The sequence below is a fragment of the Anolis carolinensis genome, chromosome 5 (assembly GCF_035594765.1).
Source record: "Anolis carolinensis isolate JA03-04 chromosome 5, rAnoCar3.1.pri, whole genome shotgun sequence".
Classification (NCBI taxonomy): Eukaryota; Metazoa; Chordata; class Lepidosauria; order Squamata; family Dactyloidae; genus Anolis; species Anolis carolinensis.
Genome location: NC_085845.1, coordinates 190,844,763 through 190,916,851, shown reverse-complemented (window position 1 = coordinate 190,916,851; position 72,089 = coordinate 190,844,763).

Here is a 72,089-nt window from a genome sequence, read left to right as displayed (position 1 = left end):
ATAAATAAATGTCCTGCTAAAACCTATGACAACATTGTTATGGTTGACTGATCAGGTAATGTCCAGCCAGTTGTAGATTTACTTTGATACAGCTATATTCATTCCTCACTTGTATGTTCAATTTGTCTCAGACTTTGCCAGCACTTGAGAATCTATGTAGGTGTTGTGTTACCAAACTGAAAATTGCATTGTAAGAGGAGGCAGGGCACAAGATCTGGGTTTTTAAAAACTAAACTAAACTAAAGGCTACAACTTTATCAGTGCATAAATTCTGGAAATGAATTGTTGTCGTGTCGTTAACACCGGAGCTGTGCAGAAATTGCCCTTTTGAAATTCACCAGCCTATTTGTGTGTGGGAAAATCAGGGAGGATCATTTCAGTGAATCATTACAGGAGCAGAAAAAGTTTCTATAACAGTCCTTTGATGGGACTCACTGTTAGCAGTGCCAATAAAACATCTACCACACTGCTTTTTTCAAAGAGAGGGAGGCAGTTATATGGTATCAACCATTTAGACAAACTGGCCACTATTTTGTTTCTCCAAAACGCCTCCAGTCAAATGGCATTCCCAGACACAGGACAGGAATGGCAGCTATCATAATAAAGGGTGGGTGGCAGAAATTCTGCAAAGTGTTATTTGACTGGACAAGGCACTAAAGGAAAAACAGATTTTATCAGATTTTATCTCAGCTTTAGTATCATCCCTATGTGATGACAAACTATCATTTTATGAAAATGTCTGCTGGGGAAAAATGGTGGCCACTGGCCAGGGATTTCTTATCACCACCATCATCACATTCACATTTGACCAACTGTTTAAAATACCCCCATTTTACTTTCCAGAAATGATATAACAAAATGGGAGATCCACATTCCCTGGAACATACTTTCATGTTCATTTCATAACCTCTAGTAGTGAAGCGTTCTGGCATTTGTAAACAGGCATGGATGCTGAGCCCCAAGGCGGCATGGCTCAGATTAGACCTCAAATGATCTGCTGAGATTTAAAAAAAATACAAAATTAAAAGCAGTACTAGTTTGAAATATTCCTGAAGGTTCTCAGCTGGTTGTTCTGGCTTCAATTGGTGCTGCAAATCCATGCTGTTTCAGAGTTGTTCAAAGAAAATGTAAATATCCCCCCCTCCACTAAAATGGATAATATTAAAATACTGCTGAAAAGAAAGAAAAATGTCTCCTTGAATTCCATGGTGTTTACTCCCCCCTAAGTAGATAGTTTCCATTTGCAACCTCAATTTCTTAGACTTTTGCAAATCATTAGAGATCTAACCCAATTCTAAGGGCACTTCCACACAGCTATATAACCCAGAATATCAAAGCAGAAAATCCCACAATATCTGCTTTGAACTAAGTTACCTAAGTCCACACTGCCATATATTCCAGTTCAAAGAGAAAATGTGGGATTTTATTCAGCTGTGTGGAAAGGGCCTAAGAATGAGAGAATGGGAACAAAAGTAATTGCAAGAAGCAACCATGATCCTTGTTGACTTGAATAACATTGGACATACATAGTATACATTTTTCAAATAAAAATCTTACACAATATTTGAGACTGGGATGGTGGTAACAAAAGTGATTTGGATCTTTTTAAAAAATTAAAAAAATTAAATTTAAAAAAATTAATTTAAAAAAATTGATCTATGAATGGTGGAATCAATGCAAGTTCTTGCATATGTACATAGAATTGTCCTTCAGTCTGTGGATATGGGAGGATAGTTCTACATGGGCAAGAACTTGCAAGCTTGATCACACCACATATCTATCTAGTCAAGAGTTTTGTTCACATGATGGCCAGCCAGATGCCCATAGTAAGCCCAAGGTGGCCAGCCAAATGCCCACAGTAAGCCCATAGGCTGGAAAGAAGTACGACTACACCTTCTTGCAAGCACCTGATATACATGGCTTACTCTCATCAGTGCTGGTGATACACAGGCATCATGACTATTAGCAGTAGCTTTACAATGCATTTGTCCAATCCTCCTTTAAAGTCATCCAAGTTAGTCGTCATTGGAACATCTTCAAGGCATGAATTTCACTGAGAATGCCTTCGTTTATAAATCTTGAATCTCCTAGCATTCAGTTTTGGTGAATTATATTATAGAGTTATAGCACTGTGGGTATCTTTCCCCTTTCCTTTTAGCTAAATTATTCATGGATCTCACTCAATTTGGCTAGAATCTTATCACTACTTAGGAATCTTTCCTTGCTTATAACTCACTAATTGTAGTTCACATATTACTCTATGGGAGCTTAGGCATGGTGTATATTTATGGTAATTTCCTTTTAAGTTTCCCACCCCTTTTTCGTGCATCTTCCCTAACTAGCAGCCATTGTGTCTCCTCAGTCTACTTCATTAGACCACCAATGTGTACTGACTAAATCTTGTTTTAAAATCTCCCTAAAGGCTTAATTTATTTATCTGAGAGAAATATGATTATTTTGTATTCAAAACCTATCAGCCAAATCCCCTGTGACTTAACTAAAGAAATGGACCATGATCATTCTTCAATGTGCACCCATAAATGTTCTCTTTTCCCCTATATATCTATTTTTTGATTGAAGACTTGTTGTTTGTCTGGTTTTGTTTCTTTGTTTTTGACAGAGTAAAAACTATCCCTTCTCTTTTTCCACTCGCCAAATCCCCATATATGATTTAAACTGGATACATTGCATTTCGTGCTACTGACTAAAAGTATGCAAGGGTGGGATATTTTAGGTGTCCAAAGTTTCCTTTCATTAGATCCAGAATAGAAGTGTTTTATTATATTCTTGCCAAGAGTGTCACACTCTGGCTAAAATTCTTCACTGGCTTTGGAAAGTAAAAATCATGTGCAGCTAATCTGTCAACTGCTGGAGCATGATCTAAAACTTAGGGAAGATTGGAATCACAGTGGAAGACATAGTATATGTCCTATTTTAAGGTGGGCAGATACCCCAAAGTGTATAGCTTCAGTTTCTGAAGGATGATCAGGAGAAAGCTAGGCCACTTGCAAGGTGATATCCAGAATCTGATGAAAGATCCTCCCTCATCTCAACCACCTTTTCCTAGCCTTGGAAGGAGACAAGAAGAAGCAGGAACAGATCTGTCATGCCTTGGCCCAGAAACAGATGAAAGGCTGTCCCCTCATCCCAATTGCCATTGCCTTGGGAAAGAAGGAAGAACAGGCAGTATATGTTGAACTTAACACCCCTCCCTCCCACACTATTATTTCATTTTCCATATATATTATGTCTCAATTTGTAGTTTAAACCTGAGAACAAGGAACGGTTCTTTTACTTGTACCGTTCTATGTTTGGTGATGGTGCTATATACATAAATAAATGGTATTGATGATGATGATGATGATGATGATAACAATAATAATATCCTATGCCTGAAGAAGCAGAATCATAATACAAGCAATTTAAAGTCCAAATCTTGAGCTAAGTCCAAAACTGCGAAGGGAGTTTCCAGAGAAATCAGTCTAAATACAAGCCAAAGGCCAAGGATTATCAAGGGAGTGTTGGATCTGTTGTTCACAGCACCAGAGTGGCCATGGATGGGCCATTCCACAACCACAGGTAAATCAGCCCAGCTGGCCCCACTAACTTTACAAAGATTACTCGAATAGAGGAGAGCACTGCTATTCCTTGCATTTGAACTGCTGGCATATGAAAAGATGTCGAGACTTGATCTTGTCCTTCAAATCTTCAGGTAATGCCTGAAATGGACAAAGCTCTGCTTCTGTGTCACAACGGGTTTCCAGTCTCCCCTGCTTCCAACTGGGGCTCATCCTTGGGACACTCCTTCTCCATCAGAAGAGACTTTCTCTAGGTAAGACATGATAGCATAATAATAATTTGACTTATGACATCTCTGATTCAGCTGATTTTCCCACCTCAACCTGCTCTGACTCACAAAACTATAATGGAGGTTCCCCCTTTAATTGTTGTTCATTTCTTAACAAAAAAAATCTTCATAATAGAGCCAGATCATCAATTACAACTGGTGAAACAGCACAACAGAAGGGAATGAGTGGAGGAGGTGATCCATCTTTGTGATCTAGTGCTATAAAAAGACAATGTTGTTTCTAAATGGAGAGCCAAGGAGAAATCTATGGCAGACATATGAATGGGATTGGAAGTAGAGTTGAAATGGGGATAGAATGAAGACAGTGTAGCCCCCCGGTATTTCATGTTTCAGCTTTGTGATGTAGCACTGACATGGAGAACTTTTTAAAATGTAGAGCTAATGGAGACAATGAGTGTAAGAATTTTTACACAATAATAAAACACTTGATAGTGTGGAAGGAACTCTAATAACTCCAGTAACAGACCAGATACCGACAGCCAGGTGTAGTGGACTTCTGCAGAACAACAACACTTGTTCTTTCCAAAAAATATGCAGGAAAGCTTTTCTCTTTTTAATTGCAGAAACATATACAAAATATACACACTTTACAGCTTCTCTCTCCCCACTCCAATAGTAACTCTCCAATAACAGCCATCCGACCCACATCAGGGAGAAAACCATTTTTATGCCTCTCCCTCTTGAATCAGCCTCCACACTCTGATTACAGTGAGACAACACTTTCAGATGTGTTTGGCCTGAGATATTAACCCTATTATCACTTAAGAAATGCCTGGTAACTTACAAATCCTGAAAAGGAGGTCCTATGTCATAGTTATTTTTTTGTTTTAGTTCTGGAGGAAAATGTAGCAGTATTCAAAAGGCAGGAGCAGCAAGAACTGAGAAAAAGTGACATTGAACATGAGAAAATGGTGTGGCACAAATCACTCAAAATGATCCGATCTGGACCAGTCTCGTATCTAGCCACTCTCAAAATGCCCCAGAGTGATGCAATGTCAAAACTGTGACATATTAAAACATTGGCTAGATCAACTGTTTGACATCTCACTGAGTCATAAGCCAGAAAAGCTGTAATTAAGGCAAAGCAAATAAAAGACTCTGTCTGGATGTCCAAGAGATGCCATCTGCCAAAGGATGCTCAGCAGTGGTGCTAGCTCTGTGCTGCTCCAAATTTTTCCTAGATTTTGGCAGGGTCCAATTATTTGCTTAGTCTTATTTCCAAAATGATGCTGAGGCATGAGGAACTTTCTATTTGGTTTTAATGCAAGTTATTTTTGTGGAACGGGGCAATCAGGACACAAAGTTCCTTCCTATTTCTCCTCCAAATCTTTCATTTCCAAGGCTCATCTGCATTGCTAAAAGCTGAAAAAGAAGAATCTTGAGGAGACAGTGATTCTCATGTATGCAGAATTTTCCTGGTGTGCAGTTGTGTGCATTGATTCCCCACTGATAATCTTATTCTACAAAAGCATCAACATTATTTTTATGTAGTCCTTTACCTATTTGCAGGAATTCGTGTGCATGTTGATGAACCACTGTATAAAAACATCTTGATATAATCATATACATTATCACATCCAAATTGTTTTTCATTTCATTTGTTTTCAGTAATACAGAGAAAGGAAATATGCAAATGAACATGATGAACTGAAAATTGAAGCAAAATGTGCGTACAGGTGTGTTTCAGTTAATGAAGTCAATGACTTCTTGGGCAGTACTTTTTAAAATAAAATTTGGTAGAAATCACGTGGAAAGAACAGGGGTAGATGATTCTTACCCTATAAACATGAGAAGCAGTTGACATATTTTAAGATACTTTTTATCAAAGGTACACATTATGCATATATGAAATAAAACAACTGAGTCAGGTAAGCCCTGACTGAGGAATAAATAAATAAATACTATTGTGAATATTCCAGTATTCATACCGTGAAAACATTTTTAAATTTCAGCAGCCTTATTTTTCTTCTGATTTACAAATTTGTAGATCTATTTTTTGTAACATGCTGGTGAGGCAGGCTTATCTCCTTTTCGTTGTTTTTTATGTGTTACAGTTCATGCATATCGGCGAGCATGCCAACACCTTAAATCAAGAAATAGTTTTCTGAGATCTACAGAGATACTCGCAGGAACACCTCAGCAAGCAAGAGTCCAAATGTGGCAGGCTAAAACCCGGAACCTCAACCAGTGGCTGATACCAGATGAGAGACTTCCTTCTGGGCACACAGAAGGCTGGGTGATTTGGAAGTCTCTGAACAGACTGCTCTCTGGCACCATGAGATACAAAGCCAATTTTAAGAAATGAGGCTAAAAAGCGGAAGACAAAGTAAACAGCATATGCAAGTGTGGAGAAGAGCAAACCACAGACCACCTTTTACAATGCAGTCTGAGCCACGCCACATGCACTATGGAGGACCTTCTTACAGCAACACCACAGGCACTCCAAGTGGTCAAAGGACATTTAGTATAATACATTACAACTTGTACCCTCGGTTCGCTTCTGACATGATTAATATTAATAATAAGTTCATGTATACAGAGGAAAGGATTCTAGTAGCAGCTGCTGTTTACTTTGCCTTCTGCAAGTAGACACACACAGTGAAGTAAGATTAGCTAGGCCATTTTAAGTGTATTTATTGTATTTTAATTCTATTTTTACCACGCTGTTGCTATTTAATTGTATTTTAACTTATGTATTGCACTTTTTTTAACTTGTCTAGTGTTACCGCCTTGAATCCCCAAGGGGAGAAGGGCAGGATATAAACAGAGTTAATAATAATAATCGCAATCTGTTTTAAGCCTTTATTGCATTGCTTAATGCAGACATGTTACCGCAACATGCCACCAAACATTTGTGTTTTCCAACCCTCTTTCACTAGCCTCCCAATGCAATATTGGTAGTAAAAACAGATTGAGGACAAGAAAGAAAGGGGTTGGTGGATGTGGAAAGATTTTGTAAAAAAGAGATTCTTTGTCAGAGGCTTTGTTAACTGAGTTATGACTGTACAGTAAGACTCCACATATCTAAGGGATATACATTCCCAGTCAGTCTGTGATTACCTCAAATCATAGATATGTCTGAAACCCATTAAATTACCTGACTTCTCATCTCAGCATATTATAAAGCTGCATTGAAGGATTTAGATTTTCCTAGTGGCGTATCCCTTGTAGGAGCTTACAAGGCCTTCCAACAGAAGTCGGTGGTGACCTCTGGGGGAAGCATACCTTGGAATTATCTGAGAACTTATCAAATTTCCAGAGAGACTGCTGTATTTTTCCCAGGCACAGGTAATGGGTTCAGTGGTTATACGAATCTTACTATACTTTGGTTTTGGAATGAATTAGAGAATACCTAGTTTAGCCCACGTTCAAGAAGCATGAAAGGGTGGGCAAAAAGACCCCACAGAAAAATTGGTGAGAAGGCGATGTTACTTCGTGGTAGAACAAAGCTATGGATCCCAAGTTTAAATCCTTCATATTTCCAAGTAGGGCTGGGTGGAACCTTACGTGAAGCTCTGGAGCACCACTTCCAGTTGAAGTGGACAATATTGGTAAAAATAGACTAAGAATGTGTATTGATAGAAGATAGGGTCAAACATATTTTTCCATGTCAGATTGCAAACTTTGAGGTGTGAGCCAAGGGAATTTCTCCCTCATCCCTACACATGTTACCTTTCTTTCTAATATGATATCCATCTGTGCAGTAATGTTTCAACTGCAGGGCTATGACAGAAGATCTACTTTGGATATGCCTTGTTTTCCCAACTACCAAGACATGCCCTATAAATACCCAAGACCTTTAAGAGAAATCAGAGATTTACATATGAGTATGCAAGCATGGTTAGGCATATCAGCTTGAAAATCTCCTTTCTTTCTGTATTGCAATGAGAGATCAAGGATCTTCATTCTTAGAACCCAGGCAAATAGCACATATTGTTGTAGATTGTGTTGAGAAGGAACAGCCTGAGCATCTTGTGTGCAGTCAATCACTAGCATTAGCAGTTGGCTCTATTCGGATCATGACTAATGGAAATATATGACTTTGACTTCAGTGAATCGCTTGCATGCAAAGATTTAGGGTGTGAAGGTAGTATTTACAGGAAGGCTGGAATAACTTAACAGCTGTTCCTTATGCTCATCCTACTCCCAGACTGTACCTTTATTGTGCCATATTGCTCACATTATCACCTCCACACCCATATGGTAAGGAGCAGCATCAGGGCCAGCAACATTGCATTATCCCTGAACTTCATAAATCCTTGGGGTGACTCTGTAGATACAATTTTAACATGACAAAGTTACAATGTTCTTGTGCAGATTTTCCTTCATGATTACATCACAAATCCAATTCAGAGTGATGGCTTTTCAGTTCGGTCCTGTTTCTAATGAATTAGTGAAGCAGTAACCATTTATAAAGACTGTAAACTGTATGCCATGCAGTTTAATCATATATAAGGGGATGCAAAGAAATCAGTGCCAATCTATCGGTCTCTGTTCCTGAGAAATCAATTCAGCATACAATTAGGGGTCCAAGATTTCAATCTTTAGGGTTTGTAGGTAGATAACACAGGGATATATATATCTCATTGGTAGGCTGGTTCTAGACTATTTAGGGCTTTAGAAGGCCACTAACAACAATTTAAATTGATCCTGTGACTGAATGTCTTACAGGCAATTGGTGGTGGTGGTACCAACATCCTTGAAAGCATCACCTGCATTTCTATACTTAATTTATGCAGCTTCTGGTTGTGAGAGAATCAGCCATCTACAAAGATGTCCAAAAGATGCCCGAATGTGTTACGATCCTGAGGGGAGGCTTCTCTCATGTCCCCCCACATTATTACAGGATGTCTACGCCCTACACCACTGGAGACATTATAATCTTTAGATGGTATTGAACCACCTGACATCTGTCGGGAAGTAACGGCCAACAATGAAAGGACCAAGGCAGTGACATCTCCGGCCCATCTCCTGTTTGGATATCAGCCAGTATGCCAATGCCTTAAATCAAGAAATAGTTTTCTAAGATCTACAGGGAAACTCTCAGGAACACCTCAGCAAGCGAGAGTCCAAAAGTGGCAGGAACCTCAAGCCACGGCTGATACTGAATGAGAGACTCCCTCCTGGGCACACAGAAAACTGGGCAACTTGGAAGGTGCTGAATAGACTGTGCTCTGACACCACGAGATGCAGAGCCAACCTTATGAAATGGGGCCACAAAGTGGAGTCCATGACATGCGAGTGTGGAGAAGAGCAAACCACAGACCACTGACTACAATGCAGTCTGAGCCCTGCCACATGCACAATGGAGGACCTTCTTATAGCAACACCAAATGCACTCCAAGTGACCAGCTACTGGACAATTTAGTCTACTGCCAAGTTTTTAACTTTGTTTGTGTTTTTAAATAAATTACAACTGTACCCTAAGTTTGCTTCTGACACGATAAATAAATTTACATGTCGTAAACCACCAAGGATGCAACGTCATGACCACCAAGGATGCAGGGACATGTTTTTCCCTTTTTAAAGTGTGGCGTAGCTTGACTTAAAATGTACATACTAGAGGCTTGAATGTTAGAAGACGGTAACAAGTTTATTGATGTACATATGCTTAACGGTTTCAGTGTTGCTTCTCTCTTACAGGTACACTTCTTTAACAATTACAATGATAACATTCAATGAAACAACTCTCAAGAGGACTATTTTTTCCTTTAAGCAGTTTAAACTTTTTTTCCTTCCAATTGATGTTTTTTATTTTAACTGATCATTACAGTCTTCTACTGGGATTTCCTTCCCTTTGTTACTCAAACTCACTTGACCTATTTAAAACGACACAGACTAGAACCTTAGAACCAGCCTTCCCTGTGGTTCCCTGACCACAGACTGACTTTTTTCCCCAAAATCTGCCCTGTCTTACCGAACAGCAGTTGGCTCCGCCCTCATTTCTATGGCAACCCGCCTAAGGGTGCTGAACTGGTTACCAATCCTCCAAGCAATGCCAACTCAAATACTTACCTTTTTAAAAAACTTCTACCTACAATTAAACATAACTGTAAACCAAAATCCACACTTCACCACAGCCTTTTACAAAATCTGTCTATGTATTGATCAGCTCTCAGCTCATATTTTACCCCTCAAGGGATTCTTTTAAAAAGTATATATGCATTAATAATAGAAAAACAAGGTAAAAGTAAAGCCTATAGTGTATTTCCAATTACATGTGGTATGAATAATGTAATGCACACACCCCTTTCCCAATCTATACTGACCTTGACCTCTTCCTGTAAGGAAGATAAGGACCTATAAGGGTTTTTTGCATATTCCATCCCATTTCAAGCCGAATAATATCAATCAGCTGAATTATTTGCAGAATAAGCATATCCTTGCATACTCCATCTCTCAGCCCCATCCTGTACCCTTTAATCTGTGAAGTGAGGACATTAATGTCTAAATTTAACTTTGAATCCAAAAAGAAGTGACGGGGAAAGGGAAGATAGAAAGAGATTGCCTACCTCATTTGAGTTCCCTTCTTATTCTTTCCCCCCTTATATTTTTCATCCCAACTGAAATATTTGTAGTAATTTCATAAGGATTCTGTGCAGTCTTGATCAAAGCAGAGGTTATTCTGACAGAAATTAAATTGTAAAAAAGGGGTTTCTTTCCTTTTCAAAGAAGTCTAGTTTCTCTGTGCTGCAGACAGTGCATTTTGACTCCTTGAATTTTTCTACCACTATTGATACTTGCAATATTGGAAGCCACATGATTTATCCACTTATGTATACACTGAATATATACAGGATGTTGACCTTCTATTCGCATAATAGTAGGACATGAAAGCAATGGCAGAATTCTGCTCATGCTATCCTGTAATTAGAATTCTTATACTAGAAGTTTTTTTTTTCATGTCAGGAGCTACTTGAGAAACTGCAAGTCACTTCTGGTGTGAGAGAATTGGCTATCTGTAAGGACATTCTCCAGGGATGCCCGGATGTTTTGATGTTTTTATCATCCTTGTGGGAGGCTTCTCTCATGTCCCTACATGGAGCTGGAGCAGATAGAGGGAGCTCATCCATGGGTTGGATTTGAACCGGCAACCTTCAGGTCAGCAACCCAACCTTCACGTCATCAGTCATGCTGGCACAAGGGTTTAACCACTGCACCACCGGAGGCTCCTACACTAGAAGTGATACACACCCATACTTATTTTACATCTCAATCAAAAAATAAAATACAATCTATACACATAATAAAAAGTAAAAATATGTTTGTGTGTATGTGGCAGGGGTGCCCACTTACACAGACAAGCTCCTGCCTCCACAAACGGCTATAGCTCCCACTGCTCAGGAGACACCAAAGGCCCTTCCTCCAGTGACGTTGCAGGTTATAATGAGCACCAGTAACATGTCCAAAAGCCCTGCCAATGTCCTCCACAAACACCATACTGCCCACCACCCAAGTGAAGGCTTTCATATGGGGATAATGTCATCCTAGGTTATCTATTTTTCATCCACTACAAACATCACAGAGTTCTTTTCTCCACTGGTGTGGAATTTGCACAACCCCACCCACTCTCTCTCCCATAATCCTTTCCGATTATTTTCTATGATACACAGCAAACAGAGGAATTGATCAGCAACTGAACATACTAGAGAGGTTTGGGGAGAATTCTCCATGATTAATAGGAGTTGTAGATACTGGGATATATAGTTCACTTGCAATCTAAGAGTGCTCTGAACTCCACCAATGATGGACTTGGAACTAATTTGGCAGGCACACAGAGTCCCCATGACCAGCAAAATATACTGGAGGTCTTTGGGGAAAATTCACCTTGATTTGGAGGATTTGTAGTTCACCTACATCCAGAGAACACTGTGAATGCAAACCGATGGATCTGGACCAAACTTGGCACACATACCTGATATGCCAAAATTTGATTACTGAAGGGGTTTGTGGGGGAACTGACCTTCCTTTCTGGGAGTTGTAGTTCACCCACAACCAGTGAAACTGTGACCTTCACTGATGATGGCACACAGAATACCCATGGCTAGCTCAACCTACTGGAGGGGTTTGAGAGGACTGACTCACCATAGTGGGAGTTTACCCTCCAGCCAGAGAGCACACTGAACCCCATTGATGATGCATCCAGAGCAAACTTGACCAACATAACAAACTTTAAGTACTGATGGAGTTTTTCAGGGTTAACCTGGCATGATATCAATTATAGTTAATCCACAACCGTATACATTTTGTACAATTAAAACATTGACTTTTTCAAGTAACCCAGGCAATGCTGGGTACCCAAGCTAGCAAATAAATAAAACTACGAAATAAATAATAAATATAATGATTTAAAAATCTAACAGCCATGACTCTAACTTTCATGAATTTATTTAACTTCCTTTTTAAGTTATCCAGGTTATAGTTATCACTAGATTTTATGGTAGTGAATTTCACGGTTTACTTTTCAAAAGGCTAGGGTTTTTTTTCTGAGCCTTTCAAATGTTGTTCTTTGATGTAGATACATATTTATGGGCATAGATAAACATCAGATGTTTGTGTACACAGAGAAACACAATTTTAAAGTATCAAACAGTTTTCCAGACATGTTTGCTCTTAATCCCAGAAGGATGTAGTTCATCCCAAAATCGTAGATATCATTGCTGTGACTAACGCAGAAGAAATATTAAATATTACATCACAGCAATGGAAGAAAAGAAAAAACTGAAGCATTTTGCTTTAGTAGTTCAATATATTTGTTATATTAGTTACGTGTGTGTGTGTGTGTGTGTGTATGCATAAAAATATGGCTGCTGCCAGACACCCAATAGATGAAATTATTAGAAGTGTAGTCATTTCTATACTGTACAATGGTACCTGACAAACAAAGAGTTCCTAATTTGTCTTGTAATGCTAATGGATTGATTGGTGGGTAGCAGTGACCTTCTGAAAGAAATGAATGGATGGATTAAATGATTAAATGAATGGAAGTGATTAAATGATTAACCTTTTCCCAAACCTTTGATGTAACTATCCTGTGGGTAGATTTCCATTCTGGATTAGTTAACAAGAAGGGAACAAAAGTTCAAAACTGTGTCCAATTTTTATTCATTTATTTTTATCTTGTTTTTTCTTGATATAGGAACTCAAGGGAGTTATCAGTAAATATAAAACAATGCTCAAGCATTAAAATATAATAAAATATAAAAACAATTAAACCATTTGGGATATTAAAACCATGAGAATTACTAAATCTAAAATGTATTAAAAGTTTGTCCCCACCTTTATATCCCAAATCTATGTAATAATTTCAATTCATTTTATTCAAAAATACATTACCAGTGCAATTACATGCAGACACGCTAAATAAAAACATCTACTAAAATATTTAAAAAGAAGGCAATTCCATCTACCATCATTGTAGACTAAATAAAAATTATTATTAAAGACAAAAAGCAGATAAAATGTCCCTAGGTTGTTTTTTTTAAAAGCTAGTCACTCAAAGTGCTCAGTGAGTACTAAACTGGTCTGGGTGGAGGACAAGGAATGGCATCAATGAAGCAGTAGCAAAAATGAAAGGGAAGGGAGAAAAATGTTGCTAAGGACTGCATCACTGCCTTTCTCCTTGTCTATGCTTTCCCCTCCCAAAAAGGAATTACTTCCATCATTCAGCATAGTTGGTGAAGTCTTGACTAGTACCAAAAAGCAAAACAACAAGTAGTCAACTGTTATACACAATATGTTATACAGCACTAAAACATATAAGACAATTTAATCTAGAAATGAATAGCTGAACAAGGATATATAATGGTACAATATGCAATAGTGCATTTTTAACAGAGATTATACATATAGTCAGAGTTTTTGTCTTCACTCATATATACAGTATTTAAGTCCCATTAGTAATTTTGTACACTCCTGGTGGAGGTAGTTCAGACTGTCAGAGTTATATCTTCACTCTTCTGTATAGTCTTATAGTTTATTAATAAACAATGGAAAAGAAATGTGTTTAAGAAGAGTCTCCGTAGGAGTGGATAAGATACTTGAGGTGTCCTTGGGAAAGTCTCTACAAAGAACCTCGGGCTTGTAAATCTTTGTTTCGGGAAAATCCCTTCTTCAGGATTCTTCACAAGTGTTTTGAGACTCAATACATTCATATAGCTCTCTCAATGGCTCTACAAATACAGTTGATTACTTGTTGGTATTTGGTATTTGGTATCTGTGCCTCTTGGAAGTCTTGGCTAGGTCAGATGAAAATCCAAGGGTGCACCCTACAGTGAAGATTTAATGCAGTTATTACACTATTTTAACTGCATTGGCTTGATGCTATACAATTCTGTGACTTGTAGTCACATAATCTAGCTTCTTCTGCCAAATCACTGAGCCATGGCAGTTAAAGTGGTATCAAACTGCACCCGAGTCATCCTCCCTGTATCTTCTCCTCACCGCTGTTGTCACCTGTACAAGCAAAGTCTTCATGAATCATTCAGAACAGTAGCACTTCACCATCAGATTGTCCAGAAATTGTGATTTTTTGTGTGTGTCAGGAGTGACTTGAGAAACTGCAAGGCGCTTCTGGTGTGAGAGAATTGGTCGTCTGCAAGGACGTTGCCCAGGGGATGCCTGGATGTTTTGATGTTTTTACCATCTTTCTCTCATGTCCCCGCATGGAGCTGGAGCTAAAAAGGGAGCTCATCCGCACTTTCCCCAGGTTGGATTTGAACCTGGCAGCCTTCAGGTTAGCAATCTAACCTTCAAGTCACAAGGCTTTAACCCACTATGCCATCAGGGGCTCCTAGAGATAGTGATCAAAATGGTAAAAGGTTTGGAAGCCAAGTCAAGTCCTATGAAGCATGGTTTAGGGAGTTAGGCATGTTTAGCTTGGAGTAGAGAGGATGAAGCGAGAACATGAGAACTATGTCTGAATATTTGAAAGGTTGTTATACTGAGGAAGGGGTGGGCTTGTTTTCTGCTGCTCTGGAGACTAGGACATGGAGCAACGGATTCAAATTGCAGGAAAAAGGATTCCACCTAAACCTTAGGAAGAACTTCCTGATGTTAAGAGCTGTTCAACAGTGGAGCATGGTGGAGTCTGCTTCTTTGGAGGTTTTTTATACAGAAGCTGGATGGACAGCTGTTAAGAGTGCTTTTACTGCATATTCCTGCATTGTAGGGGATCGACTGGATGTCCCTTGTGGTCTCTTCTAACTCTACAATCACCTCAGGAGGAGCCATCCTACCTTGTGATGCTGCTGCTCCAACACTATGCACACTTATGTGATTGTGTGGTAAATGGGTACCAGCCAGTGTTTGGGAGAGAGAGAAAGGTAGTGGCTAGGCTTGCTCAAATAATTCGATTTCCCCGTTACCCGTTATTAATTCGTTACTTTCGTTTGTTTTGAAGCAATATACGACCTTGATTGTCCACACGTCTGGATATTGCGGTTTCGAATCGCGAGAGGCCGTTTTTCGTTATGTCGTTGTTTTTTTCGTTAGGAAAAAAAAGCTTTTGCAAATCACCCAAACTCCCACCATTCAGGCCCTTTCCTTTTGCCCCTCAGCAAAAGGGGCGTCACGGGCTCAGCCAATGGGAGGGGGCGAGGGGGAAGGAGGCCGAGGAGGAGGAGGAAGACGGAGGGGGGAAATGGCCGCCGCCGCCTGGCCTCAGCTCAGGCCTGATACTCAGAGGTTTTGACGTCTGTGCGAAGCTAGGCAAGTGGGGTTTACATATCTGTGGAAGGTCCAGGGTGGGAGAAAGAACTCTTGTCTGTGGGAGGCAAGTGTGAATGTTGCAATTGGTCACCTTGATTAGCATTGAATAGCCTTGCAGCTTCAAAGCCTGGCTGCTTCCTACCTGGGGGAATCCTTTGTTGGGAGGTATTAGCTGGCCCTGATTGTTTCCTGTCTGGAATTCCCATTTTCTGGGTGTTGTTCTTTTACTGTCCTGATTTTAGCTTTTCTGTAGCTAAAAATGCATATAAAATTGATTCTATAGGGAGGATAAATTATTGGATTTCAACTTCTACAGCTTAGCTTTCTCTGCCAATAATGGTACCATATCAAACTAAACCTCCCAAGATTCTGTAGCAGTGAGCCATCTTGGATATTGTAAGGGATTTATTATTATTATTATTATTATTATTATTATTATTATTATTAGACCTTGCTCCCAGGAAGGTGCCTTCGCTGTGGCTCCCAACTTATCTATCTACCTTTCCACATATTCTCCACATTGTGTGTATGTGTATGTATATTATATATACATGAGCCCCGATGGCGAAGTGTGTTAAAGCACTGAGCTGCTGAACTTGCAGACCGAAAGGTCCCAGGTTCAAATCCCGGGAGCAGAGTGAGTGCCCGCTGTTAGCTCCAGCTTCTGCCAACCTAGCAGCTTGAAAACATGCCAATGTGAGTAGATCAATAGGTACCGCTCTGGCGGGAAGGTAATGGCACTCCATGTAGTCATGCCGGCCACATGACCTTGGAGGTGTCTATGGACAACACTGGCTCTTGGGCTTAGAAATGGAGATGAGCACCAACCCCCAGAGTCAGACATGACTGAACTTAACATCAAGGGATACCTTTACCTTTACCTATATATACACACACACATATGCAGGGACTATATATATATACACAGTATATATCACACACACACCAATTTAACAAAGTTTCAGCCACAAAAACAAAGTTTCTGAAGTAGAACAATGACTTTCACAGTAAAGACAACCCAATTTAACAGGAAATAAGACTTTCAAACCAGGAACAGATTTCTGCAATTATTAAAAAATGGTTTATTATAAAAGCTATGAAAATTCGCCAAAAATCAGAGGATAAGGGAAACGTTCCAAATTTTGGTGAGCTATCAGTGTTAAATGTGTTCTACCACTGTACCAAGTTTGAAGAAGATCACTCAAAAAATGAGGGTGGGAGAGTCCTATAAAGTCCTCTCCCTCTGTGCTGTTTTTGGGAATTGCGCATGCACGTCCACCATTAACGAATTAATTTTGAAGATAACGAATTTTCGTTAATTTCGAGTTTTTTGGGGGGGCAAAATTCGGAAATGACATCAGAAACGAAACGCTGGCGCCCCCTGCTTTTGAAACGAGTTTAGAATCAATTTTTTCATGGATCGCTCAAGCCTAGTAGTGGCAATGGCAGATAGAAACCCCTAATGTAAATAGCAACAGTGATGGAGGATGCTTTGAGGACCACCATCATGCCCAGCAGAGGAAGAAGGATGGCAGCTCCAGTTTTGATATGTGAGATGTTGAAAGGTATGAGATGATCTTCTTCAAAAATTCAATGGGAGAGAAAAGAGTTAATCCTCCTCCTTGAAAACAAAAGTTTTGGCAATTTACCTCCCCCATCCATAAAACAGGCATACTTTTTTTAAAAAGAAAGCAAATACATGATTGTTATCAGTGCATTTATTATTACAAACCTGCAGTTTATTGTAGCTTGGAGAAGCCAGGCAAGAAACAAACTCAAAATAATACATTCAATTTTGAGTCCAGTTATTCTGAAATGACGGCCTGTCACAAAGCTGGCTTCATGTTCTTTTTTACCTCCCGCTGACAATTATCAGGCCAGAAATGCACCAAGAGCAGCTCAGTGTCAGAGGTGAAACGTACTATCTAGTCAATGGGGATATGCCCACTCCCCTGTAAATAAATATAGCCCAGTTGCCTAGGCAACCCAGGGATGCTCACTGTATTCCCATAATGCCCTGCAGAAGGATGCACCTACACATTGCTTAGGTAACTTGAGGACAGCATTTGTTTTATTCAGATCCATACAATTGCAACATTTGTCCTAGTCCATTGATTCCCCAAAAATCAATAGTGAAAAGGGATGGAGCCATCTCACAGCCTGCAGGGCTTTAGACTAAGACGCTGCTTATTCAGATTTATTAAAATAACCTGCCAGATTTTATAAGACCACTATGCAGCTTAAAACAAACAATTTAAGCCATTTAAACATTCTAAACAGAGATCAAGCAATTGGATAATTTTAAAGCACAATGCTGTAATTTCAGAATCTATCACTCTGCATAGTCAAAGCAATGGTATTCCCCATAGTAACCTATGGATGCGAGAGCTGGACCATAAGGAAGGCTGAGTGAAGGAAGATAGATTTTTTTGAACTCTGGTGCTGGAGGAAAATCCTGAGAGTGCCTTGGACCGCAAGAAGATCCAACCAGTCCATCCTTCAGGAAATAATGCCCGGCTGTTCACTGGAGGGAAGGATAATAGAGGCAAAGCTGAAGTATTTTGGCCACATCATAAGGAGACAGGAAAGCTTGGAAAAGATCACGATGCTGGGGAAAATGGAAGGAAAAAGGAAGAGAGGCCGACCAAGGGAAAGATGGATGGACAGTATCCTTGAAGTGACTGGCTTGACCTTGAAGGAATGGGGGGCGGTGACGGCCGACAGGGAGCTCTGGCGTGGACTGGTCCATGAGGTCATGAAGAGTCGGAGACAACTAAACGACTGAGCAGTAGCAGCAGCATCACTCTGCATGATTAGAGATTGGGATGATGCCATAATTCTTCAGAGATTTTAATAAAAAGTTAAGTTTTAACCTGGTGCTGGAATGAAACCAACACTGGGGACTCCAAGGTAAGGGGATTCCACAAAAATAGCAGAACAGCTATCCTATATTTTTGCATAGTTGGTATACTGTTGCTTAACCCTGACAACCACTTACATGGGTAAATCCTATTGATTCAATTGATCTAGTTAGGGCCAACAACAGGATTTAGACTAGTTGGAAGGCAGCTAGACTTTTAAGGCAGCTATGAAAGAATTACGACCTTGTCAGATGGCCACACATTGGCTGGTTCCAGCTGAGGATGATCAGATGGAGCTTGGAGCGTGCAGCTTCCCCCCATGCATTCCAATGGAGCTCTCTGCCCTCCTTCACCCACAGGACTGCACTGGTGTCATCTGATGGGAGCTGGCTGACTCGGTGGGTGACCTGAGCTAAATCGGCACATGCCACCAAATTTAGCCTCGTTTGAAGAGTTGCTAGACATGATCCTAAAGTGTAAAGGTTAGGGATGTGCAATTTTTTCTTTAGTCCTCATAAGTTGTATCAAATTAGTTAAATTCATACTTCCAAATTGATATCCGATACATAGGCATGGCCCACACCAAAAATTTAAGAATCAGAACTTACCCCTTACTTTTTCATTTTCTTTTTCTTTGTAAAGTAATGGCCTTTTGCCATTAGAAGAGGCCGGAAAACAAGGGAGAAAGCAGAGTTTTCTGGGAAAAGCACAGAATGCTGTGAAATGTAGTTTGGGAAGGCGAGGAGCCCTATGCCAGAGAATTCAAAAGGCCCTGCCCTAAACTACATTTCCCAGAATAAAGTGCTCAGCATCTGAGAGATTTGCCCCTCCCCTCTGTAGTTAGCCAGGGTTCCAATAAATTGGATTTTATTTATATTATATATAAATTTTATATTCTATGCTATGGTTCTTGTTTCTTGGTTATAAATATCATTTCCTAATTGGTTCTATCATAAAAATATGGCAAAAGTTTATTAAATGGCAAAATCTGTCTTTGTGCGAGGGACATCATGTTATATTATTCTGTAATCCCATTCCACCAATTTAATATCATCATCTACCAATTTAACAAAGTTTTTGGCACAAAAACAAAGTTCCCAGAGTAGAACCACTATTTTCAAAGTAAGGACTACACAATTTAACAGGAAATAACACTTTCAAACCAGGAACATATTTTCTTTATTATTAAAAAAAAGTGTTGTTTATAAAAATTTTGAAAATCCTCCAAAAATCCATGGATAAGTGAAATGTTCTGAAAGCTGCTGGGCTAAGAATGGTAAATGTGTTCTACCATTGTAGTGTGTTTCACCTTAGTAGCTATAAAAATGAGAGAGAAAGGAGTCCCAGAAGTTTCCCCAATTATAGTAATTATTCATGATGATTACTATAACGAAATAGTAATGAAATTTCATTACTCTCGTTATAGTAACTAATTTTTCACTAACTATACTTTAGAAACATTTTAGAAATAAAATGCCAGTGCCCCCAAATTTTGTAATGACCTTTGAACCATTTTTTAAATGAATTGCACATAGCTTGTAAAAATGTATCATGGAATACTAAAATTAGGATTGTTCATGCCACATCTTTTTAGTTTTTATGTATGGCTGTTAAAGCTAGACAGTGAAGAAAGATGAGAGGAAGAAAAATCAACACATTGCAAATATTGTGGTGGTAAGGTAAAGGTAAAGGTTTTCCCCTGACATTAAGTCTAGTTGTGTCTGACTCTGGGGGTTGGTGCTCATCTTCATTTCTAAGCCAAAGAGCCGGCATTGTCCACAGATACCTCCAAGGCCATGTGGCTGTCATGACTGCATGGAGTGCCATTACCTTCCTGCCAAAGCTGTACCTATTGATCTACTTACATTTACATGTTTTCGAACTGCTAGGTTGGCAGAAGCTGGGGCTAACAGCAAGAGCTCACCTCGCTCCTTGGATTTGAACCACCAACCCTTCAGTCAGCAAGTTCAATAGCTCAGCGGTTTAACTCACTGAGCCATCAGGGGCTCCATTGTGGTGGAGAAGAATTCTATAGATCATGGTCTGCTCAAAAGAAAAAATGATTGATCCTAGGAATCAAGCCTAAAGCTAAAGTGACTAAAATGAAACTATCATACTTTGGCCATATCATGAGAAGACAGGAATCACTAGAAAAAGACAATAATGCTTGGTAAGGTAATAGATGGTAGGAAGAAAGGAAAACTTTACCTCAGTTTTTTTTAATGATAAAGGTATTTTGTATTTTGAAATCTTTAGAGTTTTCTGAAGTCCAAGGATCTAGTTTCTGTGTGGTTCTGTTTGGGCTAGAGATAGATTATGAAAATTGAGATCTTTAGGATTGAATACTTAATCCTGAATTTTGTATCTAGTATCAATGTCCATTGCTCTGAGAGGATTGCAGGAAATGCCTCACACTTCTAAACTGCTGTTTCTTTAAAAGGTAAAGGTTTCCCCTGACGTTAAGTCCAGTCATGTCTGACTCTGGTTGGTGCTCGTCTCCATTTCTAAGCCAAAGAGCCGGCGTTGTCCATAGACACCTCCAAGGTCATGTGGCCGGCTGTTTCTTTACAGCTAGTATAAAACTGCTCTTCAGGAAAAGTTGTAGGTAGTGGTTGCTTACTCAGTCTTCCTGCAACCTGGCCCAGGTGTGTTGCACTACAGCTCTTACCATCTTAAGCCAGCATGCTCCATTTATGTCAAGAGTCAGACGCCAATTAGCGAACAAAAATAGAGTTTATTCAGCAGATAAGCCAAAAAGTAATGTAAACACAGAAAAAACCTTGAAACACTTCACTATCACTTCACACAGAGACCCCAATGGTGCCTCAGCAACACCTTGCCACACGCAAAGTGCAGTGGCCAAACATTCCCATTTTATTCCCCTTCCTCCTGGGTGACCAAACACTCACACCCAAACACCAGGTGTCCCACATCTACTCAGAGTCTGAACTCCACACAGCTAGAGCTCGTGGATCTGGAGTACCTAGCAATTCGTCGGAGTCCCAATCATCCTGCCCACACTTAGCCCCATGAACACTTAAAGAACCATCCTCCCTTCTCCAAGCATCCCAATTGGGATCAGCTCCTGCAGAAACCCCAGGTTCAGAAGTATCCATAAGCCCCAAATCCCCAGACATCTCCGGTGGCTGTGCCAATTCAGTGCCCGCTTCCCCAGCCACCACCTGTTCCTCAGCATCCATCTCCCCATCTGAATCTTCCTCAGAAGATCCCCCATATAGCTCTCTAAGTCGCTTCCTGCGCAACTCCTCCAGTGAACCCTCATCACGAGGGTTTTTTCTTCCTCTTCGAATTCCATCACCATCAACCATAATCCCCGAAGGCGCAGTCACAACACTATCCCTCCCCGCAAAGGCCCCACCCACTGGAATTAATGTGGGATCCGAGACCTCTGTAATTACTGAGGGCCTGTTACATGATGTGTCCAGTTTCAGTAAAGACCGGTGAAACACCGGATGAACCTTCAGCGTGGAAGGCAATCGCAATCAAAACGCCACAGGAGAGACCTTAGTAACAATGGGGAAAGGACCTAAGTACCGAGCCCCAAATTTCCCCGCATGCGTCCTGATATGCTTAGCAGACAACCACACCATGTCCCCTTCTTTCAATTCCACTCCAGGCTGACGATGTTTGTCAGCTTGTGACTTTTGCGTTGCTTTAGCTTCCACCAGAAGCTTCCTCGCAACGTCTTGCAAGGCCTTGAGTTCACTGGAACGATACACTGGATCCGGCGACACAGTATTTTGCGCAGGCGCTACTACTCCACGTGGATGGCAACCATACATGATTTCAAAAGGCGAGTATTGGCTAGCGCTATGTGTCGCCGCGTTATACGCAAACTCTGCCACCGGTACCCATTGAACCCAAGCCCCAGCTTGTTGCAAACAAAAACAGCGCAGATACTGTTCTAACAGACTGTTCACCCTTTCAGACTGCCCATCAGTCTGCGGATGGAATGCAGTAGAGACGTTCAGTTTAGTTCCAAGCTGCGCATGGAACTGTTTCCAAAATTGTGAAACAAACTGCGGCGCTCTGTCCGAAACAATAACCTCTGGAGCCCCATGCAGACGGAAAATATGGCACACAAATAATTTGGCCAACGTTGTAGCCGCCGGTACTTTAGAGCATGGGATAAAATGAGCCATCTTAGAAAACAAATCAACCACCACCCAAATACAAGTGTAGCCACCCACCCTAGGCAAATCAGTAATGAAGTCCATGGAAATAATCTGCCAGGGCTTTTCAGGGACTGGCAGAGGCGACAATAGACCACAGGGCCTACCTACTGGATGTTTACACTGTAGACAAATAGCACAGCTATCGCAGTATTTTAAAATATCCTGCCTCATCTTGGGCCACCAATAATGACGAGTAATGGCTTGCACAGTCTTAAACCTGCCAAAATGTCCTGCAGTTGGCTCATCATGATATGCTTATATGATTTCCAAGTGTAGTTTACCAGGCGGCACGAAAATCTGCCCATTACGTGATAACACCCCGTCCACATCCTGTAAATTAGGCAGTACAGTTCTCATATCCTGAGAGAGCAATATCAACTGCTCTTGTGTCCACCTATCCTCTTTTTGAGAAGACAACACCCATTCATGAAGATCCTGCCTGTCCTGTACCACATTTAATACTGAAACAGGTAAAATGGTTTGTTCAAGAAGGATTTCAGCAGTTTTGAACTCAGGCTTCCTAGATAAAGCATCAGCCCTCAAGTTCTGCTTCCCCTCTACAAATTGTACCCTGAAGTCAAACCTGGAAAAGAACAATGCCCACCTAATTTGTCTCTGATTCAGTTTCCTTGCAGTTTGCAAATGTTCCAAGTTTTTATGGTCAGATAGGACCACTATCTGATGTTTTGCCCCCTCCTACCAATGCCTCCAAACTTCGAAGGCCACCTTGATCGCTAGCAACTCTTTCTCCCAAATCGTATAATTTTGTTCAAACGCAGTGAGTTGTCTAGAATAGAAACCACAAGGTCTTAATCTACCAGACGGGTCCTTCTGGGAGAGTACTTATCCCAGAGCATAATTAGAAGCATCTGCCTCAACAATGAATGGTTGGTTCACATTTGGATGTACTAAAATGTTCCCATTCTGAAAACTACATTTCAGTTGTTCAAAAGCCTTCTTGGCCTCCATAGTCCATTCGAACGGACGCTTCTTTTGCAGGAGTTGAGTTAACGGCACTGTCAATTGTGCAAAGTGTGGAATAAACTCCCTATAGTAGTTGGCAAAACCCAAAAATCTTTGTACATCCTTCTTGGATGTTAATTCTTGCCAGGTATTGACAGCGTCTACTTTTCTCGGGTCCATTTTCAGTTCCCTCCCAGATATAACATGTCCCAAAAACTCCACCTCAGACACATGGAAAACACACTTGGAGGCCTTAGCAAATAACCCATTTGCCCTGAGCCTGGACAACACTTGACACACATGTTCCCCATGTTCGCGAGCGTCTTTCAAAAAAATCAATATATCATCCAAGTAAATCACCACAAATTTGTCTAAAAGGTCCCGGAACACATCATTAATAAATCTTTGAAATACCGCTGGAGCATTACAGAGCCCAAACGGCATTACTAAATTTTCGTAAGTGCCGAAACAGGTGTTAAACGCTGTCTTCCATTCGTCCCCTTCCTTTATACGCACCAAATTATAAGCCCCACGCAGATCTAACTTCGTAAAGATGGAAGCTCCCTGAACCCGAGACAACAACTCAGGGATTAGAGGCAAAGGGTACCTGTCCCGAACAGTGTACTTGTTTAGCACACGGTAGTCGCACACCAGTCTCAAGTCGCCTGTCTTTTTTGCCACAAAAAAGACTGGAGCGGCCGTAGGCGAATTAGAAGGTCTAATGAAACCCTTCTGCAAGTTCTCATCTAAGTATTCTCTTCAAGCCTGTCTTTCAGGTACAGTAAGCGCATACAACCTGCCTGCAGGCAACTTAGCACCTTCCACCAATTTGATCGCACAATCATAAGGCCTATGTGGTGGTAATTTATCCGCTTCCTTTTGGCAGAACACATCCCAGAAGTCCTGATAACAAGATGGAACTCCCTCCATATCCCCACCAACTTCATTTAGTGTTAAACACACCGGCGGGTCCAAACTGATAGTTCTGCGTACCCAATCCACCCGAGGATTGACCTGTGCCAACCAGTCCATGCCTAAAATGACATCATATCTAGGTAGTGCAATGACATCAAAAGTTAACATCCCCTTCTGCCCTTGCACTTGCCAGGTTACACCTGTTGTTTCTTGATCCACCATCCCGGAATGTAACAACCTTCCATCAGCACCCTCCACCCAAGCTGTGACTTTCTTCTTCACAGTTGGAATTTTATTCTTCTCCGCAAAGCTTTGGTCTACATACGAAACTGTAGCCCCTGAATCCAAAAATGCCTGGGTACTAACTGGTCTCTGACCCATTACACACAATTGTATGGCCACAAACACATGCTTATTCCCCCTAGGCAATTGCATCATAGGCCCTAATGCGCTGGATTCATGGCGCATTAGGGCTGCCCTTTTCCCGGCAGCTGAGATGGTTTTAGAGTGCAACCATGAGCAAAATGCCCCCATTTCCACAGTACAAACACAACCTTAATCGTCTGCGTCTGTCTTTCTCCTCTTGGGACAATTTGCGTTGCATCCCAAGCTGCATGGGTTCTTCCCCAGAATTCACAGAGGCACTAGCATGATACTCCACTACTGGAGTCCCACGAGTTTTCTTTCTGAACTCCATTCGAGCCTCTATCCTACAAACTTTGGTTACCAGCTCATCCCAATTTTGAGCTGGTTCCACACGAGACAGCTCATCCTGTAAACATTCATTCAACCCAGCAGTAAAAACCAACATAAAAGCATGTTCTCCCCAGTCCAGTTGATGCTTAAGCAAATTAAACTTATTCAAATAATCAATTAAAGACCCTTTACCCTGCTTTAACCGATATAAAGCCCAACCTGCATTTTCCTTTTGTAAAGGATCTCCAAACGTCTCATTAAGAGCTGCCTTAAAGTCCACCAAATTATTCTTAATTGGGCTATTGCCCCTAATTACATTGACTGCCCAACGCCCCGCTGGCCCAGTTAATGAACTTAAAATAAATGCAACTTTGTTAGTGTCTGTAGGGAACGAAAGATCAGATATTTGCAAAAAATATAAGTCCACTTGAGTCAAAAAAGTTGGTAGTTTTTCTCTGGTCCCGTCAAAACGTTCAGGCACAATGACCTGTCCTTTAATCTGCTGTGCCCTCTTTAAGGCTACCAATTCCAATTCCGAAGCGGCCAGCCTGTCGTCCAGCCCAGCCATGTTGACTTGGCTCTCTCTGTTGTTGTTGTTTTTTGGCGTGTGGCAATCTGTCAAGAGTCAGACGCCAATTAGCGAACAAAAATAGAGTTTATTCAGCAGATAAGCCAAAAAGTAATGTAAACACAGAAAAAACATTGAAACACTTCACTATCAGTGCTTCAAGAACAGTTCAAACAAAAATATAATTCAGCAACACAAGCAGGTAAAAACAAAGCTAAATAAATTTAGTGCAAACTGCACTTTCTGAGTCCAAGCCCTGCCAGCCGGCTCTGTAGTTTTCAAAGGAACAGTTCCCAAAAGAAAACACCAAATTGGTCAGGAAACAAACAAACAAACTAAGAATGCAGTAGACTGCTTCCACAATGTGGATAAAGCCGAAGGCTCCAAAAGGATGGTGAAAAGACGTCGTCCGGGATTCCAAGGTCAGGTCAGGAGATAACAGCGGTGTTCAAAGAGCAAGCCAGGAGTCAAAAGCCGATAGTAGTCATCAATCACAGGGCGAAGGCAGTAGCAAGGTCAAATTCCGATCCAAGGTCTGAAGAGGGTGCAGTCATCCAAAACAGGTCCACGATAAGACACAGCGAGAGCCAAGCTAGGTGATAACAGCAGATTCAAATCATAGTCCAAGTCCAATCTTCATGGAAACACAGAGATCCCAATGGTGCCTCAGCAACACCTTGCCACACGCAAAGTGCAGTGGCCAAACATTCCCATTTTATTCCCCTTCCTCCTGGGTGACCAAACACTCACACCCAAACACCAGGTGTCCCACATCTACTCAGAGTCTGAACTCCACACAGCTAGAGCTCGTGGATCTGGAGTACCTAGCAATTCATCGGAGTCCCAATCATCCTGCCCACACTTAGCCCCATGAACACTTAAAGAACCATCCTCCCTTCTCCAAGCATCCCAATTGGGATCAGCTCCTGCAGAAACCCCAGGTTCAGAAGTATCCATAGGCCCCAAATCCCCAGACATCTCCGGTGGCTGTGCCCATTCAGTGCCCACTTCCCCAGCCACCACCTGTTCCTCAGCATCCATCTCCCCATCTGAATCTTCCTCAGAAGATCCCCCATATAGCTCTCTAAGTCGCTTCCTGCGCAACTCCTCCAGTGAACCCTCATCACGAGGGTTTTTTCTTCCTCTTCGAATTCCATCACCATCAACCATAATCCCCGAAGGCGCAGTCACAACAATTTACCTTTGGGGATGCAATAGGGAAGTGTAAAAATTTGAAGGCACTCACTAGATAGATCTTCCACAGGCACCCAAAGGAAACCTGAGGAATAAGAGAACATCCTGTGTCTGTCAAGAGGAACCAGCAGAGCCAAAATGCTAAAGAAGAAAGGATACAATTGACTTGTTTGTTGAAAAAAAAGTTTAGCTGTAGTTTGGAAGAAGAAAGGATCCCAGCAGGTGTTGCTTCTTTGACCATAGACTTGGGAGTATTGAGTACATGATTCACACTGAGTCATGATTTGTGGTTTGCTCCTCTTTACTGGAATCCAGAAGTCTAAAACTGCTTCTTTCCTCCTCTAACCCTGTTTGCAGGTTAAGCATCACTTTTATGATCGATGAAGCTCAAGCTTTTTTTAAAAAAAGAAAACCAAACCAACTTGTTTCTTCACTTGTCCCCTAGGTTGTGTATTCATGGGCAGCTGTCAAACAACTGCAAAATAGAAGAGAGGAAGGGGGGAAGGCCTAAATCTGTTGATTTTTATCCTTTGCACCTCCCGTGAGATATCAATCACTATGACAACCTCAAAGCATTTCTCCTCGCCCTGTTCTGCTGTCTTCCCAATGATTGCAAAACAGGGAAACAAAACAGAACACCTGAAGGTAAAAGAGCTGGAAACATCTAAAGAGGGAAGGACATGTCACCACTAGCTGTTGGGAGCAAGTCAGAGCTGATCTGAGGGATCTGTAACATAATTTATTTATTTGATTTTTATTTGTTCATTTGATTTGCCTCCTGCTTATCTCCCAGAACTGGGATTCAAGGCAGATCATGACAAGATTAACTACAAAGCTACAGATAAAAGCTCCGTGCTATCAGAACACAATTACCAGTATTTAGAATCATAGAGTAAGAAGAGATAACAAGAGCCATCTAGTCCCACCTCCTTCCATATAGGAATATTCAATTACAGTACTGAGAGATGTCCACCCAACTCTGCTTAAAGACCTTAGAGAAGGAGAATCCAACCCATGCTCTCAAGGAAACTTGTTCCACTCTTCCTGAAAAGGTTCTTACTTTTCTTGTTATTTGAGTCCATTGGTTCATGATCTAGCTATTGAAGCAGCAGACAAACAAGTTCATTTGATCATAAACATGAGAGATATTTCATGAGGGCTATCGTGTCACCCCTCAATCTTCTCTCCTTCAAATTAAACATACTCATCTCACTTATTAGTTTCTCAGAAGATGTGGTTTTAAGTCCCTTGATCTTCTTGGTTGACTGTTACTGACATGTTAAATTATTAATGCACAGTGAAATCAAAAGACACTTTAAAATATATCAATAAAAATAGAACAATTCACAAGTTAAATGTCCCTTCTTCCGCATGTCATCAGCATGTCATCTCCCCTGCCCTTGAATAAAAAAAAAAATTGCTTCCCAGAGAAATGTCACCAAGGAGGGAGCCAGTTTGGCCTGCTATGGAAGAACATTGTAGAGCCTTTGAGACATAGTAGTTTTCCAGAGCTAATACTGGTCACTTGATTCAGATAGTTGAAATAAGTACACTTTACTCCAGCTAAAGCTGGAGGCATCATCCTTTTTAGCTTACAGACATGCCCATGTGTCCAGGAGAAAGCAGGGGAGATCAGCCCTCTCCTTCTTCATGGTCGCATGAGCAGCACTGTTGATGTCAAATTTTTAAATTTGATGAAAACTGTTTTTTGATGTGTATGTTTATATTGTAAGCCGCCCTGAGTCCCCTGATGGGTGAGAAGGGCGGGGTAGAAGTGATGTAATAAAATAAATGGTCAGGATCTCTCATGGAGTTTTGTGGCTGGCTGGGAGTCATGATAGTGCCATGGAGGGTGAGGTGATGATCCAGCAGGGCCAATGCAGTTTTAATTCGGCTGTATGGACACTAATGCAAGCCCATTGAGGGTTTAGCAGGATACATGTGGCCACCCTCAAGCCCAGTCCAAATAATTTCTGCTCTGGACCAGCTATGGATTTACCAACCAGTGTAAATTTATCCACAGTTAATTCATTTTGGATTTAATTTAGACTTCAAAGGAGCTATCTAAAGTGCTGAAACTATCTGAGGAATAGTGTCTTTAAAAACCAAAATTAAAGTCTGTAGTCGATAGATCCATTGCCTGGATGTTATCAGCTGCACTTCCCTTTACTGAAATCAGTTTACTTCACTAAAAACAGCTCCCGGTGGTGCAATGGGTTAAAACTTTGTGCCAGCAGGACTGCTGACTTGAAGGTTGGGTTGCTTACCTCAAGGTTGCACGTTCAAATCCAGAGAGAGTGTGGATGAGCACCCGCTGTCAGCTTCAGCTCCTCATGTGGGGACATGATAGAAGCCTCCTACAAGGATGGTAAAAACATCAAACATCCGGGCATCCCCTGGGCAACGTCCTTGCAAACGACCAATTTTCTCACACCAGAAGTGACTTGCAGATTCTCAAATTGCTCCCCACACACACACACACACACAAAACAAACTGAAAGTAATACCTCATTCTGTGGCTTTGTATTTCAGTCATTGCATTACCTTTCCATAATTTTTATATTGAAATGCATCATCATTTTAATTCCTTTCCATTTAACACCCAGAATTACCCTAAGGGATATGCTAGGATACAACAGAGTAACTAATCTAATACTACCCAACTCCACTGATAATAGGGACTATGAACGATGTTCTTCCATCTCTAGTCTGGTGCACTAATACAACAACTACTTCATTACACAAGAACTATGGTATGCTCACCAACATGACAGGTGCACACAATTCTTTAAACTTGATTTCCTTCCAGGCTTGTACAGTTCTTATGAACTACTGAATTGATGGATTTAGGATTAAGGAATAGAATTTTCAGGGTTGGTTTATTTCAAGGCATGGCTCTTTTAAACAAATTAAGCATGGGATACATCAATATTTTCCCACCACTTTAACATAATAGTACATCTCCTTCCTTCCTTCCTGCCTATGGTGCTTTTACAATGGGCATGATTTTATTTCTGCCTTTTGATTTTCTCATTTTTCTGCAAGACAAATCTTCGAGTCTTTCCACAAGCAAAATTGGAGAATGGAATCTTCAGAAACCATTATTGTTACAGTTTCTCTGCTGTCTGAACTATGACCGCATTTAAGACGGCAAGTAAATATAAATAATTTCTTCTGTATTGTTAATCAAACAGTAGAACTAAAAATGTGCCATGTCTCCATGCAGTCTGAACTTAATAAGAAATCTAACTCATATGCCAGGGTTGGAGGCTCATGATGCAAGATGCACAAGTAGACCTTAGCTTCATTTTATGAGGTCTTGGGTCTATTTCAAATGCTTCCTGCTAGCAATTAGATCAGTCTTTTGACAGGAACAATCTTGCCTCAAAGTTAATCAGGCCTCTTTCTTCTTGAGCAGTCTGCTTGGTAGAAAGGAAGAAGATAGAAAGAGAAGGGGTAAGAGTAGGGGAGAAAAGAAATGGCACTGCCCTAATTTGGTTCTGGAGCTTGTAATGTTTATGGCAGATTTATTCCTTTAGACTACATTTTTAGAAGGTCTTGGGATCACTATACATAGTCCATCCTTAGGAAGATTCAGAGAATTGGCCACAGTCCTTGAACTGGAAAGGACAAGAAAACCTGCATGCTTGAAGCTTGTAGTGAGACTGCACTCAGGCCACTCAGGTGTTGACCTTCTAACAGAGGATGACCATAGATTCATGCTGGAGGAGTAAAAATTCCCAGAAAGGCATTCTATCAGCTTTAAAAATAGCATTTTTTTTAAATTAGTGGTTTTTCTACTTTGATGGGGGTTCAGCACCACTAAATCCTGTAAAAGTGGAGGTCTTATTGAACATTTTTTGACATAAGAGTATTCTCCAGGTCTTTGTACAAAATAAATCTGCCCAACATTGTGTCCCCCTTTGCAGAGGATAGTTTTCTATTTGAAAGGCTGACAGAGGAGATCCCTCTGTTGAAGGACATCCCTTATTTGAAGGGAAGCTCAGAATTAGTTCAGCTTATGAAAGATTTATTTATTTATTTACAGCATTTATATTCCGCCCTTCTTTCTCACCCCAAAGGGGACTCAGGGCGGATCACATTGCACACATAAAGGCAAACATTCAATGCCATAACATAGAACAGAGACAGAGACAAGACGCAGGCACGGGCTGGCCTCGAACTCATGACCTCTTGGTCAGAGTGATTTGTTGCAGCTGGCTAGCTTTCCAGCCTGCGCCACAGCCTGGAAAGAATATAATCCTTTGCTAATTTTGTTATCAAGGTAAAGGTAAAGCTTTTCCCCTGACATTAAGTCTAGTTGTGCCCGACTCTGGGGGTTGGTGTTCATCTCCATTTCTAAGCTGAAGAGTCGGCGTTGTCCGTAGACACCTTCAAGGTAATGTGGCCGGCATGACTACACAGAGCACTGTTACCTTCTTGCTGGATCAGTACCTATTGATCTACTCACATTTGCATGTTTTTGAACTGCCAGGTTGGCAGAAGCTAGGGCTAACAGCGGGAGCTCACCCCGCTCCCCAGATTTGAACTTTCAATCTTTTGGTCAGCAAGTTCAGCAGCTCAGCGGTTTAACCTGCTGTACCACTGAGGCCCCCTTTGTGGTGTTCTCATAGGAAGCCATACATAATTTTGAAAATTTATTTCCTGGCAAGAATATACAGTATTTGACATCTACAGCGATTTTGAAGAATATTCACAGCTTGGGACACATTCTGTGCAAAATGTATATATGTTAATATTAACATACAGGAAAAACATTTTCTCCCCAAGAAACAGCATTTTGTGCAAAGAGACTATTTTTGACAACAACTCCTTCTATCGAACATGTCCACAACACAGTAATGTTTTGACTGATCCAAATAATCGCAGTCACAGCATGTCAGAGTGCTTCATAACCAATAGATCTGCTTGTGGGATGACATCACTTGGGCAAACAAGGGTGGCCTCCCCAGTCTTCAAAATGGACGAGCAAATAGTTTTAATCTCAAATTGAGAATACGTGGGAAGAAAACAAGTGGGTGGGACTGATTTGTTGTGATTTGTAAATCCATTTCACAACAAATCATTCTTTTAAAGCTGCTAGCAACCTCATCTTTGTTCAGTCAGGCCTCCTAAGAATTTTGATCAGGCTTTTACCCCCTTAGTAGAAAATTCATCATTCAGGGTTTTTCCCAGCAGAGAAATTGGAGAGCTGCCATCAGCTTCAGAGAGCAGGTTTTGAAAACAGCTTCATTCTGAGCATCATTTAACTGCCTGAAGGAAAGAGGCAAAGGGAAAAAGCAGTGGGTTGGGGTGGGGAAGAACATCAGAAACCCAACCAAAAAAAACAACCTTGTATCTGAAAAGCCATTGAAAATACACAGGGGATGCTGTACTTCTATCAAGGATGATAAGCACAACTCTGGCTAATCTGTATATGCTGACTTTGGGTAGATTAACAGCATAGAGAATGGGAGAGCAGAGGAAAGTTGTTTTTTCATTGGAGGTAGTCAGCATCTATCTGGTAACTAATGAGATTTCAAGCATATAGAATCAGTAGGGCCTTGCCATTTGTTATTGCTTTCCACGGTCCTGTTTCTTTCTCATTCCCCTTACCCTCAACCATTTCATTCCTTCAAGGAATATTTTAGCAGTGAGGAGGAAATATATACCTTATTATCTTCTTCTCCCCAGGATTTCATGTTCATGTTCTTTAAGCATCCAACAGCTCTTTTGACCTGGCAGTCCCAGTTCCATTGCCAATGCTAAGAAGGAGCATGGGGAAAACTCTGGAAGCAATACCAGTGCTCCAAGGAGCAGGTAAAATTATGGGCAAAGCCAAAAGAGATATAGAATAATTAAGAGTACTTTTTCCTGGCACAATGCCTGTTTGGTTAGATATATTGCAATAGTGTCCATGCAGGATGAGCCATTCTGAAGAACTGGTTACTGAGAATGCAAATTGATTGAGGCCACTAGAGAACTCGTCATTGCCATGGATGGCAGATTGATTCATCGCTATGACAAATCCTTCAAGCCCAGGGCCCTGTATTGAGATGATGTTGAGCATCTATCTGAATGGGGTTGGGCACTTGATTGTATGTGGTGCATTACAAATTGCATGTTTGGTTGCAGCTAGAGTAGTAGGATGGTGGCGATGAACAGAGATTTCTCTCCCATCTATGTAGTGGTATGGCGTGGGTCTTCTGGATTCAGCAGGATAATATTTGGAAGCTGGTAGGTTCAAGAGACAGTGGAGGTGGTCTCCTTCCAGGACTATGGGGATTGGTAACAGCAGAAAGAACCCCCACTGAGAGGGTGTCTACTTCAATATATGCCCTGTGATCAGGAAAATTGTGAAGTCCACTGATGTGGAATCCTGCAATTTCCATACCTGGGGTGGTTCAATACATTGAGAGCATGGGCTCATTGATCAATAGTTGGGTCAGCCAATGTCTGGATATGATCTCATGATAACATCAACCTTTGTGCAGATGTAATCAATGTAATCAATAAAGTTGTAGTCTGATTTTCTCCATTAGGGTGTCTTGTATGTTTTGTCATCATTAGAATTGAATTTCATCTTGGATCTTTAAGCAGATACACTGAAAAATGCACAGCTGGTTCCACATAATCAGTATTCCACAATATCAATGTGGTATAGCTCAATCACTAAATGAAAGCAGATGTATAGTATGCAACCATGACATAAAATCTTGCATCTTGCAGCAGAGAATTCCACACTTAGCTATATAGTAATGTAATGTGATTCTGTTAATGCAGCATCCTATGTAAGCAAGCATGGAAGATTAAATAAACAATATCCTATTGTGCTGAATTTTCCTGCCAGATTATTATTTAAAAACATGTCTGTGCATCTCACAAAACAACAATTAGATGACTGGCAGAAGATTTTGAAGAGTTTCTGTTGAAAAAGGAGGAAGAAAAAATTAAATACAAAAGCTTACAATAGGAAAGAAAGGAAGATTGGCATTTTCAAACTTAAATTGTTATCATGAGATTGCTTTGCTTTGTGTTCTTCTTGAAAAAAACTAAAAGATACTAAAATTGCTTGGATTGCCTTTGAGCAATGTGAAAGTGATATGAGTATTCAACATTTACCACAGGCAAATAAGAACATATGAAAAATGGAAAGCAAGAGAGAGAATTCAAAAGTCAATTAAGTTCTCATAGTTTGAAATGATAAATTATCCCCTGATTATTCTCAGCTGAATTCTTTTATTCTGATTTGGTGAGACTCCATGCTATATTTTTAAAATACAAACCTCACAGTCTTTCCTAAAAATATATACTTTATTTTGTTTACCATAACATAAGTAGTGTTCTAAGACATAGCTGTGTTAGGACCTCATCCAATGCCCCTTTGTAAAGTGGAGACAATGGAGGACAGCAGGGGAAATCATGGGGCAGCATAGAGAACTGGTTTGGCTGTATTCCCTGCTGTCAGAGTCCATCCTCTGCCTTTCCACATTTCCCTGCTGTCTCCAACTTCTTCTTCAGCTCAAGTGCATAGAGCCCCATGGAGCCCCACCGGAAGGAGCCCTGCATCATGTGTCCAGTTCTGGGCACCGCTATTTAAGGGAGATGTTGACAAGCTGGAATGTGTCCAGAGGGTGACTAAAATGATCAAGGGTCTGGAGAAAAAGCCCTATGAGGAGTGGCTTAAAGAACTAGGCATGTTTAGCCTACAGAAGAGAAGGCTGAGAGGAGACATATGAGAGGAAGTCATAGGGAGGAGGGAGCAAGCTTGTTTTCTGCTGCCCTGGAGACTAGGATGTAGAACAATGGCTTCAAATGTCTTCAAATTACAGGAAAGGAGATTCCATATGAATATTAGGAAGAACTTCCTCACTGTGAGAGCTGTTCAGCAGTGGAACTCTCTGCTCCAGAGTGTGGTGGAGGCTCCTTCTTTGGAGGCATTTAAACAGAGGCTGGATGGCCATCTGTCATAGGTACTTTGAATGCAATTTTCCTGCTTCATGGCAAGAAGGTTGGATTGGATGGCCTACAAGATCTTTTCCAACTCTATGATCCTATGTGATGGGCTCCGGAGAGCTCCTTGCTGGTAGCGTAGAGAAGTGGGGAGAAGACGCTTTTCTGCCTTAATGTGATGAGGTCGTTAGTCTATTTCAGAATAGAACAATCTTGTAACACCTTGGAAATTAACTGAATAAATGAAATGTTTAGCATCAGCTTCCTATTCTGATCAGATAGAGTAAACCAATGAAGTAAGATTCCATAAAATCATATGCTTGAAATGTATTTTAGTATACATTTGTGTGCAAAAATTTCAATTGCAACATACCTTCTTAAACCTAGGATAAAAAATTGGTTGGTTACTTCAAAGCTCTAATCCAATGTTGTATCTAGGGTTGGTGATACTCAGAATGTCACTCCCATGGACCTCCTGTCATATCAGACTAAAACACAATAGTGTAGCTAAAATACCAGAAAAATTGACAACATTTTGCAACATCAGCATTGTTGAAAACAACAGTATGTGCTTATAGCAAATACAGATAAAAATGCATGCTTTGAAGAGTCATTGCAATTGGCTAATGAGAGAACTGTCTACAGCAAACAGGCATTAGATTTAAAAAGTAAACCAGCACTGAGTTTTAGCCTTGTTGATATAGAGATACAGTACAGGCCTGAGTTATAAACATCTCACTTATAAACAAGGATGAGACAACAGGAAATGAGAGGAAATCTATGCCTGGAAAGGAAAATTCACTTCTGGAAGCGTTATCATGGGGAAAAGGTGTCTCAACTGAAGCTTTCTCACCAATCCTTGTTTCCACAACAAGTCACATTTTTCAAAATCCAATGATCACAGCAAAACAAATGTTTCAGGGGTGTTAACCTTTCCTCTGCTATCCAAAACTGTGCACGTATGTCTGTGTATATATAGCTGGAGTTACACTTAAAACATTAACTATTTTGACTTACATACAAATTCACCTTAAGAAAAAACATACAGAACCTATCTTGTTCATAACCCAGGGACTTCTGTATGTGTAAATCAGATTTATGGGGGAAATGTGGTTAAATATATCTAACTATAGGTTTTTAAAAATAATATAATATTTCTGCTGAGACACTGCACAAAAATTTTGTAGACAGAGATTTTAGTGCCACCCCCTCAGAAGGTGTCACCAAGTGTTGTACGGATTCCCTGCACCTCCGCCCGACAGTGATGGCATTTCTCTGATCTTTCCTTAATAATCATATAATCATAGAATCACAGAGTTGGAAGAGACCTCGTGGGCCATTCAGCCCAACCCCCTGCCAAGAAGCAGGAAGCAGGATCAGATCTCACTATGTCATATAATCCAGCTGTTCCAATTTGGCAGAGATAATCCCATTTAATCCTCTGGTATTCTGCGTTTTCAGATAATTTAAAGATGTCCCAGACAGTTTTTCTCTCTTCTTCCTACTTTCTCTCTTATCTTCAGCTTACTTTATTACAAACTGAATTTAGTCTACTTAGCAAAAGGAAGAGGAAAGTAGGTGTTGGAATTTTGTATTTTCTAGTAAGCAAAACCAAACTGTTGCAGCTTCTCCTAGTATGTTTGTTCTTTCTCATTATATTTTGTCATCTTGACCATAGCTCGTTAAACGTATCCTGATTTCCACCTGTGAAACATTGGAGGAGGATATGCTATTTTTGGCTGGATTTGCTTGTCTAGATCAAGGACAAGCAATAGAACAGGGCAAGTCAACCTGGCTCCTGAAAAGCTCATCCTCTGCTGAGATTTTAGCAGGTATTGTACAATTACCTGAATGTCTTATCTTCACAATCATTTATTATATTTATAGCTACCATTCCTCTAACAAATTCTGTTCAGTTCTAATTTGACAATATAACCATTCTACCAAATAGCTCTCCTTTTTGAAAGGTGCAAGGAACTTAACATTTTGTAATGGGAAGCCTGTGATTTGTCTGCTGCAGCATGATGTTCTGCAGGCTTATTTTCTGTACTTCTATAGCATCTCAGCAAACTCAGAGTCCCCCAAAATTTGAAATGCATATTAAATAGGGTTTTTTTTTCTTTTGAAGGAAAATTTCCTCCCCCAGTGATTCCAAGAGAAATCAGAAAACCATGCCGCCAAATCAAGGATCCAATTTTACTGGAAGAAATACATATCTGTTCCACACTGTAGGGTCTTATGAGCCAGGGAAAAAGAAAAATGCTGAGACCTTCTACCAAGATTGTTGGAAGTAGCAACCTCCCAAGCCACTCACGATTTATTTGTTAATCTATGTATTTGCTCACCTGTATACTATGTGTATGTTGATTTGCCAGTTTGTACCTCTTTGGAGTGGGAGGAGCTATAGACATGTGATTGTACTGAGCATGTGAAGACTCAAGACTCCATTTTGTCTTCAGTCTAACATCAGATCTCAGTGGAGATGGATGGATGGATGTGTTTGGTCTTCAATGAAAGCAGGTTGCTGTTAGGACTTTAATTGATACAGTATGACTTCTGGACTTTAGCGAGTACGACTATAATTAAAGACCATGGACAATTGATAAAAATGATACTCTTTGAGAGAAGCTACATCCTATCTGTAACTGAACTTCAATAAGAAATGTGCCTGTATGGTGAATTAATACAAGTTGTTTATGAGTAAACAAATTATGTTATTTTTCAAAGAAGACTTTGTTTTTATCTCTGAGTGCATATTTTAAACTAAGAGGTTTCAAGGGAGTGTATATCTTTTGGGCAACTTCAACTTCAAAGAAACCATCCTCTGCTAACCAATAGTGTAGTGGCATGTCTTTATCCTTGGCAGTTTAAAGACATGGTTTTTCAATTTAACAGCTGAATTACTAGTGTGCTATTACATTAATGTTTACAAATATCACCTGTTCAAAGAGTTGACTTCTAAAAAGAAAATGTCATACTTTTCTTGACTAGTGGTTTTCAAAAGGTGGTTTCCACATATTCATGGAGATTCACATTGGCCAAAAGGATATGTGCCCATAGATTGGGTGCAGTTATTTTCCAATAGTTTATGCAATAGGTTATGGAATTTGCAATAAGTATCTTATTTTTCAGGTGGAAAACTCACTGAAACCAAGCCACACAATTCTAGAAAAAACCCGAGTTTCCTAAAATAGCTAAAGCAACAGCACACCTCTGTTCCCTTTGCTTCTCTACTTCTGTGTCTTTTTTCCTGTTATTTACCTAATATAAATCCTTTATTTTAGACCAGGCTGTGTGCTTATAATCTCACCAAATAAGAAATAGATGTGTGTAACTGAATAAAGGATTAGTCACCAAAAGGATTTTTTTTCCACCACCCAAACAAAGTAGCGCTGCCGTACAGAACAAATATCTTTTTCTGGCTTCCAGCAGATTTTTCCAATAAAAGGTAGAGAAACAATGTCCACATTGCATGGTTTGCTAAATGCTGCAGCCTTTCATTGTATATTCTGCCACATTCTGCCAGCCAATCCTTAACTTGAAAAGGAGATGCAAGGCTCTTTCATCCTTTGGCTTGGCAGGAGTCTGAATAGATGCGTCCTCTTCCCATCTTGTATAAACAAATAATTACAATCAGGACCTGAAGGATACCTGAATTTGCAGCACAGTTCAGTGCAGGAGGTAAAACCCAGGTAGGCTTACTATCTTTTAGATGCAAAGTTCTCATAGTCTATTTTTTGGTATGAGGATTGTTGACAAAGTTAGGATTTTCTTTCTGCAGCAAAGTGACATCTTAGGATGGTGGGATAGTGTGTCTTGTGGATGGATAGGTAAAGGTAAAGGTTTCCCCTGATGTTAAGTCCAATCGTGACCGACTCTGGGGGTTTGTGCTCATCCATTTCTAAGCCGAAGAGCCGGCGTTGTCCATTGATATCTCCAGGTCATGTGGCCGGCATGACTGCATGGAGCATCGTTACCTTCCCGCTAGAGTGGTACCTATTGATCTACCCACATTCAAATGTTTTTGAACTGCTAGGTTGGCAGAAGCTGGAGCTAACAGTGGGCGCTCATTCTGCTTCCGGGATTTGAACCTGGGACCTTTTGGTCCACAAGTTCAGCAGCTCAGCACTTTAACACACTTGTTAGTCATCACTATTAACAACTGATCAAAACATTTCTGGAGGGTCATAACCAGTTGGTGAAGCTGGGGGAGATCTGCTTGGACCCCTGGCCTTTGACCTGTGGAGTCTTACAAGGATCCATTCTTTTTCCAATGGTTTTCAACATTTACATGAAATCGCTGGTTGAGGCCATCGGGAGTTTTGGAGTTGGGTGCCATCTCAATGAGGATGACACTCAACTATCACTCTTTTCCACCACACTCCAAGGAAGCTTCCCATGTCCTGGATCAGTGCCTGGCCACTGCAATGAACTGGATGAAGGCTAAGAAGCTGAAGCTTAATCCAGACAAGATAGAGGTCTTCCTGGTCAGTCGTGGAGCCAATCAGGGTATAGGGTGGCTACCTCTGCTCAACAGGATTACACTCCCTCTAAGGGCACAGGTCCCTGAACTCAGCATTGACACTTGATACTCAGATGTTGGTGGTGGATGGGAGGACCTTTGCACAGTTAAAGCTTGTGCACCAGCTGTGACTGTACCTCGAGAAGCCTGACTTGGCCATGGTGGTCCACACCTTGGTTACATCTAGACTTGATTACTGTAATGCGCTCTATGTGGGGCTGTTCTTGAAGATGGCCTGGAAACTACAACTTGTGCAAAGAGCGGCAGCCAGGTTACTAACAAGAGCTAGCTACAGGGAATGGATGACACCACTCATGAAGCAGCTCCACTGGCTGCCGATAATCTTCCAGGCCCAATTCAAAGTGCAGGTTATGACCTACAAAGCCCTTAACGGTTTGGGTCCTGCTTATCTTCGTGACTGTATCGCTCCCTACAAACCAACGCCAGCTCTTAGACCTGCCTGGGAATCCCTTTTCTTGTTCCTGCCTCAGTCACAAACTCAGTTGGTGGGGACAAGGAGGGTTCCCCTGCTCTGGAACTCTCTCCCTAGAGAGATTAGATTAGCCCCCTCCCTGTCCACATTTCACAAAGACGTGGAAACATGGATGTTTAAATGTGCTTTTGAACAATAGGTCAGTTTGTAATTCTATCATTGCCCAGCCCTAACTGTTTATTGCCCTGATTCCAGCACCTTACTCCTGCTCCTGATTCTATTGTCTGGCATTTTGCACATGCCCTGCCCCTCCCCTGCAATTTTAATAATCCCACTTTTTACAATTGATGTTGTTTTATCACTTACTGTATTAACTATATTGTTGTTGTATTTTTAATTATATATTTTTTGCTTGATTCTTTGGGCTTGGTCCCCATGTAAGCTGCCCCGAGTCCCTTCGGGGAGATGGAGGCGGGTTATAAGAATAAAGTTGTTATTGTTATTGTTGTTGTTATTACTACTACTACTACTATTTATCTTTATACAGACAGTCCCCGAGTTACAAACATCTGATTTACAAACAGCTCATAGTTAAGAACAGAGGTGAGACAATAGGAAGTGAGAGAAAGCTACCCTTAGGAAGGGAAATCCACTCCTGAAAGAGTTATCATGGGGAAAAGGTGTCTTTACTGAAGCTTTATCACCAATCCTTGTTTCCACAACAGGCCAGATTTTACAAAATCCAATGATCCCAGGGACAGAAAGTGAAATGAAATCTTCTGAACAGAAGCACAGACAGCAAAACAAACACCACAGGTGTGTTAACATTTCCTGATGTTATCCAAAGATACATAGATAGATATGTAGATAGATAGATAGATAGATAGATAGATAGATAGATAGATAGATAGCTGGAGTACCTTTCCTGACATACAAATTCAACAGAAGAACAAACCTGCAAAATCCATCTCATTCATAATTTGGGGACTGCCATTCAACAGTTGATTAGGTAGGTTTGCTCTTGTTGAGAGAGACCCAGCATGTGGAATAGTTTGAGTGTTGGACTAGGGACCTTATCAGATGGCAGTGTTGAGAAGCATCGGAATTGGGAGCTGATAGTACCTTCCAGTCCTCCCTCCCTCATTTGTTCTCCTCTCATCAGACTTTTAGTGCTTGTTTGTAGGAGCCAGCTATCTTCCTCATCACACATAGGCCATAAGTCTCTGCCCCCAGATTTTTTTCTTCATGCAAATTTCACAAATGCTTTGTAATTCTGTGACCTGGGGGGGGGGGGGGCAGGAGCAATGACCGGAAGTTGTTTGACAGCCATGGCTTCCAGTAAATTTACAGTGGCTGCCTATAAAATGGGGATGATGACTGTAGTCTGATGAGGTGGTAGGTAGAACACTGGAAGACTAGAGTTCAAATCCTCACTTTGTCACGGAAATGCACTGGGTGACAGTAATAATTAGACATCCATATTTCGTTGCTTCCACATTCTTCCTAGCTCCTTACCTTCTACTCAATCTATAGGCTACCATCAGACAAAGAGGAATGCTACCCTTTGACCTCCCACCCTGCCTCACCTTTAGTATCTGCCCTGACCAACAAGATGGCAATGGTTGAACTCAGGTCCCATTTGTACTCAGGTCCCTGAGGCTCTGGGAAGTAAGCCATGCCCTGCTCAGAGTCTGAGGATCCAAAGGCAGCAAGAAATTGTTGTCGAAGGCTTTCATGGCTGAAATCACTAAGTTGTGTGTTTTCTGGGCTGTATGGCTGTGTGGCTATGTTCCAGAAACATTCTCTCCTGACGTTTCACCCACATCTATGGCAGACATATCTCACAACCTCTGAGGATGCCTGCCATATATGTGGGTGAAACATCAGGAGAGAATGCTTCTGGAACATGGCTATACAGCCCGGAAAACACACAACAACCCAGCAAAAAAATGCTATTCAAAAAGCCCTACTCCTCATGGACCATGATGTTTTCATAAATACCATCCTGCATCTTTCATTTGCAAGATGATGGAGTTTAACTCAGCTTGACATTCTTTTTCCTCTTGTAAAAAAAAAAACAAGGCTAGGCAGAATGCTGAGGGTCAGCCTTTAATTGAGATGACTCACTCTAGAGTTTTTTCTTTCTCTTTTTTGGCCAGTGACATTGCTGAAGAAATGGACAAATAAATGGTTATGATTCCTGCCTTTGCTGTTGTAAAGTGACCACACTTTGCAAGGAGAGAATCTCGGGAAGAGAGGGGGCCGCAGCTGTGCCCTATGAGATCATCCAAGGAGGAAAACATCAGGACAAGACAAGACGAGGCGAGACACACACAGTGATGGCTGTTTTGCAGAAAAGGACGTGATGTAGTTCAAAGATGACTCAAAAACCCTACTAATTCCTAAGTGAAAGCTCTTGTTGCATGGCCTCCAGCGTGTATTAAGGAAATGAATTATACTGAGTCATGCCATAGTCAGTTTCCAGCACTTCAGATAGGATTATTTTCTAACCCTGCCTGAAGACTCCTAGCATTCCTGGGGGTCTCCCATCCAAATGCTATCCAGTCCTAACCCTGTTTAGCCTTTTAAATGACATGTGATTGGATATGTTCTGGTAGGACATTCCTTCATGTAGAAAAATCAAATATATCAAACTTGACTGGGCTGGTAATAGCGGAGGCATTCTTGGGTAACTCTGTCCTTAAACTGAAGCCTTTGGATATTCGCTGTATTGCCTAGAACCTTTGATTGGAAAAGGACAAATCCATCAGTTTTACTTTTAAAGAGTTTCTTTTTTTCATTTTTAAATTATTTACATGTTGTTTCCACATAAAAGGTAAAGGTTTTCCCCTTACGTTAAGTCCAGTCGTGACCTACTCTGGGGGTTGGTGCTCATCTCCATTTCTAAACTGAAGAGCCGGCATTGTCCATAGACACCTCTAAGGTCATGTGGCCGGCATGACTGCATGGAGCACTGTTACCTTCCCGCCGGAGCGGTACCTATTGATCTACTCACATTTGCATGTTTTCGAACTGCTAGGTTGGCAGGAGCTGGGGCTAACAGCAGCCGCTCATTCCGCTCCCGGGATTTGAACCTGGGACCTTTTGGTCTGCAAGTTCAGCAGCTCAGCGCTTTAACACACTGTGCCACCAGGGGCACATATGTTTCTTAATTTATTTCAAGTCCATGATAAATATGAAAAGGAACTTTCCTTTGCCTAAGGATCTCTTGCATTTCTCCAAGTGTGTGTTTTCCACAATCCTATGGATACTTCTTTCTTGTGTATGTAAGATCCTATTTGGGCATCATAAACTTTAGTGCTCAGACAATAGGGTTGCTACTACTGTATATCTATCTACTGCATGCCTAAACAAATTAGTACAATTAACCACAGAAGGAGCACCAAATTTGTCTGCTGTGTTAATTACTTTTTCCTCCAAGGAATGGCTTCAAGCCAAGTTGTGTGTGGTAAATTCATTCAATGGATCCTTGAAATAGGTATAACTTCCTTTGTTCCCCTCCAGGCATTGATGCCTCACCTGTAATAACACAGCTTATTGCCAGATACCTGTGGCCAAGCAGGCTGGTGGAGTTGAAGGAATTGAGAATGGGGAAATTAAAATTGAAAGAAAATATAGCAGAAGTACAAAGATGAAAGGGTTATGTTGGGTTTATCTTCTACTTCTCTTCCTTAAATTGCTTTAGTTTGCTTAAGGGAGTTTGTGACTAGAATGAAGGCTTATGATTTGGTGTCTTCCATTCCCACAGGATATGGCCGACTTGCTTTGACCAACAGAAATGAGGAAGGTTATTGTCATCTTTTGTCAAAGCCAATGCAGCATTTATAACAGCAGCAAAAATAATGTAGGGAGTATGACTTCCTAAAACAGAAGTGAGGAACTACCAGGAGATGTGATCTACATTGCCACCCATTGCAACCTCTAGGAAGATCTCTCCATCCTCTTGTATGTTCACTATGAATATTTGAAAGGAATTACTTACTACCACCACCTTGACAAGTAGCAAATAGGATCCCCAAAATTTCCAGAAGATGCAATTTACTGTTTCAACATGATTTGAGGCACACTAGGGACCCACACAGGTCTTTCTTTTCAAAATAGGAAATCCTGCCAGTTCCACATTTGAATAAAAGGCATATTTGATCTATATCCCACTTTCTTCTCAATATGACACTCAATGGCAATTGGTTCAGCCCTTAGAAAGAAAAAGAGCTTGCAACCTGATAGATAACATGCAAAAAGATAATTAACCTTTAAAAACTTGTGATGCTTCCTAGTTGAAGCCTGAAATAATGGAGATGGATGGATCCTTCTGTTATTGTTCTGTGTTAGTTTTCACTGACCCATTTATCCATCCATTTGTGGACCACAAGGAAAGAAGTATTGTTTCTTTTTTAATATATTGTTTATATTTTGAATGCATCGACACATTAGTAGAAAAATACATAATATAAAATAAACAAATAGTTGTAATTCTTGATAGCAACAATTACAACTATTACAGAAATGTTGAGCAGGGTTATAAATGAAGTAAAACCCCTCACATAAAGTCATTGTCACAATCAGCCAAAAACACCTCTCCTCAGAGATCCATATAGAGCTGGGGAACATATACAGGCAGTCCACAAGTTACGAACAAGATAGGTTCTGTAGGTTTGTTGTTAAGTTGGATATGTTTGTAAGTCAGAAAAGATACAGTTTTGAAGTGTAACTCCAGTCACATATATATAGAGAGAGGCGGGCGGCTTTGGATAGCATGGGGAGGCTTAATACACCTGTGGGGTTTGTTTTGCTCTCTGGCCCTTGTTTAGAAGATTTCACCTCACTTTCTGTCCCTATGGTAATTTTGAAAAATCTGGCTTGTTGTGGAAACAAGAATTAATGATAAAGCTTCAGTGGAGACACCTTTTCCCAATGATGATTCTTTAAGGAGTGAATTTCGCTTCCTGGGATAGATTTCTCTCACTTCCTGATGTCTCACTCCCATTAGTTGTTTGTAAGTCAGATGTTTATAACTTAGAATCATAGAATCATAGAGTTGGAAGAGACCTCATGGGACTTCCAGTCGAAGCCCCTGCCAAGAAACAGGAAATTGCATCCAAAACACCCTGCCTGTACATACTCATAGAATCATAGAATCATAGAATAGTAGAGTTGGAAGAGACCACATGGGCCATTTAGTCCAACCCCCTGCTAAGAAGCAGGAAATCGCATTCAAAGCACCCCCGACAGATGGCCATCCAGCCTCTGCTTAAAAGCCTCCAAGGAAGGCTTGAAAAAATTGTTGAATGATGGGTTAACATCTAGGTCAATTCAATTGATTCAATTGTTTTACCCCAGTCAAAATGTAAAACAGGATTAGACCTATGTGAATTGAACACACTTGTGGAACTCCAGTTATGCAATCAAAAGCTAAATACATTTGGTGCAAATAGACCAGAAAACCATAACTGCATACATGAGCATAACTTACACATGTGTATAATAACACTAACAGTATTCCAGCCATTGTGGGATTTACTCTTGGCAAGTCTATAAATGAGAAACCTCTAAGTCACCCTAAAATGGCTTTTCAAAATGAGCAATAAAGTGAAGCAATGAGTACAAATGAGCAGCTGGGGCAAAAGGTTTCAATTACTGCCAGCTTCTTGCTATTAGTCAGATTTTATGATGTTACATAATTAGTTGGTTCTCATTCATTTTCATATTGGTCATTTAATTTATTTCAAGGCATTTATTATTAGGAAGTTCACTTCTTCCTCCTTTTGTAATTACATTAAGCTTGCTTTACTTTCATTATGTTGGCATACAGTAGATTGCCTTTGCATTTACATTCTTGTCTTATTTAGCCCCCCTCCGTTGAATTTGCGGCCAAGCTGTGGGATTCAAAACACTTTTTAAATTTTTGTTTTTAGACATTGCATTTTAGTGTTGTTCTGTGCATTCTGTATCCTGGCCAAAGCCTACAGAAAAGCTAAGATGCTTGCAACTCTTGTAGGAAAAGCAACTAATGGTGGCCCAGATCTGAATGGAGCAGATGTTTGGTGTAACACTTCCCACACTACATTCCAAGAAGTGGATAGGAAGGTTCTCAAGTACGTAGCAGTCAAACTAATTTACTAGCTGAGAAGATCAGGGAGCGTGAGTCACCCCCTTCCTGACTGTGCAGTCTTCCTGTAGGGAAATCTCTGAAGCCTTAATAATGCATTCTCATCCTTTCTTGATTCTGAGTCTTTTGAAGGAGAAACTGCCTTAGACAGCTGTTTGCCTTGTGCGCTTGGCGACTGTGCAAGCATCGCTCAGAGAAGATGATAGCGATCCATTCTTCTAATTAAATAGGAGAGGCGCAGAGAGACAGCCTTTATCAGTTCATGCCTGTCAGGGACAGACTATAGGAACAGGCAATTACACTTGGAGCAGCCTTGTTGCTCTTATCTGCAACCCACCCCACACTCTCCATTGCCTGGTTTTGTGGCCTTATTCCTCCTCCACCTCCTGCTCCACTTCCTCTGCCTTCTTTAGTTCTTCCATAACAGTTATTAGCTGTGTCCTTTATTTATTTTTTAAAAAATGCTTCAAGGATTGGTCTTCTTGAAACATTTAGCTTCCGAAACAGCAACTCACTGGAAACAATAGGAGCTTCTGGTCTCTGTAATTTTTTTTCCTTTGACTTCTAAACCAATATCCTCTGGATTTACAGTAGAGTCTCGCTTATCCAACATAAATGGGCCAGAAGAACGTTGGATAAGTGAATATGTTGGATAATAAGGAGAGATTAAGGAAAAGCCTATTAAACATTAAATTAAGTTATGATTTTACAAACTAAGCACCAAAACATTATGTTATACAACAAATTTGACAGAAAAAGTAGTTCATTACACAGTAATGCTATGTAATAATTACTGTATTTACAAATTTAGCACCAAAATATCACGATATATTGAAAACATTGACTACAAAAATGCGTTGGATAATCCAGAATGTTGGATAAGTGAATATTGGATAAGTGAGACTCTACTGTACTTCCATGATTGGCATCCATCCTAGTGACTGTGGTGGATTGTTGTTGTTGTTTTTCTCCACCCTGTTCTTAAATGGAATTCCTGGGAACTGTAACTGATGCACTTGAATGATTAGAGTGGATCCAGTGAGTCCATGGCAGTGTTCTGAACCTGGGGTCCCCAGATGTTTTTGGCCTTCAACTCCCAGAAATCCTGACAGCTGGTAAGCTGACTGGGATTTCTGGGAGTTGCAGGCCAAAAACATCTGGGGACCCCAGGTTGAGAACCACTGGTCTATGGAATTTATCTACAATATGAACCACATTTTCTGGAGGATATATTCAAAGACCCGCCTCATGGATACACCAAAGCTTGGATAATAGCAAACACTATATCTTGACCACATTTGGATGGGAGACATACCACAGATTCACAATGGAGGACTTACAGAGGGTAACAAACACTTCCGGGAAAAATATTTTTGGAGTCCAAAATCAAAGAGGTAATACTATAAATGTTGAATCAGCATTCAGCAATGTATTTAATGGGCTTGCTCTAATAGGATTCAAGCCTCAGCCATATTCCTGGTCCTCATGATGCAGGGCAGGTGATAGAGGTAGAACAATGAAGTCCAGTGGCTTCATATATTCCAAAGGAATTAAAAGCAGCCTCGTTTTCTGGTATTTTAACATGGCAAACCACTGTTTCTGCATTTTGAGAGCTGCCATTGTTCATATTGTGTAACAAGGTGTATCACTCTTCTGGCTTTGGACTTGTAATCCAAGTCCTCAGAAGATAAATCTCTTGAGCTGTACGGTGCATGATATGATCTGCATATCATCATTTATTTATACAGCATCATCAATGTTCATGGTGCTTTACAAGTAAAACAACACAGCAAATCACCTCTGAACAAATTCTGCCAAGAACATTGCAATAGAGCCACCTCAAGGTCACCACAAGTCAGAAATGACTTGGAAAGCGCACAACAGAAACAATTGATATGTACTCTGCTTGGAGCACACAGGTAATACTTTTATAATGTATGCCATTTAAATCCAACTCTTAATAATCGCTTAAATAACAGTGTGGGTTGCAATCATACCAGTAAAAGCATATTTAAGAACATTAAGGCAGCACGTAGCATCCTGCCTGTGCCATCTACTTTATACACTGCCAAGGCTGATTTTGAATTATTGATAATGTATTGTAGGAGAATTAATGGGGTGGCGTAGGGATTGGGTTTTTATTATCTGTGGGATTGTGCCTTTCTTCAAACAGTAATTCATGGCAGTTCAAATATGTCAAAATACATTTAGAATGCACACACACACACACACACACACACATATATATAGACAGAAAATATATTTAGACACACATATGTAAATGTTAATTTGCTGCAAAAACTGAAAACAATAACAATCAGATTAATATCGAAGCAGGTTGGAATAGATTTAGGAATGAATCCATGACACAGGCTGGAACTGAATTGACCTTTTTGGCCACCACAGCACATTGTTGATACATGTTTAGCTTATAATCTACTGGGACCATAAGATCCTTTTTACTTGCAGTGCTTTTACGTCAAGTGTCACCCACTTTATATTTGTGCATTTCATTTGTCTTATCTAGATGTAGATCTTTACATTTATTCCTGTTGACATTCATTTTGTTAGTCTTGGCCCTGCTCTCCAATCTAATTTGTGTCTAAACATGTTCAGTTATGTACTTTTTAAAAAGCATTCTGCATTGCCTTGGGGGTCCTGTTGGGCTGGGATGTGATAACTGCCATACATATATGTACACAAGACAGATATGAGAAAAGAATACACATGAGAGTGAAGAAACCAAACAAAATTGCGATTGAGGGATTCTGTCATATTTATTTATAAGCAACGTGTGGCTTGACAGAACCACAATAATAACTTTCCAATTGACCTCTGAAGATGCTGGCCATCAGGAGAGAATGCTACTGGAATATGGCCATACAGCCTGAAAAACTCACAGCAACCCAGTAATTCTGACCATGAAAGCCTTTGACAACACACAATAATAACTGTTGGTCTTGATAGATTGAAGTTCCAATCAGCCACAGCTAGTATAATCAGTGGTAATGACTGCTGGAAGTTGCAGGCCAACAACATCTTTCTCCACTCTTGGCCTAGGAGCCAAACTCTAGGCCAGGCTGTGGCACAGGCTGGTTAGCAGCCAGCTGCAACAAATCACTCTGACCAAGAGGTCATGAGTTCGAGGCTAACCCGTGCCTGTGTCTGTCTCTGTTCTATGTTATGGCATTGAATGTTTGCCTTATATGTGTGCAATGTGATCCGCTCTGAGTCCCCTTCTGGGTGAGAAGGGCGGAATATAAATACTGTAAATAAATAAATAAATAAATATATAAATGTTAGTGAGAGACAAAGTAAAAGTGCCCTATAATGAATACAAAGAGAGAATTAGTGTTGACTTTCTAGCAAACAGTTGTGGCTTGTAGGTCTGATGTCAGTGGGGCAGTGAATGTTCTGTGAATATTAGTTTTCACATTAAAGGATCTATCCAAGGTGCCAAAACTATATTGGGAATAGAAGTCACCATATCAGACAACTCCTTTAATATTCAGACTAAAACCCAGAATGAATTCTCCTTCCTTCCCATAAGCAGCCATCAGCTTGCAAGATCCTGCCTTGAGCATGAGAGAAGGAAGCCCTGAGGCAACATTTATTACAGATAGAGTGAGCAAATGTCTGGAGAGGCTCAACATAACACAAAAGAATGCATACTTCTGAGAAGGCAAGAAATATTTTTATGTCCTTAGATTTAAACCTTGCTACCTGTGCAAAGGAATGGGGAATGAAGCCTATAAAACTATAAAACAAGATTGTTATAGAGGAAGAAGGGCAGGGTCCTTGTGGTGCTTACCGCAAACATTGCTCAACTGTTTCTGACCTCCTGGGATTAACAATCACCATTTAGCGGATGAGATGAGAGAGCAAAGATGAGCTCAGAAAAAGAAAAAGGGAGACCCATTCAGTCTAATGATTTACTTCCCTATTTGCCATTAACTTTTCATTCCTTCAGTGACCCCATTTGGTTTCCAATTCCATAGAATGACTACAAAGTATCTGGATTTGCCATTAACTGAAAAGGAAATATTTTTTTCTTTTTCTCCTCCTAGTTTTACTAACACAAATGTTTATGGATCCACTCATTTCAGCTCCATTTATTCTTCACAATACTGTAAACTGTTTTCTACACGGCTGGTTACAGTTTAACAGAATTGCCATAGAGAGTGACATAGAAGGAAGTGATACACTCATCTCTTAGGGGAACAGATCCTTTATTTTAAATATCTCCCCTTGGAGAGATCCATCAGAAGGAAATCCTGACTAATGTACTGTGGCATGTGCTTTTATAGTCAAGAAACTCTTTTGGGTATACGAAATGGACTGGGAAATGGTAAATATATCATGTTCACCCTGATACGAGATTCATCTCTGTTTCGGAAACAAAGTCTTGCACTGACTTGCAGTCCAGTTTCTTGCCTATGCATGTGATACTAGCAAGCAGCAAGAGTGGATGAAACTTAACTGCTCAAAGAAGTATCTGAGAAAGATTTAAAGAAAAGTATAGGTTGGAATAAAGATAAAGGCAAAGATAGTGTTGGTGTCATTAAATAATTGAATTAGCGAGGATAGTTTGGGATATTTTTGGTGAAAAACGTATTCATACAAAATGTGGGCTTGGACATTCTTTATAAGAGAATACACCATTTCACGTATAAAAATGTTTTGTGGAAAATGTCTGAAAGTCATAAACTTACCTAACAGCATGTTTGAAATCACTCAATTTTCCCTGCAAGAACGAAAAGCTGAAGCTCAAAGTTTTTAATACAAGTTAAGCATCCCTTATGGGAAATGTTTGGGAGGAGAAGTATTTTGTTTTTGGGATTTTCAGGGACATTGGAATGCCTATATTTGCATATACATTCATAAGAAGATATTTTAGAGATGGGATTCAAGACTAAACATAAAGGTCAGTGATGTTTCATATATACCTTATACACATTAAGGTAAAGGTTCTCCCCTGACATTAAGTCTAGTCGTGTCTGACTCTGGGAGTTGGTGCTCATTTCCATTTCTAAGCTGAAGAGCCAGCATTGTCTGTAGACACCCCCAAGGTCATGTGACCAGCATAACTGCCTAGAGCTCCAATACCTTCCCGCTGGAGCGGAGCCTATTGATCTACTCACATTTGCATGTTTTGAACTGCTAGGTTGGCAGAAGCTGAGGCTAACAGCAGGAGCTCACCCCACTCCCCGGATTTGAACTGCCAACCTTTTGGTCAGCAAGTTCAGCAGCTAAGCAGTTTAATCCACTGCACTATTGGGGGCTCCTTTACACACATTGCCCAAAGGTAATTTTATACACAATATTTTTAAATAATTTTGTGCATGAAACAAAATTTATGTACATCCAACTAGCAAAAAGCAATGATGCCACAGCCACCCATGCAAACAATTGTGGTTTCTGGATAAGGAGTATTTTGGATCTAAGGATAAGGGAAAATCTACCTGTATAGAGCCATAGTGCACCAGAGCCATTAAGTGATATGGGTAAAAATCAGATTGTATATTGGGTCTTGCTATGTGCCTTGCTACCTCTTCCTCTCTTTTTTAATGAAGCTATTTAGTCATTGGAGTCTCTGAAGGAGCAGAGCTCTGAAATAAAGATTTACCACCTGAGTGAAAATTAGGCCACAGTCATGCTTCAATAAGAACATCCCCTCCACTTTGATATTTTTTCCAACTTGACTGTTCTGGATAAACCCTGGTGTTTTGCAGGATTTGAGGAAGAAAAATTAGTAACAGCTGCATTGCTGAAAATCATTACATTATGGAATCTCTAGAGAGGTTTTGCATAGTCACTCCTTTCATGCAGTATTGCTCTTTCCCGGGCCATATGCTTCACAGTCAATGCTGAAGTGTATGCTGTTGTTGAAGCTTATTTTATGGAGGCGGTGGGGATTGCTGTTACTTTCAAGCTCCGTTGACATCCCCAAATCAGACACAAATACTAACTGTGTCACAAGGGCCTCCTCACTACTTCTTGAGTGGGCAAGGTAGATTTCCTTGATGTTTAAAATAAACAACTTTGAGATGAGATTATTTCAAGTACTACCATCTTTCTCCAAACACCCCTTACTTCATTTTTTTTACTGTGTCAGAGGCTACTTGAGAGCATACTGCTTCTGGTGAGAGAGAATTGCATCTACAGAGATGTTGCCCAGGGGATGCTCTGATGTATTACTGAGAGGCTTCTCTCATGTCCCCACAAGCTAGAGCTGACAGACAGAAACTCACCCTGTCTCGCGGATTCGAACCGACAACCTTCAGGTCAGCAGTTCACAAGAATTTAATCTATTGCACCACTGTGGCTCCTTACTTACATCATATATTTTAGTAGTGAGCATATAAGATCATTGTTTTGATACAAACTGGATACTGGCATCTGTTTTCAGCTCAAAGAAAACTACAGCCATTGGAAAAATCACCAACTTGCTAAATAATACCAATTTGTCCTAGATTTTTCTTTAAAAATATTGTATTAGAATTATTAGCATCAGCCACCCAAATAGTGTGGAATAATCTGCTGGAGGAGCTCCAACAGGTAAAAGACCAGTCAAAATTTAAGACACAAGTAAAGGCCTATCTCTTGTGTCATACCTCCCCATTCAATTTTAAACTATGAATTTTAAATTTGAATTTTGTTGGTATCATGTTTTAATCTTTGTACTGCGTAATATGTCCTGCTTTAAGTTATGAAGAGAGTCAGGAAACAAATAAAATTTGTTAATATCATTATTGTTGCTGTTATTATTATTAACTCTATCAGAGTCATTTCTATTATTTTGTAATATGTTAACAATGAAATGCAATCAAAATAATGAAAAAGTGACAGCTTTCTTCAAAAGTATTTTTGTTGCTTTGGGTCTCTTCATGAGAGGAAAAGCATACTAATGTTACAGAAATGTTTTGTTTAAAATGTAACGAAATATTAAATATGGATCATAATTAGCAGAAGTCTATTGAATCTGATTGCATGAAGCTGTTGCCATGAAATTATTGAATTTTATGAGCCTGCAATGAGCAGTTTCATTGCCTTGTGACACACACCTCTAATTTGACAGTGACAGGATGACAATCAATACAATTAGTTGACCAAACTGCAAATTGGTCCTACTAAAATAGGTGGTGTGACAACTAAAGCTGCTACAATGAGTGTCTTGTTTTAAAGGTCAACTTGGGAATCTGTCATATAATTCCAAAATCAATGTCTTAAATTTGGCTTGTAGCTATTTTCTTTGAAGTGTCTATTTCCTCTTCTTCCTGGCTGTAAGTAGGTTTATCTGCTTCAAATTGGAGAGCAATCTCAGAATGAAGCTATTCCCACTCAAACAACCCCAGCAGCCCTTTCACTCTATACTATTATAGTGCTATGAAGAAACTAGACAAGAACCTGAAGTATAAAAATACATCCTTGAACAGTAAAGTTAGGATGGTCCATGCCATCATGTTCCCAATTTCTATGTTATGGTTGTGAGAGCTGGATAGTAAAGGAAGATAAAAGTGAACTCATTTGAAATTTGGTGCTGGAAAAGAGTTCCATGGATCCCATGGACTGCTCAAAAGACAAATTAGTGGGTCCCGAGCTAAACAAGCTTGAACTCTCTCTAGAAGCCAATAATGAGACTAAATTTTGTTCTTTGAGCATATCATGAGAAGATACAACTCACTAGAAAAGACAGTTATGCTTGGTAAAATCGTAGGCAGTGGTTAAAGGGAAAAATTGTATTACAGACAGAATTTATTTACTGTACTTATACCCCTCCCTTCTTACCCTCGAAGGGGTACTCAGGGTGGCTTCCAAACTATGGCAATAATTCAATGCCAGATTCAGACAACAACATCAGTACAACACAATATTATAAAACTGTAAAAACATCTTTCAAATGATTTAAAAAAGGTAAATGTTTCCCCTGACGTTAAATCCAGTCATGTCTCACTCTGGGGGTTAGTGCTCATCTCCATTTCTAAGCCGAAGAGCCGGCATTGTCCGTAGACACCTCCAAGGCATGACTGCATGGAGCCCCGTTACCTTCCCGCCAGAGCGGTACCTATTGATCTACTCACATTGTCATGTTTTCAAACTGCTAGGTTGGCAGAAGCTGGAGCTAACAGTGGGTGCTGACTCTGCTCCCAGGATTTGAACCTGTAACCTTTCGGTCTGCAAGTTCAGCAGCTCAGCGCTTTAATACACTTCGCCACCGGAGCTCCTAAAACCTATCAAAACCTATCAAAAGTATCAAAAGTCTAGCACCAACTGAGCTTTGTAAACATTGAACCAATTGCTTCAAGTAACATGCTAAAACTTAAACTTACATTGCACTAAGACACGATTACAGGTTTTACAGTCCAGTGTCTTAAACAGCCAAAACCTTGATAAATAGCAGCTCAACACCCTCAAATTGTTGTAACACACAGCCCACCCTCACCCAAAATTAGTCCAATCCACCCCCACCAATTGTCTTTAAATAATGACCAATGGGCTGATGAAAGATTCCCCAAAAAGGCATCCAGCCAGTCCTGTCTATTTAGCTCAGACAAGTCTGTTTGGTCCGGGGGTGGTGGTGGTGGTGGTGGCGGCTTGCTAATAAAAGTTTGATCACTGGGCAAGCCACAGTGTCTCCTCCAAGGGCAACAATGACAATGATGGTGGAACAAGCACCTCCCTCACAAGCAGCAGGGCAATAGTAGACCCCACTCCAAGGTGGAAGGCCTCCGGGAGTCATGGAGGCTCCTATTTCAGCTGTTCTTAACAGTCTGGACTGCAAGGTTTTTAAGCAGCCAGCAGCATAGGAGAGAGACGTGGATGCCTGAACAGAGCTATTGAAAATATGGTGATGTGGAGGTCTTTCATTCATAGGGTCACCATAAGTCGAAGTCAACTTTATGACAGTTATGACATTTTAACTGCAATGAATCATGGGATTTGGATTATACGGAGTAGTCTTTAGAATTCTCACCTGAAAGCTCTGGTGCCTTCATGGACTAGAAGCCCCAGAATTCATGGGATACATCCATGATAGTTAAAATGGTATCAAAATCCATGTTTGGATTGCATGGCCCTTATGTTCTCAACCAAATCAATGATTCTACAAGTGATATAAGATTTTGGATAATGTTTGTAATTATTTGTCAAAAACTGGGACTTATGTCAAGAAGAAGAATACACCAATGTGAAATATGTGTTATTATTACCCGGTATTTGGGATACCAATGCACCATGTCACTTTGAGTCTCCTTTGTGGAGAGAAAAAGCAGGATATAAATAATAATAACAACAACAACAACAACAACAACAACAACAACCTCTGAGGATGCCTGCCATAGATGTGGGCGAAACGTCAGGAGAGAATGCTTCTGGAACATGGCCACACAGCCCGAAAGACATACAACAACCCTGTGATCCCGGCCATGAAAGCCTTCGACAACAACTTGCAGTAAATTTCTGTATTCTACACAGAAAATGTTTGTTATGAAAGAAAATGTATTTTTATCTCAAATAATTCCTGCATAACACTTTGGTATAGCAAATATCAGAAGACAATTGTGGAGAGATAATTGTTTTTTCCCACAGCTGAATGAAAACTACTTTAATTAGTTGTTTTCTCTTGTGATGATGAAATCATCAAGGATTTACATCCCTAGATGTTGCTGAATTTGAGAACTATAGTTGGACTGAATTCTTTCAAGCTGCATTTTTGTTTGTCAATATCCTTTTAAGAACATTGCAATTAGCAATGCATCAATTGCAGCTCCAGCTGAGAAAAAAATGGAACTAATTATTTCTCATGATCTGCTAATGCTATCCATATAAGTGCTTCCACTTGTAGAGACAGTTGTATCATACTACCATCAGATAACCAGGTTAGATGGCTATGTTTCCTTCTTGGTTTAATATTTTTGAAAAATGCTTTGTGAAGTCTGCATGAAGAGTGATTTATAAGTTCCTTAAAATAAACAAAAATAAAGCAGGAAGTCCAAAACTGAACACTGACTGTCAAGCAGATCAATCTGTGGATAAAGAAGCAGATAATTAAAGTCAAGGGCTTGTTCATTCATGCATGATGGGAATGTTCTCAACCTTTATGAGAAACATAACTGAATAGGATACATTTCCCGGGAGTCAGAATGCTTAAGTCTGAATCTGTATGCTACAGGTATGTACTCTATGTTATCCTAGTGAAACTAATGAGATATGGTTCTGATTCCTACATATTTCCTTAGAACAATGGGAAGAAAAAAATATGTCTCATCATCTTTTTCATGGTCCATCAGAGGACCCAAAGCCCCCAGACAATCCCCTAATTTTTTTTAAATGGAGAGAAATTTCCCATAAAATGTCCCCAGATGCTATATATAGCAAGACAACACCTTAGCAATCTCCTCATTCAATCCCGAAAAAATACTTTTATTGTCCAAAATTGGCTGAAAACCAGTCCCCAAATACAGGAAAAGCAAAGCAAACATAACTCCTCTGTTACAACACCTCTATTGGTTGCTGCCTTGTTTCCAAATACAATCCAAAACATTGGTTTTGAACTGTATACTCTCTATAAGCCTTGGATCCAGGTATTTGAAGGACCATATCTCCCTTTACGAGCCCTGTAGAGTCTGGGAGAGGGTCCTATCTCTGCCCTACCACCCTCTCAAGCCTGCTTTGTGGGAACAAGGAGAGGGCCTTTTCAGTGGTTGCTCCCAGAGTCTGGAAGTACTTCTGTAGAGACACCAGGATGACCCCATCCTTGCTTACCTTTCATGGGTAGGTAAAGGCATTTATCTGCCATCAGGTGTTTACAAACTGTGGGTTGCGCTTTTAAAAGCTGTGTGATTGAGATTTTAAGTTTTATTTTTAATACATTTTAATTTTAATAGTTTAAAATGAATTGCATAATTGTTTTTAAAATTTAAAATTTATATTTTAATGATTTTGTATTGTTTTAATTAGAATAGTTTTTTATTCATTGCAAATCATCATCAGCAATCACTTGTGTCTGAGTAGGATGGCCTTCCAAGTGTGGGGTCTTGGCGGTGGGTCCGTAGGTGATTGTAGATAGATACCTATTCTTGACCTGCATGTTCTTCCACAGTCAGAATATCGGTTTTTAGATGGAAGGCGGTCCCTGTCAGGGTTGGCTTGATGCATGTTCCTCTTGGCGTGTTTCTCTCTTTCACCTTCAATTCATGCCTTTTCAAATTCCACAGCACTACTGGTAACAGCTGACCTCCAGTTAGAGCTTTCAAAGACCAGGGCTTCCCAGTTTTCAGTGTCTATGCCACAGTTTTAGAGGTTGACTTTAAGCCCATCTTTAAATCTCTTTCCCTGTCCACCAACCTTCTGTTTTCCATTCTTCAGCTGGGAGTAGAGTAACTGCTTTGGGAGACAGTGATTGAACATTCAGACAATGTGGCTAGTCCACAGAGTTGATGGTGGAGGATCATTTCTTCAGTGCTGGTGATCTTTGCTTCTTCCAGAACACTGATGTTTGTCCACCTGACTTCGAAAGAGATTTGCAGGATTTTTTGGAGGCAATGCTGATGGAATTGTTCCAGGAGCTGAATGTGGACCTCTGTAGACGGTCCACATTTTGTAGGCATATAGCAAAGTTGGGAGGACAACAGCTTTATAAAAAAGCATCTTGGTCTCTCTAAGAATGTCCCGATCCTCAAACACTCTCTGCTTCATTTGGAAGAGTGTTGCACTCACAGAACTGAGGTAGTGTTGTATTTCAGTGTTAATGCTGACTTTTGTGGATAGGTGATTGCCAAGGTAGTGGAGATTGTCAACATTTTCTAATGTTACACCATTAAGCTGTATTTTGGCATTGTAGAGGAATTGGCCGGTGCCTGATGAAAGAGCACTTTGGTTTTCTTGTTGTTCAGTGAGAGGTCAAGCTTTTCAAAGGTTTCTGCAAGCACGTTTAGAATAGCTTGTAGGTGGTCTTCCGAATGAGCAGAGACCACATTATCATCAGCACATTGGAGTTCTATAACCAATGTTGTTGTGACCTTAGTTTTGGCTTTCAGACTGCTGAGGTTAAATAGCTTGCCATCTCTCTGATAGATGATTTCCGTGCCGGTGGGAGGCTTCCCATCAACAAGGTGCAGTATCATAGTGATGAAGATGGGGAATAAGGTTGGGGCAATAGCACATCCCTATTTGACACTTGATTCCACCTTAAATGGGTCACTTTGGGAGCCGCTGCTGTCCAAGACTATTGCTACCATGTCATCATGGATATTCATTGCTAGTCACCACAAGTAACTATATCATTAGACAGACAGAATGAATAAATAAATACATAAATAAGTAAATAAATAAATAAATAAAATATAAATGTTGAGCTGCCTTTTCAGCACATTTTGGATGTGTATGCAGTTTTGCAGCCCACTATAGCAGCCTCTTGAGCTAGAAGTAAAGCTCAATGGATTGAAGAGGACTTACCTTGAAGTAATCATTCATAGACCTAGCACGCTATCATGGTTTGATTGCAGGATCTTTTGCATAATACTGGGAAAATCTCAGAGGAAGGCAACAGTAAACATCATCCGAATAAATCTTGCCAAGAAAAATCAATTACAGTAGAGTCTCACTTATCCAACACTCACTTATCCAATGTTCTGGATTATCCAACACATTTTTGTAGTCAATGTTTTCAATGCATTGTGATATTTTGGTGCTAAATTCGTAAATATAGTAATTACTACATAGCATTAATGTGTAATGAACTACTTTTTCTGTCAAATTTGTTGTATAACATGATGTTTTGGTGCTTAATTTGTAAAATCATAACCTATTTTGATGTTTAATAGGCTTTTTCTTAATCTCTCCTTATTATCCAACATATTCGTTTATCCAACATTCTGCCGGCCTGTTTATGTTGGATAAGTGAGACTCTACTGTATATGGTTTCTGTAAGCTGGAATTCAATTGATAACATGTAGAAAGAAAAACTATGTGTAAGATCACAAGTCTGTCAGTTTTGTGTCCAACAGTCAGAAAAACCCTATTCATGCGATTTGCAGTATTTCGTGACCTAGAGTAAATCCAGTTATTAATCCCAACTATAGGATCTCATTACATGGGCTTTAAGCCTCGTCCTAGGATGTGCGACTTCCCTGTGTTCTCGTAGAGTAAACTTGGGACAGCATGGGATCAAGCCAGGGACAGATGGGTTTCCACATGGTATGGCAAGGGGGCAATGTGGGGCACTGCCCGAGGATTCACCCCACTGCCAGACAGATTTGCCTCACAGCCCCGCTATTCCCCAACTTAGGGACCTAGAATCATAGAATCATAGAGTTGGAAGAGATCTCATGGGCCATCCAGTCCAACCCACTGCCAAGAAGCAGGAAATTGCATTGAAAGCACCTTCGACAGATGGTCATTCAGCCTCTTTCGGTCCTGCCTTCCTCACAGGCACAATTGGCAGGGATGAGAGACAGGGCCTTCCCAAGCTATGGAACTCCCTCCCCAGGGAGATCAGATCAGCCCCCTCCCTCCTGACCTTCCGCAAAAAAGTGAAAATGTGGCTCTTTGATCAAGCCTTTGAGAATCTGGTGCAATAATAGATACGAAAGACAGAGGATTGACTAATGGAACAGCCCCGGACTACGCCTATGGATCATGTGATTTACCTTGTTGTATGGACTTTAAATGTTTTTAATTGTTTTAAATTGTATTTTAGAATAATAAATAAATAAATAAATAAGGCAGAATTAAGGGGTAGCGTGACTTCCCTGGTTCTAGACACTATACTCCTATTTATGCAGGCCAAAATCCTATTGGCTGTTTAGCCGCCGCATGACGTCATTGTCTCATGTTTAACTTGTTGTCCATAAGGACTCCAAGATCTTTTTCATATGTACTGCTATCAAGCCAGGCATCCCCATTCTGTATCCATATGATGAGATCCTATATTACTCCAAGCTAAATCAAAGATATAAATTAACTTATGCAGGGATGGGTAAATTAACTTATTAATTAACATATTAATTTAAATTAACTTATGCAGGGATGGATAAATTAACTTATGCAGGGATCCCTTCTAAATCCCCACCCCAATGCTCTAACCTTAAATTTTTGTGTATATTTAATTAAAACTTCTGCAATAAAGATGATTAAAAATAAATTAACAAATTTTACTGGTTTAATGGTTCTCTTGTAGTTTCGCCTAACCATTGGATTTAGGCCTCTATGTTTTAGTAGAATTATCCACCAGGGTCTGGTATATCTGGGTTGTTGTTTTTTTTATCAAATACATATTCATAATGTATTAATGTACAAGTATTCTAAAGCTGCCATGTTCATCATATTTATGAAGTACTAGCATGTACTAGTACATTGCAAAAAGAATAATATTTTGGTTAACCTTCTGTACAGAGACATAAAACTTGAGTTGGAATACAAGTTTCCTTAGTTCATTTTAGCCTTTCACCTTTTTGTTTATAAAGGGTTGTCAGGGTAATACCATCTTTCAAATGATAATAGTCTTAAGTATCATAAGTCAGAATTCTGAATTGTGATTTGATTACAGTGAAATAAAAATGTGGACAGGTAACAAGAAGCCAAGGCACGTTTAGCTTCCCAGTGCTTCCTTTTTAACAAAGTTGTGATCACTGGCTCCTCATAACAATAAACATAAATACCAGCCATATCTTACCTGGCCCTCTCAAAAGAGCTGTTACCCATTGGAGTGCTTGAAATATATTTTGTTGTAACCTTTCCATAACAGCCAATTCACATTGGGAAATAAGTACTGTACTGGAGGCATGTTTTTCCAGCCTCACAATGCTATGTATCAGAGCAGTTTAATTTCCAGAACTTGAGCTATTAACAACTTATTAATGGTAGGTTTCTAAGGGGGTGAAATTAGACACAGTCAATGTAATTGCAGTAAGAATAGGTTCTGGTGACAGAAGTGGGAAAAGGGCATGCAAGGATAAGGCCAACTTCCCTGGTCAATCCATAAATTTATAGAAGCATATAATCCTAGAGATCAATGAAGGATCTCCAGCTAAAGAATCTAACGTCTTTTTTGAGACAACCAGAGAAGGAGACTCTAGGCAATTGGTTCCATTACCAAACCACTCTTACTGTTGATAAATTCCTTCTAATGTTTAATAGACTGTCCTGTAACTTCAAACCATTAGACCTGGTCCTACCCAATGTGGCAGCCCTTGATGTATTCAAAGGGTATGATCATGTCATTTCTCAATTTTCTCCTCACCAAGCTGAATATGCCTAGTTGCTTGAACCTCTCATATTTTTCATTCTTCATACCTCCTATCACCATTGTTGCCTTTCTCTGCTCCAATTTGCCCATATTCATGGATTAATACAACTTTGCATATCTGGGTCTTTTGGCATTCAAGTCCAAGACTCAAATCTCTTTGAGGAATACAACTTGGCACACATTTGTTGTCACCCCAATATAATGTTCTTTTGCACTCCGCACCTTGAAAATAATTGTTGAAGTTTGAAGAATTGTATCACAAACTTCTGAAAAGTATAAATAGTAATACTGAATGATAAACTGTTTTGGTTTATATATTGATCTGAGACATCTTTTTGAATGTGAACCGAATGAAATTCTCTCTCATCTGCACCCTGAAGCTGTGTTGCAGTAAAGTATGTGCATGTTTCAGGCAGCCATCTGTGGAATGAGGATAAGAATATTTTCAGATGCAATACCTACAATGACTCTATTATCAGCTGCAAAGAGTTGGATGGTACAAAATCTAAACAGCATTGTGAGGAACACTGAATGCAGAAGAGTTTCTGAGTTCTGGATACTGAAAATAATCTGCTCAACTGCTACCTCTCCCTTCAGCAATATGTCAGTGCTGAAACTCAGGAAACCGCTGCAAGTGTTTTTAGTGCAATCTGAACAGTTTCAAATTTTAAAAATGAGAGGTGCATGTATTAATACTGAAATGCTTGCAAAGCCTTTGATTGCACTCTCATTTTATGTATAAGCGTGCAAGTGGAAGCTGCAGCTGTTGGATTTCCTTTGGTAGTCATTTTGCAGTCTAGAGGTTGCTAGGAATTAGAGTTTCTCAGAGATTTATCCCTTTTTGAGAAACCTATGGAAGCTAAAACTATTAGCAATTAGTTTTTGTTTGGCAAAGTGTGCCTCAATTTCTCTATGTTGCTCCTCTGACTTCCTTTGCTGATTCTAAAAACAAGTAAGGCAGGCAGTTTCGGGTTACGAAGTTTATAATTTTACAAATGGCTTTGGACTTACATATTTATGGGGAATATATATATCCTAGCTAGGCTACTGAAAAATTAGGTTATCTTAATTCTTAACTCATCACCTTTTGATGGAGGAAGAGAGCATGGCTGGAGATTAGGGAAGGATTGGGGGAGGGGGCAGAGAGAGAGAGAGAGAGAGAGAGAGAGAAAGAGAGAGAGAGAGAAACCATGGGTCTGAAAAAAGGAAGACTTTAGATGACCAATGGTCCCAATAAAGTGTCTAGGATCACATTGTTACCTACTCTCTTGCTCTTGACAATCTATTTGCAAAGTATTTATGATCACCATGCATTTGAAAGGACATTTAAAAGCAGATGGGAGGATTTGGATGAGAGAAATAAACAGAAGGGTTTTACATGCAGGGAAACTTATTTTTTCTTTTTTAAAAAACCCTATTGCTCTTACAGCAAGGTCGGGGGCAGGGGAGAATGCTGGAATTTTCCAAGAAGGGTGATTGAAGAAAATGTCCTCTCAGTAACAGTAGGATTGAGAATTGAACCAATGGTAAATATTAGGTTTGTGCACAGATTGGGACTGGTTGGTTCCCTTCAGCCAATCCGGCTTGTTAGATTTGTTCGGATGGCCATAACAGCAAGGGCTCAGTCTCCATGCTTTTTTTGGGTACAACAGAAAGGTAGCTGTTGAAAACTGGCTGCCTTTGGTTACAAGTGGAATGCGGGAGGGAGGCCACTGCTAGAAGGAAAAACGAGAAGGGGAAAAGGGACCACTCCAGGGTCTGCAAATTAAGAGAAAAAAGAGGAGTTTTTGAAGGAAGGCCGGGGTAGGGTAGCTCCAGGTCATCTCTCTTCCTTCCCTGGAAAGTGGGGAAGCGTCCTTAAAATAATGGAAAGCTGCATGCTGCAGGGAGAGCATGTGCCTGCAGCACCTGTCTCCTCTAGAGTAGAAACAGCTTTAACTAAGCATTAAACCCGGTCTCCTCTATAGACAGAAGGGAAAGGATTGCAGAAATAGTGTCATCTTAACTCTGATTCTTTTAATCCAGGTCTTAATGAAGGATATAAGAACAAACAATGCCTAAAATGATGGGAAGGGGAGCCTGGGAAGTCCCCCCACTCCATAATGGCTGAATAGGAAACAAATCTTTCAGTTTCCCGGATTGAAAACAGATTTCTGTCCTCCTGAATTCAGGAGGCTCCCAAAAAACCAGATCAGGACCCCCACTGAAATCTGGGAGATGGAAACGGATCTCTGTTTATCCGGATTGCACAAGCTTAGTAAATATGCAATGTTTGCTATGATAGACAAAATACCTGATATTTCCTGTATTCTTAGGCTTCCCAACCAACTCCCAAGAGCTCATTTAAGATTTCCACAGTTGCAAAACTAAAGTGCCTTACTGTATATCCCCTGTTCCACAACAGCTCCTGTAATCAGACTTAGAATCAAGGTGCTGCAGAGAGAAACACGATTTTCAATTTTCTACACTATACGTTTTTCCAAGATGAAAGGCTTTCTGTTTGGGCACCCAGAAATCCAATTAACCATGCGGAGTCTTGCACTCCATTCCCTGAAGTCAACAGCCTAATCCATAGTACTGCCATGGCGCCCTGTGAATCATTGTAACATCTGATTGGACTTTACTCTGACCTCATTTTACCACTAATGTATTAATCAAATTGGATGAATTAAACATAGCTAATGAAAGTATTGACCTGAATAGGAGACTTCCTTGGCTATCCATTACTTACCCCTTCCCCTGAATCTGAAAAAAGCCCCTACAAGAGGTATGCTAACAATCCATCATTAAAAAGATTTTCAATTTGGAGGATGGTGGTTCAGGGAACTTCCTGATCTGGAAAATTAGGGTAAACCAAATGAGGTAATCAGATCTATTGAGCTGCAGCTGATGTATTGTACATCATCAAACTTTCCAGGGATGCTAAATAGCAAAGAAAACAGTTGGCATAAAGATGCCAAAGCAACATGCACTTGACGTATGTGAGTAATTAGCAGAGCAATATTGGGTACACTTGAGAAAAAGTGAAAGTGCTCAGCAATCAAGGTTCAAAGGCATGGAGTAATTTGAAATAATGTATTCAAAGAAAATATATGCACCTATCTCCCAGTGATGTGTTGACTTATGGCTAAAAGTTTTTTCTCTTAGTAAGAAATCAATCATAACTATGAATATTCCTAGACATTTTTTAGAGGCAGAAATTTATGATAGTGCTTGCTGTGGTAAAAAGGCATACTATGTTCAACCTATATCTGGCATTTCTGTGGTTTCAATGCTATTTCAAAGACATGCCAGAAAATGTCCACAAAGAGTTTCTTCTAAGTCAGGCGTGGAAAACATGTGGCCTTCCAGCTGTTGGAGTTCAAATCCCATCAGCCCTAGTTAGCGCAGAAATTGATGAGGCCAACAGGGATTTACAGCTACATTGCATTTGGAGAAAACTGAATGCTTTGTCCCTGACAATGTTACAGATCTTGAGTGTCTATAACATTACAGTGTTGGTAGAAAAGGGGCCTTACTTCCTGGAAGAGGAGCTATGAGAAGATCTATCTGTACTGCAATGGATGGAGAAATAGCAACAGTCTTGGAGCACAGTATCATAGAATCTTAGAGTTGGGAGGGCCCATGGACCATCAACTCCAATCCTCCATTTATCATAAATAGATGAAGCTGATATTCCAGCAGTTAGCAGCAAATGGAGCAGTGAGTGTAGGTCTTCAGGCAGCAGAACCAGCAGTGAATAAAATAATTGCAGCAGCAAATGAGGGCCTTGAGGCAGCTCTTTCATGCAAACTAAAGAACAACTGTGAAGGTCAGTCTCATGTTCAGTTGATGGAAACACGGGATCCCCATGTGAGGAGATGAGTGCTTAGCATGATACAAGAGTTTAGAAGTGGCTCAAAAGCACAGCTGCAAATTATGCAGAGTAAGGACGTCCATCAAGTAGATGACAGCTGAAGAACATGGTTTGTGAATTGTCCCACTCAGCAGCAGAAACGTATTATCCAGACTTATCATTGCCTATTCAGGAACTTTCATGTTAGAATGGGGCTGCAAAGCTATTAGAGGTATAGCCCAAGATTAAGAAAGTTAAAATTATGGAGAAAGGCAACTCACAGCATTAGGGTGAAGCTTAGGACAGATTGGTTTATCTCAAGTTTGGCATTTACATAACTAGAGGGAGACATAGAGGAGAATATGCTACCAAGGATGGAGATAACCAGGAAAACAAGCAACCTAGAGCTTAGCAATGGGAAGTTACCACTGATAGAATGCGTTGCTCTTAAATGATACAGAAGGAAAAAAAAATGCTTTTTCAATCTCAGTGAGAATAGATAATAAGTCTTGGTTGATTTGGATCATTGAAGAAATTTTGAATGGTATGCCAACACATCCTATTATTATTATTATTATTATTATTATTATTATTATTATTATTATTATATCTTGCTGTTTTCTCCAATTCACTCAGCCTACTCTAGTTGACATTAACAACAAGACTTAGGCCTGTGTGAAACAGGTATACCTGGGGAACTTCATCTCTGTAACCAGGAACTTTACTGAAGCAGTGATAAAACAGTACAACCACAACCACAAAGAAATTTACACACACGCCATGCTAAAATTATTTTGGACACGATTTTCTGCACAAAAAAATCAAAGAGCTGAATTCTTCCTCTTCATCATCATCATCATCATCATCATCATCATTTTTTTAAAAGTCCCAAGTACAAAAATGATTTTGAAATACCTCATAAAAATCTTATAGTGTCACCTAGTGGAAATTGTAAGAGTAATTGTTGAGAAAAACAAATGAATATTAATATCCTTTGTGTGCAGCCATAGAAGCAAAGCTGGAAGCAAACTAGTTTCTGGAGTATTGAATGAAATTCTAAGAAAAGTCATAATAGAATCCCTCCTCCTATTCTTGACAAAATACTGGCCAAGATAAGTATATCACTCTGAAAATAGTTGCAATAGGCATGTTTGCAAAATATAAATCTTTTCTTTAACTTGGTAGGGATATACATTTGCCAGATGTCCTAGTGGACATCTGACCTGTTTGCCCCCATTAATTTCTAATGTTAACTGGCTTCAAAGATGGAGGTTGCTTCTGGTTTTGTTGGGGAAAAGCTATTCAGACATAAAAGAGTCCCCACTTGTTCCCAAATAAGCTTTTGGACCTCTAATGGAACAGTTGCATCCTCAGTAGTATTCTGGCAATGTGAATGACATTTTTTGTAGGCTGAAAGCTTTAAATGTGAGGTCCTGGGGTATTAGAAGGCTATGGGAGCTTGGAGCTGCACTGTGAAGCTTGGTAGACTGCACATAGCCAATAGTCCAAAGAGTTTCCACCCATCACACTGGAGCTTTAGTTTGAATTTTGAAGCAGGTGCTGAACCCGTTTTGGGGAAATAATTCAATATCATAGATAGCTCCTTTTAATTTTGGACTACTACCTAGGACACTTTCACATTGCTCAATTATAGCACCAGAATCCACTTTAACTGCTACAGCTTCATCCTATGGAATCCTGGAGTTTCTAGTATGTTGAACAGTAGAAATCTCTGGCTAGGAATTCTAAACTCTCTTTAAATTGCTAGCTTTGTGATTCCATAGAATATAGTTTTCACAGTTAAAGTGTAACATAGTACTATAATTATGTAGCATGAAAGGGACAGATTGCCCACCCTACTGAAGAAGAAGTCACCAGCTCATTCTTCTTTAATAGAGTATCTTTTTGTTGGTGCAGAAATTGAATACAATCCCAAGATTAGTTAACTATATTAGAACATTGGCAGCTGGTGGTCTCCGTGTCCATGGAGAAGTGAATCTGCTATAGGTTTTGGTCCAAAGTAGCTGTAGTAGTAAACGTGGTAGTAGTAGTAGTAGTAGTAGTAGTAATAATAATAATAATAGTAATAGTAAAACTTTATATATATATCCTGCCACCATTTCTCTGGAAGGATTTGAGATGGCTTACAGACAGCACACAAAATTGCCACAAACCACATAAAATACAGATAAAATGCATCTGTAATTACACTGGCTCTCCAAAAAGTTGAGCATTCTCTGTAGTATAGATTCAGGATTTTGGATAGCTATTTACAGCTCAGAAGGAGCTCATAACTACACTGTCAAGGAAGCTACCGCCTGCCATTGTGTCACAATACGAAACTGACAACCAAGGGAGAGAAGGAGAAATTTCTTGAAAATCGGATAACATTTATTCAGTACTGCAGGAAACAGATCTGTGCAAAGCTCCTTCATTTCTCTTCCTCTTTGTAATAAGGATTGGCTATTAAGAAATGTAAACTTATATTCGTATTCTTTTTTAAATGGCTGTGACAGAAGTAGGTTTTGCAGATGGGGAGGGATTGCATACTCTAAAATAATGAAGAAGCATTGTTCTCAGTTCTTTTTAAAAAAAATTGTTTGCAGTGCTTGCTCTAATACTTCTTCTGCCATTATCCTTCATTTTTTGATTATCATAATACCATTTTAATTGCCTACATAGTGCCATGAAAACTCAAATGAGGAAAAAGGGAGCATTTTAAAAATAAATTAACATTTGGGTCCAAAATTAGCTTTTATCTGTAGCAGCAAAATGGTTTAATATCTGCTTTTACCTAATAGGAATTTAGAGCCGCCAGATTAAGTTGCAGATGGCCACCATGAAGAAAATGTGCTTGAATGATGACTTGATGGAATGAAATGTCCCAGCCCCCCTTTATGCTCTCTGCTCAATGAGCTCTGCTGTCCCTCCAAGGTGTTGTGAGCCAAATGTGTGTAACTAATATGATACTCTTTGCCTCCTTTTCCCTTCTCTCTACATCCAACAGGTTAGCGGAGAGTGAAATATGTTTTGTACACGTAAGAAGTGGAGCAAAAAAATGAGGTGCTCATCAATGCCTGCTCAGCCTGGCTTGGCAGGGAAAACATGAAATGCTTACAATGACAAAACACTTTACTGGGAAAGACCGGAGGGGGAGGATCTTTTTTTTTTTCATTAGAACAGTTAGAGAAATCCTGGGGGGGGGGGTGGTGGTTTGGGGTTCAACACCCCACCCCTCTGAAATTTTTCAGGTTAAAAAAACCCCGGTTTACTCATGAATTTTAATTGGTTAACCAAATCCCCATGCTAAGTCTATGAGTCGCAAAAAAATAAGATTCCCTCAAAACTGCAAGCACTATCTCAAGCAAATATTGACAGGCCTGTAGCTGGGGGGGGGGGGATGTTAGGGGTTCAAACCCCCTGAAATTAAAAAAAAACCCTGAAAAAATTGTCTGGCTATGGCCCTGATCCCAACCACTATGATTTCTAATAGGTCAAACTTCTGAACTAGAATGGGTGTACCAAATCTGTGCTTGATAAATGTGTTATCAAAATTTTCATACCTTAAGTTATGGAAGAGCTACAAGACAAACCTTACCATTATGTAGATTATAAACTCAGGAAGCTCATAATCACTCAAATTCTCTTAGGGATGGATACATGCTATGTGTTTCAGTCAAAAGGTCACCATAACACAATGGACATATTCTGTTATAATGGTGGAGTCGCACAGACATTGTGTTTATCCATGTCATCTTTGCAAGCTGAGCATTGCGCATTACTTGGGGTGGTTGTACATCCTATATTTTGCATTGCAATTGTGCATTGTGAAATAGCACCTAGTAATGTGTTGCACAGTGCTGCTATTCTGATATTTCTGCTGCAATGAAGAGATGCTAGATTGCAACGAATAAGTAGAAACAACACTACTCTCCTCACTGTTCTTTCTGAGTTGCCAAAGCTGTTACTTTCTTCCCATCTTTGTGTCCTACCTACATTTTTCTTTTCATCTTTATGTAATTTTGGTTTGCAAGTCTTGTTGTTTGTGCTCCATGCTGAAATCTTCAGTTTTTAAAACATATTACTTGAATGTCCGGATTCATTAGTATAAGTTATCCAGCTTGTGCATAGTCCCCAATTGGCTAATGTGGGAGCAGGAGTGCAGCCTCTGAGTTCCATGTAGCCCCGATATCATTTTATGCCCTCTTCTCTTTTGAAGGATGGTTGTTGCCCATAAATCCACCCAAAACCTCTTTAAGCATTCTGCAAGGAAATTGTATCATGGTTTTTGAATCCTCTCTGGGCTACTTCAGGCCATGATTTTGCCATTTGCTTTAAAAAAAAGAGCATGGTTAAACCACACAGACATATAAATGCTCAATGAAAAACGCACATTTTCTCACAATTCATTCAAGGAGGCACAAAAGTGCTAGTCCAATAGTCATCCGTATTCTCAGCATTATTTTAAAAGTTGTGTTTAACTTGACAATGGATTGCACGACAGAGTTATAAATAAAAAATAATTGCTTGGGATCAGCTCATTTAAGCAAACAAGGCTCTTGAAAACATTTTTAATGAGTTTGGTTTCATTTTTCATTTTTGTTTGCTAAACCACCAGCTTGTAAACACTATGAATATCAAGGTCATTTGGAGGTTGCACTGAATCATGCCAGTTGAGTGACAACTTGTCAAATCTTTATGGGAACACCCATCTTCTCTCTTGAACGTTTATGACCTTGAAGGACAACTCCTGAAAGTTAAAATTCTTTCCATCAGCAATGGATGCTGCAATTGTTTTGCACCTTTTTAATTATTATTTTTCCTTCTTCTTGAGCTCCAGAAACAAATAAGCTTACAAAAATGAATCTACTGATACTTTCCTGGCAGAACTTTATTGAATGTTGAAATCTTTGTGACACTGATGAAAATTCTGAGTACCTAAGAACCTAGGGTAAAGGGATGGAAGGAATATTCAAACATATTTACAAAATGGTCAAAAATGTGTTGCTTAAGTGTCAAGAAACCCCCTAAAACAAGAATCATAGATGTGGGAATCACTGCAGTTGGGAATCTAGTCTGCAAAAAAGCACACAGAAAATAGTGATTCACTGCTGGTAAATTGACTTTGATTATGAATGAAAGAACTCAAAGTCACCCTGTCATCAACGGTTCTGCTTAGGTCTTCCAGACTCAGGAATGTGGCTTCCTTGATTAAATCTATTCACCTGGAATGCAGATTTCCTTTTTTCCTACTGTCGTTTGCCTTAGTAAGCATTATCGACTTTTTAAAGTTAGTATGTCTTCACATGATATACCCAAAATATGACAGTTTAGCTTAGTCATCTTGGTTTTCTAGGGAGAGTTGAAACTTGATTTACTCTAAGATATCAATCAATTGTCTTTTTAGCAGTGTATTTCTCCAGCACTACATCTCAAATGACCTGTTTTTCTTCCTCTCAGCTATTTTCACTGTCTACCACAAAAATACACAGAAATCAGAAATATGTAATATGTCATGGACAATTCAAACTTTAGTATTCAATTATATCTTGACACTTCCAGATCTTGTCTAGTTTCTTCACAGCTGCATTTCCAAGTCTTAGTTGTCTGATTTCTTGACTACGTACTCCATTTTGATCAATGACTGAGTCAAGGTATGGTAAATCTTGAAATGTTCCAATGTCTTTGCTGTCTACTTTAAAGTGATATGTATCACTACCTGACTTTCTCTTCTTCACAGTATATATGTTTTGCAGTCAGGTAGGTACTGCACAGGGCACCCTGTTCACCATTCCTAGTTCAGAGGAAGGGTAACTGAAAGCCAATAAATTGGGGCCTGGGTGGATCAGTGGTTCTCAACCTTGAGTCCTCAGATGCTTTTGGCCTACAACTCCCAGAAATCCCAAGCCAGTTTACCAGCTGTTAGGATTTTGGGGAGTTGAAGGCCAAAAACATCTGGGGATCCCAGGTTGAGAACCACTGCTCTAGAGATTATGTGCCAGGCATTTTTACCACAAGTCTTTCTAGAATGGTGGTACAGTGTAGCCCAGGTGAGATGATGGTGATTAGTAGTTTTTTGTGTTCTCTCACCAGACTAATGAGAGGGCCAAACCTGATACTAACCTTGGAGGACTGAGGCTAGATCTACAATGCACTATATCCCAGTACCTGATCTCAGATTATTTTATTATCCCAAATTATCTGACAGTGTATACTCATATAATCCAGTTCAAAGCAGATAATCAGAGATCAGATCCTGAGATATATGGCAGTGTAGATCCAGCCTGAGATAAAGTATCTCCGGGGAGGGTTGTGATAAAGTCTTTCCAGAACTGGTGTGATCATTAAAATCTGGTCATGATGTAAATACTTCTTCCCCTAGATATAGATAGATAGATAGATAGATAGATAGATAGATAGATAGATAGATAGATAAAGGCAGACACAACACACACTATTTTTTCACTGCTTAGTCCCTTGCTGAAGTCTATCATGTTTTATGGGAATGAAATGCTACAGAAGACATTTGTACTGGCCTCTTGTTTACAGTGGCATATTACCTACTGCCAACAATGCATAAATCCTCATAGAGCTGATGTTCCCATTTAATCGTAAGTACAATAGTGCATGGATTTATTGATTCCTTGTACTGTAAATCTCCTGTGGTACTTAGTTCCTTTTAAATGCTGCAAATATGCATGCTGAAGACAGGAAAAGTAAATGCTATAGTCAGTAAGAGACAGAATATTTCTTTTATGTGTATACTGAAATTCCATTCTTGCTATGGATGGCAGGATATATGTATTGGACGCCGTTTCCCAAGCAAATTTACCAGATGACCCACAACTACCAGTTCCTATGCTTTTTGACTGCCTCACTTCTCCCTGCACCTTTGAGCATTTCTATGAAAGGCATGGGGTCAGCATAAGTCAACACATCAATTAAACTCACAGATACACTTACCTACACACATTATTGGTTCGCTTGTATTGCCGTCAT